Source organism: Trichosurus vulpecula, chromosome 1 (genome assembly GCF_011100635.1).
Source record: "Trichosurus vulpecula isolate mTriVul1 chromosome 1, mTriVul1.pri, whole genome shotgun sequence".
In the NCBI taxonomy this organism is placed as follows: domain Eukaryota; kingdom Metazoa; phylum Chordata; class Mammalia; order Diprotodontia; family Phalangeridae; genus Trichosurus; species Trichosurus vulpecula.
In genome coordinates, this window is record NC_050573.1 from 4,544,422 (window position 1) to 4,598,111 (window position 53,690).

The 53,690-nt window shown below is 41.9% G+C and overlaps 1 protein-coding gene and 1 pseudogene across 3 annotated transcripts; one reads left to right on the forward strand and one right to left on the reverse strand.

Moving 5' to 3' along the window:
• Positions 1 to 8,711: 8,711 nt before the first annotated feature.
• On the reverse strand, positions 8,712 to 36,419 carry LOC118840783 (zinc finger protein 184-like). Of its 3 annotated transcripts, none has more exons than XM_036748314.1 (5): positions 36,333 to 36,419; positions 34,881 to 34,956; positions 29,385 to 29,511; positions 28,746 to 28,832; positions 8,712 to 11,626 (listed from the first exon to the last, which is right to left on the reverse strand). In XM_036748314.1, exons 2-5 carry the CDS (start codon positions 34,914 to 34,916, stop codon positions 10,215 to 10,217), a joined length of 1,662 nt encoding a protein of 553 aa, XP_036604209.1. In that variant the 5' UTR covers positions 34,917 to 34,956; positions 36,333 to 36,419; the 3' UTR covers positions 8,712 to 10,214. The 3 variants fall into 3 exon arrangements, with proteins under 3 accessions (XP_036604209.1, XP_036604063.1, XP_036604135.1); XM_036748168.1 differs by having other exon boundaries at positions 28,746 to 28,841; XM_036748240.1 differs by lacking the exon at positions 36,333 to 36,419 and adding an exon at positions 36,150 to 36,226 and having other exon boundaries at positions 28,746 to 28,841.
• An 86-nt stretch (positions 36,420 to 36,505) lies between these two features.
• Positions 36,506 to 38,545, forward strand: LOC118844170 (annotated as a pseudogene).
• Positions 38,546 to 53,690: the final 15,145 nt, after the last annotated feature.

The following is a 53,690-nucleotide window of genomic DNA, read 5'->3' on the forward strand; positions in this document are numbered from 1 at the left end:
ATGGTGGCAATACTTCTGCTCACTTTAACTGAGTAAGTATAAAATTTCATTCAGGTACCAGGCAAAGTTTTCTTCCTATGGAAAGGAAAATTAGAGAGACATACATTTTCCACAGTTGGCCAAATATTTAAATGTTCCCTATTAATCTCTATCTCCATAGCACTCTAGCTCTTATAAAGCTCTGAAAATTCTCATCCCAACTCATTCTCATGCTGATTAGTTAGGGTCCCTAGTACAAGGCTACAATCTCCCTATTGTGGCTCCAGAGGTAATCTGGAGGTGTCATGGTGATGTCTTCAATATGAATTGCTTCAAGTTCCAATTTGGGGATATTTTCCTCAATAAAAATTACCAGGGATCAGTGTTTTGGTATTATTTGACCAATTAACATCAACTATTTTATTATAAAGACATATTTACTGAGAAGATATAGGAAAAATAAAAATACAAACATTTATTTCTACCCAGTGTTTGGGGATACACTCTCCCTTATACCAAATGGTTACAGGAGATCCAAAATTATAATGGTTTCTAAAAGAATTTACTCTACCAAGTAGGTTTCTAAATTCAACATCACTACTGGCCAAATCACTGCCTCTTATACTGTTTGACTTGGGTCTTGCTCCTGAAGGCACTGCTAGCTTCATGACTGATAGACTCTTATCACTGGATTAATGAAGGCTCACTCTCTCATCCTTGGAAATAAGATTTCTTCAATGAAAAAGCAGGACAGAAGGAATACAGAGAAAAAACCTAGGGGCTTGTGGTCACTGGCCATATGTTGGCTTTGGTTGGGGAGGGCCTTAGGCCTGTAACAACTGAGGTTTACAGCATGTTTCCCACTCAGGCAGAAAAGAGAAAAATCCTTGGCCAATTACTGCCTTTTGAATGAAATCTCAGTTCTGGTTCAACAGCAAATTAAATGCCACCTCCTTTTTCATATAAAAAGGGAACTGCAAACATTTAGATTATGAGAGGATACTTGTAATGGAAATCAGAAACTTTCATTATACAGTATCACTGCCTTGTGGAAGCAAGCAGCCTGGCCTCTTCTACATGGACTGGCAATAGGCAGAGCCATGTACTTTTCATTTGGGTCTCGTTAACTAGGTCCCTAAAATGAGACAGTCAATTCACTTCCATTCTATAAGCTTATGGTCCATATATAATAAAACATTAAATGTAATTTGGGATGGTAGACAGACGTTCCTTGAGCGCCTTGAGTCATTAGTATTAAAATGTTCCAGGATGTCATAAGGGATGTAAGTGTGCTAAGATCATCTAGCCCCAAGCTATCATTTTACAAATGTCCCCAGAGGTCAATAGTTTCAACCCGAGTTCCACAGCTGGTGACAGAGATAGGACTAGACTGGAGATCCTCTGAACATTCCATTAGTGATTTGACATATGATCCAAGTGTAAGGATCACAGCTGTTTTAGAGGATACATTTTCTGGGCCTTCACCACCCACTATAAAGATCTCTCTAGTTAGTACTGTACTTCCCACTCCATTTTAATGACTTAGACCCCCCCAACATGTGCATAGTGACTGTTGTCACCCTGGATACAGGAAGACAACTAAGGTGGGAGAGCCTTTCTGTTGCTTCAGCTTTTCCCAGTTCCTAGTAGGGCAGATTTCTAATCAAATTGGTAAGTGTCTGCAAGGGACTTCCCTCGTGGGCCCTCTGGAACAGAAAAATGTGGTTTGACCTTTTGGAGTAAAATACAACCCAAAATAACATCGTTGCCCAAGTAATAGGATTATAACCCTCCAAGGAGAGGCAGGATAAATGTTTGAGATAAGGACACATAGCTGGAAATACTGTTACACAGCCAGAGAATGGTATCTGACATGACAACATGACATCAAATGTAATCAACAGTATATATTTTTGTGTGTACCCCTAAACACAAACATAGTTTATATCTCTATTATATATATATATATATATATATATATATACATACATACATACATATATGTCTTCCCTTATCCCTTTATGGACCATGAACCACTGTCCTCATTCTCTGCCTGAGCATTATGAGATTGGAAATTGGGGTGTGCTGGAACCAGTTTACACTCACCTCTGAGAGGTAAATGTTAAATCTTCAGGGTGAGTATTCACACAGAGAACATCAGTTAATGTTATAAATTAGAGTTTGGTTTGTTTGTTGATCAGACTTAAGAAAAGGATGAAGAAAACATTAATAATATGCATGAAACTTGCAAGTGGGTTGGGCATTCATTGTTCCCTGAAAAAGCCAATTTTTAAAAATTTACCATAATAGCCCTGAACGAAGGTGGCTGGCATTTGGACATGTCTGCTGATGGGTATATGTGATGTGGTGGAGCTGAGGTTTGGCACCGAATTTCACATTTCTTATTTGATAGAAAATGCAGGCAATGAACTTGACCACGGGAGGCCTGGAGGAACTGATCCCAGGTGAAAGGTGCTTAGTTTGGAAGAAAGGCTGAAATGGGCATTAGGACCCACAGAGGGTGAGCTCCAGCTGGGAGTCTGAGATTGCTGAGGGATTTGGAGATGGAGTGATTTAAGGTAAAGTTGGGAACCTGGTGGGAAAATAATGTTTTGAGGAAAGAAATGTGCCACCTGGAGGCCACATGTGGCCCTCTAGGTCCTCACGTGTGGCCTTTTGAATCCACACTTCACAGAACAAATTCCCTTAATAAAAGGATCTGTTCTGTAAAGTTTGGACTAAGTCAAAAAGCCACACCCAAAGACCTAGAAGGCCTCATGTGGCCTTGAGGCTGTAAGTTCCCAGCACTTGCTAGCCAGAGGGGTTGTGAATAAAAATGGAAAATGAGGGAGTTTTGGGACTGATGTGATGAAGTGAGTGACTCTCATCTCACATGTAGCTGGGGAGGAGTGAGAATTCTTTTGGGTGGAATGGACAGTGCTTGAAAGCTTTCACTCTTCTTTTCTGCAATGTATCTGTCTGCTTTCCAAAGATGACCTGCTGATTGGAACCAAGGTCACTGAAACATGCCAACCAAGGGAGATTAGCTAGAGGACTAATTACAAAATCTCCTAGGTGGAAGGGCTCTAATTTCATATGTCTAATTTTATTTATGAAACTCATAGAAGTGGTGTGACTCCCCTAAATGTGAATGTGCCAAGACTAATGCCATTGTCTCCTGTCTTGAGGTCTAGAGCTCTTTCTCTTAAGCCGTATTACTCAGTTCATACGTCAAGTCAGAGACATAGACTAATCAATAGATGGCAAAGATGCTCAGTGAAGTAGACTGTATTGGTAATTAAGGTGGGCTCTTAGCACTTATTCAATCAATGTGCCCTTGAAGACTTTGGCCTTTGTTTCCTAGATTAAATTAGGAGTCCTTGATGACCTCCTTGCCTCAAGGGAAAGCCTAGTTTACATGGGTTTGAGGGACATGTTTGTGACATCAGAGGCTTTTAGAACATGTGGGTTTAAGTCTCATTTTTGTGACACTTTTAGGTCATGTGGGTGAGTAGCATGTGTGACTCACCTTTGACCCTGAACAAGATATATAAACCCAGAGACTAGCATTCTCCCTTGGGGCTCTGAGCCACTGGAGGAGTGAGGAATGACTCTGGGCCAGGCACTCCAAGAGCCTCCCAGCTTGTCAACCCAGATGTTCATGCTTTCTTGGTAACTATGATTTGTGATCTGGTCTGTATATATTGTGTATATTTGTAACTTGTTTGTATTTGCTCTGAAGTTCAGGTTGCTGGCTTTTCCTCCTGAACTAAGTGAGTTTATATGTATATGTTAGATTAAAGTAAGTTTGTTAACCCCCTAATGCTACTTTCCTTAGTAAAGCAGATCAAAAGACCCTGTGCTGGCAGTGTTCTTGCTCTTGGGCTTCTGTTGACCTTTCATCCCCACAACAGCTGCTAGCCGAATTGTTGCAATAGAGACAAACATCTCAAAGGCGATCATCACAATCATGAGTCCAGAGAGTGACAGAATGGTATAAAGGGAGCTGGCCTTGGAATACACAAGACTTGGGGTCAAGTTTTGTCTCCACGTACTGGTTGTGGAACCCAGGGCAAGTCAATTTATACTAATTTGACACCTGTAACTTTCTAAGACAGTAGTTCTTAGTCTTTTTGTAAAATCACCACAATCTGTGAAGAGTATAAAGCCCTACTCAGAGTCTTGTGTTTTTTAAAATTTAAAAATGAAGGACATGTTAACTTTCAGGTAGAATTAGTAGTAACTAATGATGCATCTTAACCATCTAAATTTGTGGACCCTCTGAAGTCCGTCTTCAAACCCACTTGGTGATCTGTGGATTGACACATTAAGAATCACTGCCCTGACTATACTTTGCAGGAGACACCTCTGCCTGCATTAGGAAATAAGAATAGTTGGCACTTATATTCTTCTTTTTTATTTATTTTATCTTTAATTTATGGAAAGAAACAAGAATTTACATAATGTAGTATAATAAAAATGACTGCATATGAAACTGCAAATCTATTATGTCCAAGTTACCATTCCTTTTAAATATATAATAAAGTCATCATATAAATTTCTCTTTTTCTTCCCTCTCCTCTAGAGATGGTTTCCATTATGTAATATATTGTATAATTATATGATATATAATATATTATAAATATATAATAATATATAATAGTTATCATATGTATTTCTTTTTTTCTTCTGTATCCCTACAGATGGTTTGCATTAGACACAAATGTACATGTTTATATGTATATTTATATGTATATGTACATATAATACATGAAGACAGAAATGCATATGTGCATATGTACACAGAGAAATACATGCACATGTGTATATATAAATACATGTGCATATGTTTATATGTGTGTATAAGTATATATATACACATGCACATATATGTAAAATTATTCTATTCATACCTCTATTTATCACTTCTTTCTCTGGAAGCAGATAGCATCTTCCTTATTAGGACCTTTGTAGTTAATTTGAGTATCTATAATAGTCAAAATGATTTATTCCCTCCAAGATGTTCTTAAAACAATATTGCTCTTACTGTATGCAATGTTCTCTTCATTCTGCTCATTTCATGCAAGGCTAACCATGATATTCTAAGATCATCGAGCTGATCATGTCTTATAGGTCAGTATTTTTCGATTTTAACCACATGCTACAACTTGTTCAGTCATTCCCCAACTGACAGACATCCCCGTAACTTCCAGTTCTTTGACACCACAAAGAGAGTTGCTATCAATATTTTAGAGCACATAGATCCTTTTGGTTTTTTTTTTCCATAATCATCTTGGGAAACAGACCAAGTAGTGGTATTGCTGGGTCAAATGATTTAAGTAGAACTTTAAAACTCAAGAGAAAGTAAGGTGGAATTTCACTATGGAATAAAACCTTTATCCTCTACATGCGAATCTATTTTGGTGGGAAGAATTTACAGAGCAAGAGGTAATACAATTAAGTAAAAGGAAATTTGGAGACAGATGGAAATGGATGATACATATCTACCAAATCAATGTTGCAACAATGAAGGGATGGGGCTTCTAGTCTCTAAGCAGAAGAGGACCTGCTTAAGAGAACTCCCATGAGGTGGGAGGCCACTTTATCCGGGAGAACATTTTACTTTCACGGGCAGCATTCCATCTCAAGAAGGGATACATAAGGTCCTAGAGCTGTTCTATGTATTGGGGGGGGGGGGTGGAGTGGTAGGGGAATGGGGACGGTGAATCCCAGATAAGACGGCATGGTGTTTGAAAAGGAGACTGGTCACGTTGAGGACAGGAGGCTAGCATGGGACACAGGGCAATTTCTAGCAGGCAAGGGCAGGGACATCACCCATATTTCTCACTGAATCCCTTGGCAACTTCCTCTAAGAAAACCCTTATAATAAAGGAAGTAAAACAAAGTTCAGCCAAACTAATTAGCATATTGAAAAAAACTAACGTCATATGCAAAGTTCCACACCTATGGATCCACACTTCTATAAAAAGTAATAACAAAAAACCAAACAAACAGGGATATCTTTTATCTTTCTTTGGGGCAAAGCTCTGTTATTAAAATTTCACAACACAGTTTGGATGCTTGATTTGTTTTGTTCATTTCACTTTGGATAAGCCCACATCTTCCCATGCTTCTCTGTATTCATCATTATGACTCATTAAAACATAACTTCATTAAAGTAGCACAGTGTTTCACATTGCCCAATCAACAGGCAGGCATCATTGTTGTTTCCAGTTCTTTCTTATACCTAGCGACACTATAAATTATTATTCTGGTGTTTATGGGGTCTTTTATTTTTTTGTGCCACTAACCTCATGGAGATATATAGATCAAAGCACATAGGCATTTTAGTCACTTTCTTTTCATAATTCCAAATTGCTTTCCAGATTGGTTGTGCCAATATCTTTTGCTATTTTTGCCAATAGGTATCAGGTAAAAACTCAGGGTATAGGCAGCTAGGTGGCACAATTACGGAGGATAGAGTGCTGGGCCTGGAGTCAGGAAGACTCATCTTCCTGTGTTCAACACTTACTATCCATGTGACCCTGGGCAAGTCAAAAAAATTCCGTTTGCTTGTTTCCTCATCTATAAAATGAGCTGAAGGAAATGGCAAACCACTCCACTATCTTTGCCAAGAAAACCCCAAATGAGGTCAGATGTCACAGAGTAATGCACAACTAAAACAACTCAACAACAAAATCTCTGAATGGTTTTAATTTGTATTTCCTTTACTATTGGTGATTTGGAGCATTCTTTCCTATGGCTGCTAACAGCATTTTTTTTAAAGACCTGTTTCTATCATTTGACAACTCTTAGGAAATGACTTTGGACTTACATGTTTGTCAGTTGTTGATGTTTTGAATATCAAACTTATAAAGAGATAATTCCTACAAAGATTTTCACTCAACTGTTTCCCTCTCTTCTCCTAAAGACAATTTATTTATTCCAAAGTTTTTCAAATTCATGTAAACAAAATAACTAATGTAAATAACTGTCTTTCTTCCTTGTTTAGTTAAGAATCAAGTTCTGGGTCATTGCTATGAAAGGCATATTAACTGCTCCTCCTTGTACATTAAAAATTTAGCTCATGGATACATTTTAAATTTATGAAAGTATAAAATGTTGGTTTAGTTTCCACCAGAATGCTTTTCAAGTTCCCCAGCAGTTCTTACCAAATATGGAGGTCTTTCCTAAGTAATGTGTTTGAGGGATTATTAAACATATTGCTGAGTTCCAGTACTTTTCTTCCTTGTTCAGTCTGTTTCATGGATTTCATTTTCTTTAAAATAATTCCAAAAGGCTTTTGAGGTATGGAAGTGTATTCCTGCTTCATTTCTACCTTTTTTTTCCCTCAAGATTTCCCTTGAATCAGGCTTATATTCTTGGTTTCCATACTGAGTTTGGTGTATTTGTATACAAAATTGTGTTTCTTGGTTCAACCGTGTTTCCAATTCAAATGAAAATTGGGTCATAACATGTCTGACCCTCCTCCCACCCTATCCCTGCTTATATATTCTTCCTTATTTTCCCCCTACATTTCCTCTCATCAATTAAAACTCACAAAACAAAAAACAAAAACCAATGCCAGTACCACTTCGCCCTTGATTTTGTCTTTTTTATCTGTGACCCCAGAAGGCTTTAAGATTCTAAAAGGTCATTCTCTCTTCTCTCAATTTGAATGTAAGCATTTCATCTCCATTTAGTTACCCCAATTGTTCAAGTGTATTTACTTTTCTAGGCTTGCTTTGATTCCAGATACCTTCTATCATATTAACTGAGGTTTTCCCTTGTAGAACAATGCTCTTTTTCAGTGTAAGTTATCTGTAATTGTAAATTTTTATCTTTTGGAATATCATAGTTCAATATTTAATGATAGTATAGTTTCATGTGACATTTGCCTCTGATACAGAGACCTGGACAGTTTTCTTTTAATGATTTCTTGAAATACAGTTCCTAGAATCTTTGTTTGGTCTTCGGGAAACTAGATGATTCTTAAATTCTCTCATCTTGACCTATTTTCCAGATCAGTTGTTTCTGATTATAGATACTTCTCATATTTTTTTTTCTAGTCTTTGGACTTTGTTCTAACATATCTTGCTGTCTCATGTACTAATTGGGCTCTTTACTGCATTCTGTTTGCAGGGAATCTACCACTTCTGGGTTTGTTTCTTTTTTTTTTTTCCACTTTCTGTTCTAAGCTAATCTCCTTTCACTGTACTTGTGTGAGCTGTCCTTGTTTTTAGCTGTGGCTTCCAGTGCTTTCAGGAGTATACAGAAAGGCTGTTTTCCTGTGTAGTAATATATGGTGTCTTTCTATTTCTTTCCATTCTCTTCTGATATATAGGGCTGATATACAGATGGTTTCAGGCCTCCAATTAGTAGATGTCCCTAAAATGGCTTATTCTCTCTCTGTTGTGTCCTCACAGAGTACCCACAAGCTTCAGGCACTGGTATGGGAGATCATGTTGGCTTCCCTGGTCAACTTGTCATCACACCCAGTCTTCTAGCCACATTTTAGAGTAGGCTTAGGCAAGAAGGATGACATTGCAGCTATTTCTCACTGATTTTCTCAATCAATCATTCCATCTGGTACCATTCTAAAATCACTGTTTCAGTATATGGGGGAGCTGGGGTCTTCTACTATCTTTCACACGGCCATCTTAAGTAGATCTTGCGGAAAGACTTGAAGAAAATGCTAGAAATTACCTGATAGTACAAGGTTTGCATTGAAGTCACAAGTTAAGAAAGGTTTATTGAATGAAAAGAGAAAACAAGCCAAAGATATACGTGACATGAGATCATAACAGTATAACTTCAAGGACTTGCAGGACGCAATAGATATTTTGAATCATAAAAATTCAAAAAGCAATTTTAAAAGAACAGGCTTAATGTTGTCAAGTCATAAAAGTTTCAGTATTTTCTAATATGTTATTGGTTTACTATCATTGACATTTAGAATATTTTGTTTTCAACTAATAGCAGATTTAAAATGCAGAGGCCTATTAAATTTCAATTAAATTGTGTGCAGCACTCATTTTCAGCATCTATAATTTGAGTAATGTTTTGCTTTCAAAGCTTGCACTGATCAAATTTCAACAAGCAAATCTGACAATGACATGTCTCATCAAATATGTAAATGAAACAAATCAAGAAGGGAAACATAAGATATGGGATGGCATTCAGGAACCAAAAATGGCCTTGCAAGGATAGACCACTGAGTCATATTTAGTAAAGTGGAATTAAATTGTAGTCAATATAAAGTCTTATGCTTGAATTTAAAAAAAAAATCTATTTCTCAAAACAAAGTGGAAAAGACATGGTTTATGAAAAAAAAAGGTCTGGGAATTTGAACAGACTGTAAGCTCAAAATGAGTCAGCAGTGTGATTTAGAAGTTGCAAAAGCTTATCTTGAGTCACATTACGAGAAATAGCTCAGACATAAGGAAGTAGTAGTTCTATACTCAAGTCCAAGTTGAAATACATGTGTAATACTCAGTTCAGATCTCAGTGCCACAGCTTCAGAAGGACACTGTTAAGAAGGACAATGGACAGCATCCAGAGGAGGCACAATCATGAGGGTGAAGAGACTTTAGCTTATGTTTACATGCAGAAGGCTTACAACAACTTAGGATATTTATCTTGGAGATGGTTTTGGATTGGCCTACTACCTCTGTTAAAGTATTTGAAGGATATATTGTGGATGGTTGATCACTTGTTCGAGCCTGTAAGGACCGACTCAGGAGCAATGGGTTAATTTTGTAAAGATGAGAATTCAGCCTTATTCCAGGAAAGGATGATCTTATGAGAGTTGTTCAAAAGTAGAATAGTAAACCATAGTAGGTCATGCGTTCCCCCATAATGGGAAGATATCAAGGAGACTAGATAACTATTCATCAGGAACTTCCTAGTGGTGAGTTCTTTTAGATACAGTTTTGATGAGATGGCTGCTGAGGTTTCTTCCACCTCTAAAATTTTCTAATTCTGAATTCTGACTTACTTAAACTGCCTAAGCCTTAACTTAGCAAGTTATTTTTTTTTCTCCACTATGAATTCTCTGATGTAAAGTAAATTGAATTCTCTGATTAAAGACCTTCACATATTCATTACATTTCTAACACTTTCCTCCAGTAAGATTTCTATAATGCTGAATAAGGATTATTCTCTGGCCAAAGGCCTTGCCATATTCATTGCATTGATAAGGTTTTTCTCTGGCATTAATTCTCTGATGTTCTGATTTAAGAACTTCCCATATTTATTAAACTCATAAGATTTTTCTCTCCAATATGAATTTTCTGGTGTTGATTAAGTCCTGATTTCTGGCAGAAGGTCTTCCCACATTCACTGCATTCATAAGGTTTTTCTCTGGTATGAATTCTCTGATGCTGAGTAAGTAGTCTTTTGCAACGGAAGGCTTTTGGACATTCACTGCATTCAAAAGGTCTTTCTCCAGTATGAATTCTCTGATGTTCGGTCAGGTATGTGCTCCGGCTGAAGTCTCTTCCACATTCATTACATTCATATGGTTTTTCTCCAGTATGAATTCTCTGATGTTGAGCAAGTTGTATTCTATGGCAAAAGGCCTTCCCACATTCATTACATTCAAAAGGTTTTTCTCCAGTATGAATTACCAGATGTCGAGTAAGTTGTTCTCCCCTGCGAAAAGCCTTCCCACATTCATTACATTCATAAGGTTTCTCTCCTGTATGAATTCTTTGATGCAGAATAAGGTGTATTTTCTGATTGAACTTTTTCCCACATTCATTACATTCAAAAGGTTTTTCTCCAGTATGAATTTTCTGGTGTTGAGTAAGGTGAATTCTCTGGTTGAAGGCCTTCCCACATTCATTGCATTCATGAGGTTTTTCTCCAGTATGAATTCGTCGATGCAAAGCAAGTCTTGAATTCCAAGCAAAAACCTTCCCACATTCAATACATTCATAAAATGTCCCTTCAGAATGAACTCTCTGATTTTGTGTATGTTCTGATCCCCGGTTGAAGGCTTTCCCATATTCATTACATTCATAAGTTTTCTTCCTGGCATGAATTTTCTGACGTTCATTGAGTCCTGAAATGCATTCATTATGTTTACGTATTTTTTCTCTTAGATGGATTGTCTGAGGCATAGAAAGGGATGAGCTCTGGTTGAAGGCTCTTTCACATTCCTGGTATTCGTAAGGTTTCTCATCAGCATGTTTTCTGTTGGTCTCATTAAGGCCAAAATTGTGACTGAAGAATTTCTCACATTTATTAGGCTTCCAAAATATCTTCCTTGAGTAAATTTTATTACACTTATTTGGGTCTGAACACACTCTGAAGATCTTTCTTTGAGTATCACATTGATGAGAATGCTCCGCTGGAGAAATTCTTTGTTGTTGAAAAAGAATGGAAGATGGACTTATGCTTCTGTCATATTTGTAACATTCAGGACCTCTCACATCGCTGGAAGTTTTGCTCCTGGAGACTTTTATTGTCTTAGCATATTTCTCCTTATTGTATTCTTGATTCCCCAAGCTGGAAGAACACTGCCACACTCCTCTGAACTTGGAGACGCAGGAAAAATGCTTTGTGATTCCTTCTGGGGATGACTCTTTTAAAGTAATACCCGGCTTTAGGGCCGATTCCCTGGTTTCAGTCCCAGTCTCACAATCTGAAAAAAATAAAAAGCACCATTATCTCTTATTCATGCTGCTCTACATTTAACCTTATTTTATGTCTCTTCCATTAGGTAAAAAAAAAAAAAGGCTTTCAAAATGTAATGTGTAGGATAATTATTAGTACCTTATTTTTATTTAAGTTCCAACTATGTGTCAAGCACTAAACTGGGTGCTGTGGGTACAGAGAAAAGGAAAAATAATAGCTCTTTAAGGAGCTTATGTTCTATTGGGGGAAACAACATGACCGTGGAAATATTGAGAATACTTTCAAAAATGCAAAAGAATTTTAGTGAGGGAAGTGAGGGGGGAGGGAAATTATCATTCGCTGTGAAGAGGGGTTCACGTAGGAGGTAGTGATCGGTTTAGCTAAACTAGAGTTCATAAATGGGAGATGTGATAACCTTGGAATGGTACATTGGAGCTTGGTTCATCCAGATTTCGCCCTTTAATTGTAGGTGTCTCTCAGGATTTGTCCTCCTCAGCCTTCTTCTCTTCTCCCTTTATACCACTTCACCCGCTGATTCCATCAATTCCCATGAATTTAATTGTCATCTCCATTGATGATTCTCAAATTTACCTATCCTTCCCTATCCTCTCTGCTGACCTTCAATCTTGTAGCTCCAACCACCTTTTAGATACCTCTAACTGGATGTCCAGTAGACATCTCAAACTCATCATATCCTAAACAGAACTCATTATCTTTCCCCCTCAACCTTCCTTCTATCTAATTCCCTTATTACTGTAAGGGGCTACACTAATCCTCCCCATCCCTTAGCCTCACAACCTAGATGTCATCCTGGACTCCTCCTATCTCTCACCCCTTATATCCAATCTGTTTCTAAGGCCTACATATTTCACCTTTGCAACATCACTCAAATAAACCCTTTTCCCTCCATTGACACTGCCACCACTCAGGGGCAGGCCCTAATTACCTCAAATCTGGGGTATTATAATTGCTTGTTGGGCAAGGGTCTGCCTTACTCAAGTCTTTCCCCAATCTAGTGCATCTTCTGTTCAGCTATCAAATTGATCTTTCTAAACTGCAGGTCTGACCGTGTCACACATACATCTCCCAAACTCCAGTAGCTTCCTAACTGCTTCCAAGATTAAATACAAAATCCTGTTTGGCATTCAAATCCCTTCATAACATATCTCTTTTATACTTTATTCTATTCTTCTTACACCTGACCTTACCACAGACTCTTCTATCTAGTGACACTGGCCTCCTGGCTGTTCCATGAACAAGACACTCTATCTCTTGGCTCCAGGCATTTTCTCTGGCTATTTCCCATACTTGGAGTGCTCTCTCCTCATCTTTACCTACTGACTTCCTTGAAGTCCCAACCAAAATTCCATCTTCTAGGGCAGGGCTATCTAAAATGCTGCCTGCAGTCAGATTTATGCGGCTCACCTACAAGCATAGAAATTTATATAAATGCTTTAGTAAACGAAACCGAGCTACCACAGAGCTGTCACTAAAATGGCAAATCAAAATATATTGTCTATTGTTTCAATAAAAACCTAAGGTTGGACAGCCCTGTTGTAGGGGAAGCCTTTTCTAATCCATTAATTCTAGTGTCATCTCTCTGTTAATTACTCCTGATTTATCCTGTATAGACCTTGTTTGTACATATTTGTTTGCATATCATCTCTGCCATAAGACTGTGAGCACCTTGAGGTGTCTTTTGCTTTTTTTTAATTTATTTTTGTTTTTTGTATCCCTAGCACTTAGCACAGCGCCTGACACACAGTAGATGTTTAATAAATGTTTACTGACTACTGGAGGCTTTCTGCTCCTGCGCTGTAGGCTAGAAGTAAAATAGAGCTTACCGAGAAGAAAGGTATGATCTGACATACCCTTTAAAAATGTCACTTCAGCAGCTATAGATACATAGGTCAAAAAGATAGGTCAGACTTGACAAAGGTCAATTAATTAGAAAGCTATTGTAATAGTCTAGGTGAGAAGTGCTAATGGCCATGTAAGTAAACAAAAAAAAAATTAGATCGATACAAGAAATATTGTGGAAGTAGAATAGACAAGACCCAGCAGCCAATTGGTACATGGAAGGAAAAAAAACCAAGCACTTGTTTTTATAATTTCTTTTTAACAAAAAAGTGATTTAATTTTTTTTTCTTATTTGACTATCTCAACAACATTACTGTCCCCACTTTACAGCTGAGGAAACTGATGCAAGCAGAGATTAAGTGACTTGCCCAGAGTCACAGAGCTAATAAATGTCTGAGGCTGGATTTGAACTCAGTTCTTCCTGACTCCAGGCCCAGGGTTTTATCCACTGTACTACCTAGCTGCTAGTGACAAGACTAAATAACTAAAGATAATTCCGAGGCTATGAATGTGGAAGTTCATAAAGATGGTGACGTGTTCAAAAGAAACTGGAGTGTTCAGAAGAAGAATGGGCTTGGGGAAATAGCACTGGGTCTATCACTCAGCTGCTTCGACCACAAACAAGGAGCAGGCCTGCAGCTTACTACCGGCAAGTTACTGGACGTCGCTGTAAGAGACAGAATCAGGGACGGAGGAGTCTAAGGTTCAGGACACTCTGTTCAGTTTAACGGAAAGAAGGAACACGTTGCATTGGAAGATGTACAAAGTCAGAAGGCTCGCAGCATCGATGTCAGCACTAGAAGATAGTAAGAACTCATCTTATCCAATTCCCTCGTTCTACAGCTGAGGAAACCTGGGAGAAAAGTCATTAAATCACTTCCCCTAGGTCACGCGCCCAAGTTCACAATTAAAACCCCATCTTCTATAGGAAGCCATGCTAATTCCAGTACCTTCTCTGCTATTTATTATTTATCCTCACTCAAAGTGAGAACCTGAAAAGACCTTAGCTTAAAAGGGTCAACGTCCCCCATTGCATCCCGGGCCATCTCCGGTCATCCTGACGAATATATGGCCGTCGGACCCTGATACTCTGAAGGAAAAAGTGAGGCTGGTGACCTTGCACAGTTCTCCAAGTCAGTCAGCTGGAAGTCACGTCATCATCTCCCCGATGTCACAGTCTTCTTTGGGAATGAAGGGCAAACACAACCTGTGAGTAGTCCGAGCTGCTTGAATGGGTAACTCAGCTCTCTCTCTCTCCCTCTCCTCTCCAAAGGAAGGTAGATTTTGATGGCCAAAAGCTGCCTCATAAATGTGGATTTACTGGCTAGATTTCTTTCTCAGAGACCAAGCCTTAAACCCAATCCACTCTGGAGCTCATAGATTGGACAATAATAAGTCCCTGCCCAAGCACCACTTAATGCTTATTTTTGGACCCTCTTGGCTCAGGGTGAATGTAAAGAGTAACTGCTTCTCTTTTAGCCAGGAACTCTGAGGGCCTTCTCATATGAGTCTGTTTGTTTGTTTGTTTGTTTTGCTTTTTTTTTAAAGGGGCCATCTTAAAGAGGCCTTCTTAAGAGGCCTATTCACTGAATGGGCCTTACTTCACTCAAGGTGAGAACCTGAAAAGACCTTAGTTTAAAAGCACCAGGATCTCCCAATGCATCCTGGGCCATCTCCAGTCATTGTGATCAATATCTGGCCACTGAACCCAGATGACTCTGGAAGAGAAAGTGAGGCTGCTGACTTTGCACAGCCCTCCCTCACTCAAATCAAAGTCAACTGCAAGTCATGTCATCATCTCCCTGATGTCATGGTCCCCTTCAAGAAGGAAGGACAAACACAACAATTATTTCTCCTCTGCATAACTTGTTTGAATGTATTTGTCTGCACGTTGATCCCCCTTCCAAATTAGACTGTAAGCTTCTTGAGAGCAGGGTCTGGCACAGCACAGCGCCTGACACATTGGAGGTGCTTAATAAATGTTTACTGACTGCCTTATAAGTAGAGCTAAGACTTAAATCTGGATCTTCTACTATTCATCGTAGTGTTGTTGGTGTTTTTGTTGTTGTGCCCCCTAATGCTACCTCCTCAAGATAGAGGAATTGACTCAAAGTGAGTACTGGAAATATTAATGTAGAGACTAGATGACCATTAAGGATGACAAAGAGGGCTCCTGCATTAGGTGGGTGGTCTTGACACTCAGTTTCCTTTCAAGTCTATGGTTCTGATCTTTATTACCCTTGGTTCTTATAGTTGAATTCCTAAGTGAAAAGTAGAATGAGACCGATCCATTCTTTAGCTCCTGCCCCCTTCCCTGCCTCTGTCATTATTTCAGTTTTTAAAATGTACATTTTCTGACCGTTTGGATGGGCCATGTCCCATCTGTGTATATACTAGGAAACTCACAGACAGCACATAAAGGCACGGTGTCAGAAATTTAATAGATTAAAGATATCTCAAATAAGGATATTTTATTTTGAAATACTACAATAATAGGATGATCACTGGAATGATGAATAAGACCACTGAGTAGCTGTGATATCTGAATGGAATACTATCAATGGATATCTGAGTGGAAATACTCAAACAAAGATAACACTTAATACATACAAAATACCGCAAACTTTGCAGTAAGTGGTGAACACAGGAAGGATGAAGACCAAAAACGAACAAACCAAACAACGTAACAATAATTACTCCAGGAGGGAAGGAAGAATGACAAGGTCACCAGGGCATTGGTTGGTCAAAAGAAATGAGGACAGGAGTAAATACTGGACAGTAGGTGAGGCTGTACATACAAAGAATGGGATATCAAACTCTAGGCCGCCTTCACAGCTCCTACTTGGGTCACTGCAATGACTTCCTAAATATTTCCCAGGAATCTTGCTTCTTCCTTTCCATTATACTCTCATATTGATGCCCCCATTACACCAACTTGCCACTACACAAATCTGTGGCCTCTCCATGTCACCTATATAATAAATTCAAAATTTCTGAGGTTTATATTCAGAGGTATCACCCCTTGCCTGTCCTATTGGCCTCTGACCTCTTGAAATGTTCATATTCTTCTGAGACTTAGTGGGGTGCCACCAACCACATAAAGCCCATTGGAGGGCCACCTCTAGGTGTTCACCTTCTAGCTGAGGACATCTGGTGTGATGTAAGATTCCTAAGGGCAAGAACTATTTAAGCAATGAAGTACAAGCTAAGAAGGCTCAGGATACTAGAAGGGACTTTTAAAGGTCATCCAGGTCAACTGTTTCCTTTTGCAAATGAGGAAAATGTGGCTCAGAATGCAAAAGTGATTTGCCCAAAATAACGGAAGAAGCATATTCTAGAGATATAAATATCAGGCCACTGGACCCAGATGGCCCTGGAGGAGAAAGTGAGGCTGGTGACCTTGCACAGCCCTCCCTCAGTCAAATCAAAGTCAACTGCAACGTCATCATTTCCCTCATGTCATGGTCCTCGCTGAGAACAAAGGACAAACACAACAACCACCACCACCATCCCAGTCCCTCAGGCTCCAAACCTAGCATATGTTGGATTCTTCACTCTCTCTCACCTGCCATCGCCAATGTTATTAAGACCTGTTGAATTCAACTTTGCAACATCTCTAGAATATGCCTCCAACAATGCTACTACTCCAGGGCAGGTCTTCATCAACTTAGGCCTGGATTATTGCTCTAGCTGTTGGGGGAAGAGGAGAACAGAATGTCTACCTGCCTCCAGCCTCTCTTCCCTTCCTCTGTCAAAGTGAATTTTCCTAAAGTGCAGGTCTGATCATGTCACTCTACTACTCTATGAACCCGAGTGGCTCCCTACTACTTCCAGAATCAAACACAAAATCCTCTGCCTGACATTCACAGCCCTTCACAATCTGCCCCTTTCTTCTCTTTCTAGTCTTCTGATACCTTACTCCCCAAAACTTACTCTTCCGTGAAGTGATGCTGGTCTCCTGGCTGTTCCACAAACAAGGCTTTCCATCTCTTGGCTCTAGGCATTTTCTCCAGCTGTCCCCCAGACCTAGAATGCTTTCTCTCCTCTGCTCTGCCTCCTAACTGCCATGCCTTCTTTTGTTTCCAGCTAAAATCCCTTCTTTTACTGGAAGCCTTCTCTCTCACCTCTTAATTCCAGTGTCTTCCCTCTTAACACTTTCCTATTTATCCCATATGTAGCTAGCTTTGCATATATTTGTTTTCCGCAGTCTCCTCCATTAGATTGCATGCTCCTTGAGGGCAGGAGTTATCTTTTACCTCTTTCTGTATTCCTAGCACTTAGCACAGTGCTGGACACAAGTAGGCATTTAATAAACATCTACTGACTCACTGACTAAAATGGGAATCATGACAGCACGTGCTCCACAGGACAGTTGTGAGGACCAAATGACAGAATGCTGGAAAAGAAAAGGGAATAAGCATCTACACAGCACCTAGTGGGTGCCAGGCCCTGTGCTAAGTGCTGTACAAATCTTATCTCATTTGATCTTCAAAACAAGCTGGGAGGGGGCACAGCCGAGGTGCTTAATAAATGCTTATTTCCTTATACGGACAACAGAACCTTTTTTTGTGTCTTACTGTTCCAAGAAGATTCTAAAGTGCGTGTCTTTTTGGGCTGACAGCAATATATAAAGATATCTGGTATTCGAAATTTTGGGGGACTAAAGGGCTGAGTGAGATGTCACATGAGATTCTACTTCCCTTGACAAAAAGCAAAGGAGCAGAGGAGAAGAAACTGGGAAGATTTGGAAGGTGTTGAAATTATGACCAAGACACAGACTATTTCTTCCTTCAAGATGATGGTCAAACACAACCTTCTGTGAAGTTCTTCCTGCTCCACTGCACTGCTGGTGGGTGGGTGCCTTCCCTCTTAATTTATCTTGTAATGACTGTACTGATTCGTAATGTTCTCTTTATAATTTATGTACATACACATGATTCTCTACATAGTATGTGCACATACATATGCATGTTTTATGTATGCCTATGTCTCTCTATATCCTTGTTAGAGAGGGACACGTAGGATGCTGTATGTTTTTTGATACAGTCATAGTAACCTTTGATTTTCTTCCCTGTATTTCTTTGTTGAAACAAAACAGTCCATTGTAAAGGACAGGAGGTCACATTGGAAATGACTGTAGAAAAAGACAAAGGCAGCATTAAGAAATTTAAATAGGCCACTATAAGTGTCCACTGCAGTGTGCCACACATAAAAACAGGAGGAATAGAAGGCTTCACAGGAATTCTGTCAAGTATTCAAAGAATAAATAATCTGTATAGGCATTTATATATGGATATACATGTTTAGGTATACACACATTCACATATGTATGCGCGTGCGCGCGCGCGCACACACACACACACACACACGCATGCACTTTTCAAAAGCAGAAAAAGATGGCAATCTCCCTCATTCTCTGAGCCAAGTATGATTCTAAGCTCTAAACCGGGAAAAGATGATATGGAAACAAATCTTACATCCCCCACACTTCCCTAAGATAGTTATCTACCTCCCTTTCCCTTGCCAACAATCTTTTAAAGTTGGTCCTAGAGTCAGCCCTGATTTACAGATGAAGAAGCTGAGGCTGAGAGGTTCAGAGACCTGCCCAGTACCACCCAGCTAGAATGTACTGGAGGAAGTATTTGAACTCAGGACACTTCTGACTTGAGTCTAGGGTTCAATGGACTCTTCCCCACAGCTGAGTACAAGCTGATGATGGACCACAATGACAAAGAAAGACAAAGAAAGTAGGATGTTCTCTGTTTCAGCCTTCATGCCCCAGTGATAAGGGAGGACTCTGGAGAAAAACAGAGCATGGCATTTAACAGCCCAACTCCAGAGAGCAGAGAGGGCTCCTGAACAGCATGCTAGTCTGAAAGATGGACATTCTCCTGCCAAGAGAGGGGGAGATGCAGGTTCTTCCCTTTCCTACCCCATGCTGGAACCTTTTAGTTGCCCTTATCGACCATCACACAGAATCTGACTCAGTTCCACATTCATGGCTTATTCATGTACTGCAAATAGAGGATAGACTCAAACATATAGGAAGAATCCTAAGGTATTTGATGTCCATATGGAAAAGTATTCACTACACATTATGTACTCTACACACTACACACTGTACCAAGCTAGTTATGTCAAATATGATTGATAAGAAGGAAGGTAGCCTAGCCGTACCAGATCTCAAACTGTATTACAAAGCTGTAATCATCAAAACAATTTGGTATTGGCTAAGAAGTAGAGTGGTGGATCTGTGACACAGACTATGTATACCATACACAGTAATAAATGACCACAGTAATTTAGTGTTTGATAAACCCAAAGATCTAAGCTGTTGGGATAAGGAACTTACTATCTGACAAAAACAGTTTGGTGGAAACTAGGTATAGCCCAACATTCACACCAGATACCAAGATAAGGTCAAAATAGGTGCATGATTTAAACATAAAGGGTGATACCATAAGCAAAATAGGGGTGCATGGCATAGTTTATTTGTCAGGTCTATGATAAGGGAAGAATTTAAAACCTAACAAGAGACAGAAACCATTACAAGATGTAAAACTGATTATTTTGATTATATTAAATTAAAAAGCTTCTGCACAAAAAACAGTGCAGAAAGAAAGCAGAAAGCTGGGGGAAATTTTTATACCAAGTTTCTCTGATAAAGATCTCATTCCTCAAATATGTAGAAAATTCAGTCAAATTTATAAAGAATACCAGTCATTCCCCAAGTGATGAATGGTCAAAGGATATGAATGAACAGTTTTCAAATAAAGAAGTCAAAGCTATTATAGTCCTATGAAAAAATATTCTAAATCACTATTGATTAGATAAATGCAAATTAAAACAACTCGGAGGTGCCATGTCACACTTATCAGATTGACTAATATTGACAGAATATTAATAATAATAATAATAATTGACAGAAAAGGAAAAGGATAAATGTTGGAGGGGATGTGGGAAAACTGGGATACTAATGCACTCTTGGTAGAGTTGTGGACTGATCCAACCATTCTGGAGAGCAATTTGGAGCTAAGCTCAAAGGGTTATAACTCTGTCCATACCCTCTGACCCAGCAATACCACTAACTGGATCTGTATCCCAAAGGGGGGGGGGGGGGAAGACCTATTTGTACAAAAATTTCTCTTTGTAGTGGCTAAGAATTGGAAATTGAGGGGATGCTCATCAATTGGGGAATGTCTGAATAAGTTGTGGTATATGTTTGTGATGGAATGCTATTGTGCCATAAGAAATGATGAGCAGGATGCTTTCAGAAAAACCTGGGAAGACTTAGATGAATGGATGCCAAGTGAAGTGAGCAGAACCAGAAGAACACTAAACAGGAACAAACAACACTGAATGATGATCAACTGTGAATGACTTAGCTATTCTCAGGAATGCAACGACGCAAGACAATTCCAAAGGACTCATTATGACAAATGCTATACACCTCCAGAGAAAGAACTGATGAAGTCTGAATGCAAATCAAAACATATTATTCTTCACTTTACTTTTTTTAGGGAGTTTGTGGTCTCTGTTTTCTTTTACAACATGACTAACATGGAAATGTTTTGCATGAATGCACACGCATAATATGTCAAATTGCTTCCTATCTCAGAGGGAAAGGGGAAGAAGAGAGGGAAAGAGTTTAATGCTAAAAATTATTTTTAGACGTAATTAGAAAAAATATTATTCAAGGAAAAAATGATTGATAATAACATGGAATCTTCCAGGGTACAGATTAAGCCTCCTAAGTTCTGTCCATTATCATCTCTCTTAAATAGAAATAATCCTTAATTATGCCTTTCAAGTTAAAGAGAGGAACAGCACCAAAATCTTAATCACTTGAGGTGCATGGATGAAATCAAGTAGTATCTCCACTAAAATCCCATTAAACCTTTCAAGACATCTCATGAAATCTTTCTCCAATGATATAAAAATGTCACTTGGAAATCAGGTGGTATAAAATTGTGTTTCATTATGCCCAAAGGGCTATAAAAATGTGCATACCCTTTGAGCCAGCAATATCACTTCTAGGACTGTATCCCAAAGAGATCACACAAGTGGGAAATGGACCGGTATGTGCAAAAATATTTATAGTAGCTCTTTTCCTGTGGGCAAACAATTGGAAATCAAGGGGATGCCCATCAATTGGGGAATGGCTAAACAAGCTGTGACATACGAATGTAATGGAATACTACTGTGCTATAAGAAATGAGGAGCAGACAGACTTCACAACAACCTGGAAAGACTTACATGATCTGATGCTGAGTGAGGGGAGCAGAACCAGGATAACATCATACACAATTATAGGCATATGGTATTTGTGACGACTAACTTTGATAGACTTGGCTCTTCTCAGCAATGCAAGGTTCTAAGACAGCTCCAAAAGACTCATGATGGAAAAAGCTATGCACATCCAGAGAAAGAATTATGGAGTCTGAATGCAGATTGAGACAAACTATTTGCTCTGTTTTTTTTTTCTTTTTTCGTTTTGTTTCTTCTTTGTCATGGCTCATTCCATCGGTTATAATTCCTCTTTATAACTTGACTATTGTGAAAATAAGTTTAATGTGAAGGTATGTGTAGAATCTGCATCAGATTACATGCTGTCTGGGGGTGGGGTAAGGGGAGAAAATTTGGAACTCAAAAACTCGTGGAACTGTTGTAAACTAAAAGTAAAAAAAATTTAAAATTTAAAAAAAAAATAACATTGTGTTCCAAGGACAGAGAGGTAATAAAGGCTTTAAGTTTGAATAAGTTAATAAAACTGAACCAATGAACAGAACAGAAACAATACTTGCAAATAATTTAGTCTCCTCCAGGCAAAGCTATAAAAGGGAAAGCTATGACTATATATGTCAATAGACTGGTTACTAGACTGAAGATTAAAAGTGTAAGAAGACTGGAAAGATAACGGTGGGGGTGGCAAGTTCTGAAGGACTTTGAACACCAAAGCATTGTGTATTTGCTCTGAAGGTGATGGATAGACCCTGGAGTTTATTGAGTAGGAGAACGACGTGAGCAGACCTGTGTTTTAGGAAAATCCCTTCAGTGGTTGAATGGAAAATGGACTAGAGTGAGGACAGAGGCAGGCAAGCTACTGCCATAGTCCAGGTGTATAGTAAGGTGATAAGGGCCTATCCCAGGGTGGGGGCAGGGTCAGAGCAGAGAACGGGGTATAATCGGGAGATGCTGCAGAGGTGAAGTTGACAGGCTTTGGTAGCAAACTGGATATGGGGGTGAGAGATAGTAAAGAGTGGGAGCAGGAGAGGACACTTAGGTTGGGAGCCTAAGGGACTAGGAGAATAGTGTTGCCCTCTACAATAATGGGCAAGGAAGGAAAGGGAGGTTAAGAAGAAAAGATGAGTTCTGTTTTGGATACCCTCTGTCCTGGTTCTCCTCCTCCCTCTCTGAGCACTCCCCCATCTCCTCTGCTGAATCCTCCTCTAGAGCATACCTTCTAACCACTGGTCTTCCTCATGGCTATCCTGGGTTCCCTTCTCCCCTCCCTCTATACTACTGGACCACAGCAGATCCCAGAGATTGAATTATCATCTGATGATTTTCGTATCTATCTCTCTTGCCCAACCATTCAGTTGACCTCCAACATTCCATCTCCAAATGGCCCCAACCTGGTGCAGGCCCTCATCACTCAAACATGTACTATTGAAATGGCTGCTGGTGGGTCTGCCTGGCCCAATCCACCCCACATTCAAATAACAAAGTGCTTTTCCTGAAGTGCAGGCAGTTCTGATCATATCGCTTCTCTTCCCTCCCCACCGATTCAATAAACTCCATTGATTCCCCATCCTCATGACCAACCTTCTGTTGGCTTTCAATCCTTTTTATAACACAGTCCCCCTTCTATTTGTCTGCTCTTCTTAAACCTTACTCCCTACCACGTACTCTTTGATCCAGTGACGCTGCCCTCCTGGTCCTGGTTTGGGGCGGGGGGGAGGGGACGAGTCAAACGTCCGAGTGGTCTAAAGTGATGGTTTGGGGATGCAATAAGTAACCCCGGTCAATAGGATTCCATCCAAATTATGAAAAGAGACAACTGTACATCTCTTCCCATCTTCATGGGGTATTTAGTTCTTCATTGGAGAAGCAATGTCTCCACCCCACCTGCCCCAGAATTTTGTTCTAATGTTTTTGCTAATAATGGTCTCAATGCCAATCTTGGAAGGCACAGCCGTATCTACTCCTCTGCCACAACCCTGTGTACAGAAGCTGAAAGCAGACATTATTTGTCATGGAGAATTCAGGGGTGACCAGGCTTAGTTCATCCTTTTGCAAGAACCAGTACCTACTTCTGCTGTTTTGCTGCCCGCTCCACCTCTACCAAAGCTGAGTGGAAAAGGTGGGGGCAACCAAGGCCCAGCACCCCACCAGATCTGGAAGCCTCTGATCACCCCTGCACGACTTTCTGTTCTGACCACCCAGAAAACAAGAGAAGGCTTTGATGAAGGCCCAGTGTCCTGCAAAACCACCCTCTGGTGACTGTAAACATTAACCCCATGTGGCCAGCATACTCTCACAATATTATTCTCCTTGTTCTCATTTACTTAAGCCACTGACTAGACTCCCCAGGAGATAGCTACCTGTAACTCCTCCCTTCTGTTCTCTCATGCCCATTCTTCTCAACCTTACCCCACTCCAATTCAGCCAGCCCCTTTCACTGTGCTATATGGAAGTCCCATTCTTTGTTCTCTCATGCCCATCCTTCTCAACCCTATCCCACTCTCAATTCACTCACACTTTTATTGCAAAGAGGTCAACTTAGGGCTGATGTCAGGTACAACTTCCAGCACTTAAGAGCTGTCCAAAAGTTGAAATGGCTTTTCTCAAGAGGTGGTGGGTTTCCTCTCTGAAGGCCTTCAAAAGCATGGCCCAGATAACCACCTTTTAGATTATGTTAGAGTGGGGAATCCTTCTTGAATGAGTTGAACTAGAAAGATACTAAGGTCCCTTCTAACTTGCAAATTCTGTACCAATTCTAGAAGCAGTACTGACCTCCTGGACACGACTGAGTGGAAGTGGGGTGGGTGATAGGATCAGAGCTTTGCTTAAGTAAAATCATTTGGGTAGCTGTGTGGAATATAGACTGGAGGGAAGAATGGCTTGAGTCACAAAGACCTTGAGGAGGCCACTGCAATAATTCAAGTGAGATGTATTCAAGGCCTGAAAGAAGGTGTGGGGTCTCTGAGTAGAGAGAAGGTATTTAGTGAACAAACGTGGAGGTACTGGACAGCAGCTGCAAGGGAGAGTGAGGAGGCAAGAAGAATGCAGAAGTTGTGAACCCACACTGGATGAACTGGAGAGAAGTCTGGAGGACAGCAGGCACAGGGGAAAGCTAGGAGCTCTGTTTAGAACACACTGAGTTCATCCAGCTTGAAACATCCAATGGACAATCTGCCATGCAGGACTGAATCTCAGGGGAGAGTCCAGGTCTGCAGGTCGATCTGTGAGCCATTACTGTGGCAGTCAGATGGCACAGATGAACTCAAGCTTCCTTTCTGAGAGCTCCTGAACAGGACAGCCACAAGGAGGGCACGACTATGGAACAGAGAATCTGTGCCCACTCTACAGGTTTTTACAAAGTTCAGTCTCTGGAGTAAGAGATCTAAAAGGGGTCAAAAGTCTTTGCCCTGTTTTCTATCAAAGAATGCTGAGTACCTTCTCAGCATTGACTACCCCAGAACCAAGAACAATGAAGCTTGGCATGACCTTTCAGTACAAGGTGATGTCTCCTGACCCTGTGGGGCCTTGGGATGAATCCCACCTAGAAGGGTAAACAGGAATCCTCATTTTGTACACCTTCAGACTGAAGATAGACCTGCATCACGGACAGACTCAGACAACACTGCAAAGCAGTATGAAGCAAACCCAACACTATGAAACTTCAGGAAAACTAGACAATGGCTCTTTTCTCTTAATTAAATAATTCTTGTGTCTTGGTGGGTTAACTAAGGCCACTGTATTTTTCAGTTATTATGCTGGAATTTTTCTATCACTGCCTTTTGATTTTCACTAAAAATCATAAAACAATGCTAGTGGTTTTTAATAAAAATTTACTTTTTGATTGATTCTGTAGGTTTTTCTAAGCAAATCATCTTGTACCTGCAAATGAGAATGGTCCATTCTTTATCAATGATTCTTCTCTATCCTGTCGTACTGTGATAGTGAAATTTCTAGTACAGTGGCCAATAATACTGGTAAGACAGCACAGATTTAACTCTGAAGTCTGAGAAAATGATTTCATGGTGCTTTGGAAAGAGCTCTGGATTTGGAGTCAACAGATATGGGTTCAAATCCCAGCCTGACCACTTCCTCATGTGATGCTAAATGACCTTTTAACAAGGAACTCACTTGGTCCAAGTAGTACTAGAAAGGAGAGCCCTGTGTAAGAGACCCAAGAAGCTACCATGCAGCCTCTGCCCCAGAACCTATGTGCCAGACAGACCACTGAGTTCTGGATAGCTCTGCTCCTTAGGATGGTCTTCCTGACACCCAGCGTTAAGTGGTCCCTTTGTTGCTTCCCCCTCTTTGCTCCTGGCTAGGCTTCTGGGGTCAAAAAGAAAATGTGCACCAATGTCTGTGGTGAACCCCCTCTAAAATGAGGGAGTTGAAAGCCAACCTTTCAGTTCTGTTCCAGATTTGAATCCATAATCCTGGCATTGTAAATAACACCAGCTTGCATCTATACTTGTGATCACTTTGGAAAAGGCCTGGCCATGGTCATGACTTTTTAGAGTTCAGCAATCTACATGCATTCAAGGTTAATTTTGGCTAACCACCAGGCCTAGGACTGAGATACAAAATCAAAAGTGAGACAGGCTCTGCTCTCAAGAAACTTACATCCTACTAGGAAGGATGTCCATTCACAGATGAATAAATACCTGAAAGGCAAATGTGTATCACATATTTATAAATGTATAAAATACAGTCAGTTGCGGGGCGGGGGGGGAGGCGCGGCTAACACCTGAAACAATCAGGAAAGGCCTCTTCAAGGGGCTGAGACATGAGATGGTGAGCCTCCAAAATAGCTAGGGGTTCCCAAGAGGTTGAGATGACAAAGGTTGAGATGACTTGAAATCATAGGTGCCTAGAGACTGGAGAATGCCTTAATAAACTGTGGTAGAGGAATGTGTGGAAAATGATCATGCCAGAAGAAATCATTAATATTACAGGAATTCAGAGAAATATGAGAAGATATGTATATGAACCGGTCTGTAATGGCCTGGGAATTGGGCCCCTGGGCTCAAACCTCTCTCTCTCCCTAACCACGCTCCACACAGCTGCCAGAGGGATTTGCCTAAATCCCTGGTATGACTCTGGCAAACCCCCTTACATTTGGGATCCAAAGGGGACTGTTCTACTGGCATTTCCAGCCCTATCTCTGCTCAGCTCTAACTTCCTTTCCAGTCTCCCCTGTCCTCCCCTTTCTACACTCCCCAGCATTGTACCTCAATTTCATGAGAGCATGCTTGCCTGGGTCCTACATAATGGGCAATGCTCTCATGCCTTCTCAGCCAGCACCACACCATCCATACGTGAAACCACCGGTTACAGCAAATGGAGAAGTTTTGAATGCTGTGGATAAGTTTGCTTACCTTGGTAGTGTACTTTCCAGGGATGTAGACATTGATAATGAGGCTGAGGCACGCACTGACAGAGCTAGTTCAGTGTTTGGGAGGTTCCGAAAGAAAGTGTGGATGAGAAAAGGCTAGACTGACTACCAAACTGAAGGTCTACAGAGCGGTGGTGCTGACCTCACTGTTGTATGCCTGTGAAACCTGGACAGTCTACCAGCACCATGCCAGGAAACTGAATCGCTTCCATCCGAATTGTCTTAAGAAGATTCTGACAATGAGGTCCCTACTCAAATCGGCCAAGCATTCAAACTCTGCTTCAGTGAGTGCAACTCTGATAGGCTGGCCATGTTGTTAGAATGCTAAACACCTGCTCGCCAAAAAGACTGTTTTATGGAGAACTCACAAAGGGTAAGCGTTCACATGGTGGTGAGAAGAAGCAATACAAGGACACTCTCAAGGTCTCTCTGAAGAACTTTGAAACTGATTGTGTGACATGGGAGACACTGGCACAGGACTGCTCAGCATGGCATGCCCAAATCAGAAAAGATGCCATGTTCTATGAGGAAAGCAGAATAGAAATAGCTCAAAGGAAACACAGGATACACAAGTTTGGAGTATCCACCCCAAATGTTCACAGGGACTATTTGTGCCCAACCTGTGGTAGAGCATTCTGAGCTCATGGTGGTCTGATCAGTCACAGCTGGAGACCTTGAAACTTGACTCTAGCATAGTGATGTCATTCTGGTCGTCTTGGAGAATGAAGGACAACCAGCACTCCCCACCCTGTCTACACTGACCTTCTCACACCATCTCTCATCTCCAGGTCTCGTGAACAGACTAGCTCAGTACGACCACTCTCACCTCTGCCCCGTGAACCCCTCATTCCCTCCCAAGCTCAGATCAAGCGGCACCTTCTAGTGAAACCTTTCCTGGTCCCCTCGGTGGCTGGGGTCTCCTCCCTCAGCGGCCAAGGAAAGCAGCCCTTTGTGTTTGCTTCCACTTTTACAAGTCTTGGTTCCTCCCATGCTAGAGCCTAAGCTCCTCGGGAGTCAGAGGCCTTTCCTTCCTGCCTCTGTGCCCCAGTGCCGAGCATGGTCCCTGACCCAGAGCTGGTTGTTGATCAGTCACTTCAGCCACATCCAACTCTTCATGGCCCCACTTGGGGTTTCCTGAGCAAAGATAGTGGACTGCTTTGCCATTTCTTTCTCTACCTCATTTTATAGATTAAGAACTGAAGCAAACGGGGCTAAGTGACCTGCCTGGGGCCACACGGCCTGTAAGTGTCTGAGGCTGGATTTGAACTCAAGATGACGGCCCTTCCTGACTGCAGATCCAGCACTCTGTGCAACGTGACGCCCCCTAGCGGCCCATGGCTGCTACGCTACGGCAGCCGCTTAGTAAATGTTTGCTGAAGAACAGGGCTGAGCTCAAGGTGATCCCAAAGAAAGAAGTGAATGAAGATTCTTCCCCTCGCCCCAAAAGGACCTTTTTCTCTGAGCCTAGCAGACACATGGGGGGAGGAAGGTGATTTAGAGGGGTCAGGATAAAGCAGCTTCCAATCAGAGCACCCCAGATGTCCAGAGGCCAGGGGAGCTCTGAGATGAGCCTGTCACACAGCTTACAAGCTGAAGCTACAGCAACGCTACATTTCCTCCCTCCCTCACTCACCTGGCCATGGGCCTGCCTCCATGTCTCTCCTTGCCACCCAAGGTGCTTCCCCTTGCTTCAAATGGGAGATCAGGTCTGGTCTGGAGGCTGCAAGTCCTGGTCATTGAAAATGGGAAAAGGAAGGCAACAAAGAGACACCTCAGAATTCAGTCCTCTCCCTTCTGGCTTGGGGAAAATATGGTCATGCTAAGACCCACAAGGTGGGTCAGAGGATTTCTGAAGGATGCTCCGGCTTATGTAGGGAACAAGTCACAAAATGCAGCTGGATTTAGAAAGGAAAGCAGTTCACTGGACACACTCCCACCCTAAGAGGACAGCAACCTTTCCTGTCTTCAGAGATCTGCAGAGAAATTTTAGCAGAGTCTTGGAACTGAGGGCAGACCAGGAGGTGGAGGGGGGGAAGAAGGGCAGGACAGAGAAGGAGGTACAACATCACCAAGCCTCCAGCTTCCAGCTGTATGAAGCAAACACCTTTAAACCACCCCCCCACAACCTGACTTTTGTTCCCCAAAGGACAATCTCTGGTCTCCATAGGCCGAACAACAACTGCAGAGCACATGAGACAGCCTAAAACATTTCAAGTTGGAAACAAAGGACCCCAATGTGCACTTTCAGAGTCCCGGGAGAAGCCATTCTTACCCAGACACACCAGGTTGCTGTAGTTCTCAAGCATCACCTCCCTGTACAGCTCCTTCTGGGAAGAGTCCAGGTGCCCCCATTCCTCTTGGGTAAAGTCTATGGCCACATCCTTGAAGGTCACTGACTCCTGAAACACCAAATACACACGTGATAACCTGGCCAGCCATCACACGGGCGTGGGGGGAGTGGGCAGAACTTGCAAGGAGGGCACTGGAGTGTTCTAATGCCAGTGTATGAGCACCTACTACATGTGGTTCATTTTGTACTAGATTGGAATCCCACAACAGTAACAAAAGTACATATTTGCAATGCAAGTATGCATTTATCTCCAAGTTAAAGAAGAGAAACCTGAAGGCCAAAAGACATGTCCCTGGCCACACAGCTTGGGCTCCACTGCAGGGCTTTGGAACCCCAGGCCAATGGTTTTTCCACAATACCAGGCCACCTCTCGTCCTGTAGCTCAAGGGCCCATTATAATATAACCTTTCCAAGGGAGCTGAAGTGTTTTAGAAACTGCTGAGAATGATGGGAGCTTTCTTTGAAGTTCACTCAAAGAGAAAGTATTAAGAACCTAGTATGCACCAAGCACTGTGCTGGGTGCTGGGCAGACAAAGACAAGAGCAAACCAGACTGTGCCAAAAGAGGCTTGTGCCCCAGTGGAGGAGAAGACAAGCCCACCCCCAGGCCTATATCAAACAAATGTGTTCTGCGAATGTCTGAGGGCTGAGTAAACCAGGAAAGGCTCAGTCATAGAGCTTCCCTGGAGCTGTCCCAAGGAAGGGAGAGAGAATTGTCCAGGACCAGGAATGGCTAGGTCAAAGGCTCAGAGCCAGGACATGGGAGCATCTCGTGGGAGGGCCCACAGGCGGCCAAAGAGCTAGAGCCGGACTGCAGCGCCTGGGAAGTCCTGCTTGAGGAGGCCAGCTTGTGAAAGGCTTGCAGTCACAGACATGTTTCGATGTGCTCCTCAATGCTACACAGAGCCACAGAGAAGAACACGGCCAAGCAAAGTCGCTTTGGCCCCTGAGTGGAGGATGGACTGCAGAGAAGTTTGACACAGTCAAAGTAAGTGGGGACAAGGATGTGAGCCGAGGGGTGGCTACCTGAGTGGACAAAGACTGTGGAGACAGAAATGTCAAGATCTGGCAACTAACTGGATTTGTGAGGGGAAGGAGCAGAGTCAGGAGTCAAGGGTGCCTCCAAAGCTGTGTCTGGCACTGACCCAAAGGGGCAGGGCCCTGGACGCAAAGAGGGAAGTTCAGAAGAGGTCTGGGGAAAAGAAGAAAAAGGAGCTCTCTTCCGGACTGCAGAGGGCTTGTGTTCATCTGCTTAGAGATGAGAGCTAAGCCCACAGTGACTGATGAGAGGAAGGTCAAGGTCACAACCTGGAAGTTCATACCCACGGGCAGGGGATGTGATGGAAGGATGATAAGCCAGCAAAGAAAAGGGAAGAAGTGGTTAGGCAGGCTGGGGAGCCAAAGCTGAACAGAATCCTGAAAATCCAGAAACAGAATATCCAGGAGAAAAAGCAAGCATGTCAAAGGCTGCAGAGAGGTCAAGAAAGAGCCATCGGGTCTCGCTTAATTTAGAAATCAGTGGTACCGTGGGAGAAAACTGTTGGGTATGTGATACAAGCAGCTTACTAAAGGGCTGTGAAGTGAGAGGAAAAGGGAGCAATGAGCAGAGATGGCTTTTCCTAGGAGTTTAAACATGAGAAAAGAAAAATATAGGTTGATAAGTAAAGACAGAATGGAGACAGTCGTTAAGAGACATGCTTATTAAAATCACTTTTATGTTTCACCTCAAATCCAGCAAGCTTGTCAACATGACAAAACATGGAGACGATCAATGTTGGAGGTGCTGTGGGAAGACATTTGCTCTCAACAGCAGGACGGCTGAGAGGACACAGGGGATGTCATCTCATCACACCACCAATCATGGCCAGAGAATTCCTGAGAAGTGTGAACCTGCTGAAACATCCGGGGTCTACATTAGAAAGCGGAAGGCAGGAAGCCTATTTATGAGGCTGCATCCATCTGCCACATAGGGCTGAGGATGGTCCACTTGGATGGCACAGATTGCTGGAACACTAGGGTCAGAGACCAAGAGGAAGACTCATTCTTCCTCATCATCGCACCTGGAAGAAAACCAGCAGCATCTTGAAACAGATGGCTTCCAGTTATTTAACAGGGGCTGCAACTAAATGCAAAAAACAGCCGCCAATAAGCTCTGCGGACACCTGTGTGTGAGCTGACTTGCCTTTTTCCTAGTGCGTTGGAAGCCTTACCACATAATCATTCATTTAGAGAGCATTTGCTACTAGATGACAGAGAGGAGAAATCTTTAAAATATCTAAACATAAGCCCCCAAGACCTAAGAAGGCCCTGACCAACCTGAATTTTTTTCAGTTTAACTGTATTGAAATGAACAATAAAGCTTCCTGTATTTTAAAGAAGCACATTAAAATCAGCTAATATAATTTAAATTTGGTTGTTTGGTTAGATTTTTTTGCATCCTTAAAAGCACTAAATTCAACATTACACATGAATGTGAAATTTAGTTTAGTGAAAAGAGGGACAGAGGAAAGTGGGTGTCTGCCAACAAGTATTAAGCGCTTCCAATGTGTGCCAAGCACTATAAAAAATTCTGTGGATGCAAAGGAAGACAAAAGCACAGTCCCTGACCTTAAGGAGTTCACATTCCAATTCAGAGACAAAATGCAAACATCTACGTATGAAAATGGAGGTAACCTCAGAGAGAAGGTAATAGTAGTAGGAAGATGACTGGAAAAAACTTCTTGCAGAAGGGAGGATTTGAGCTGGGCTTCAAAGGAGACCAAGGAAATGAGCAGGCAGAGTGGAGGTACAAGAGTGTTTGAATAATGGGGAACAGTAGTGAAAAGGCAGTCAGGAGATGGAGGGTCTTGTTCCAGGCATCTAGAAAAGCCAGTGTAGCCAGACCATGGAGTCTGCAGAAAGACTGGAAAGATGGGAGGAGGGTCATTTAGGAAAGGATTCGACGGCCAGTCTTTATTGTCAATCCTGGAGGCCACAGGAGCCACGAGTTGACTGAGTAGGGAGGTGACATGGTGAGTGCTTTCGTAGACTCACTTTGGCAGCTGAGAGGAAGAGGCAGGGGCAGAGAGACCAAGCGGCAGTTTACTGCCATAGTCCAGGCATGATGATGGCCTCCACAAACCTAGAGGCTATTTGGATGGAGAAAGAGGGAAGAAGAAGTGAGGTCCTGTGAAGGTAGAAATGATGAAGCTTGACATGTGGTTAGATACCTGGGGTAAGGAGTCAAGACTAAGACCTAGACTTCAAGCCTGGGGGACTAGGGGAAGGGTGGTCTGCTCATCAGTAAGAGAAAAGCTGGGAAGAGAGGAGGACTGAGGGGGAAAGGCAGTAACTTCAGTTTTGGCCCTAACTGTTTTAAGATATCTAAGGGGACATGGAGCGCAAGTCGTCCAACAGGCAGCTGGTGATGTGGGACTGGAGTTCAGAAGAGACTAAGGCTGGATATGTAAACCTGGGAATTATCTGCAAAGAAATTAATAATAAATCACCAAGTGAGATGGTATAAGGTCAACTCATCATGAGAGATAAGCGTATAAAACAGACCCTTTGGGGACACCCACAGTTAATGGACCCAGCAGATGACTGGGAAGGAGCAGTCAGTCAGGCAGGTAGGAAGAAAATCAGGAGAGCAGTGTCCTAGAAAACCAGAGAGAACCTCAAGGAGAAGAGGGTGGCCAACAGTGTCCAAGGCTGGGAGAGGGCAGAAAGGTGGGGACTGAGAAAAAGCCACTGGATTTAGCAATTAAGAGATCCCTGGTAACTTGGGAGAAAATGGTTTTATCTGGATGAGGACAGAGGCTAGAAGGTTTAGAAGAGAGTGAAAGGACAGGAAGTGAAAGGCACACACCGAAGATGGCCTTCTCAAGTTGAGCTGAAAAGGTGAAGGGGAATAAGGGATGTTAGCCAGTGAGGATGGCTTGATCGAATGGGGATTTTTAAAGGATATGGGAGACGGGGACATTTCTGTCGGCAGCAGAGAAGCTGCTAACAGACAGATAGAAGACTAGAGAGTGGGGATGATGGAGGGGGTGATCTGCTGGAGAAGATGGGATGGAATAGGATCATGTGCACATGTAGCAGGGTTGGTCTTGGCAAAATGGGCCACCTCTTCATGTAAGACAGAGGTAAAGGAAGAGACAGTGGGGGGAGATATGTGGGTGAGGTTTACAAGAGGAAAAGGGGAGAAGGGAGAGCAGCTAGAGATCACCCTCAGTGTGTGTGTGTACACGCGCGAGCGTACGCGCACTCATGTGCATGCATGCACACGTGTGTGGGTGCGTACACTGGAAGTATGAGGCAAGGCCATCTCTTTGGGAAGGAGGGAGTGCTGGAGGCAGCCCCTGTGGTGGGTAGAAAGGAACCTGAGGGTGGAGGAGCTAGTATAAAAGGATTGTCTTGCTGCAGGAGGGCTGAGTTGTGATTATTTCACACATCTGGATTGGACCCGGTCAGTAGGGTATGGTAACTCTCTGAAGCTCCATTCAGGAGTAGGTGGGTAGGAACAAAGGAGGTGTGTGCTAACAGCAGCAGCGCAGTTTGGCCAGATGGACAAGAGGACAAGGGATCTGAGTGCAGATGATGACAGAGAGCTGAAACAATTCACCAAGGGCTCTAACTACAGAAGGAAGGCGAGCACAGCCAGTGCAGGGGCGATGGCCTAGGCAAGAACAAAAGGGCTGAGGAGCTCCCAGGGACAACCGAGAAGAGTAAGGGGCAGGGTGGAAGGAGGAAAGGTGCCCAGATAGAGGAATTTCAGAGTTCCCTGCTTTCAAGCTCATACTGGGGGGTGGGGGAAGGGGCGGCAGCACGCCCTTTGTACGGCTGAGGTGAGGCGGAGATCACGGGACCACGGGACGTAAGCAGAACGAGGAGCCTGGACATCAGAACGCCCGAGGGGCTAGGTACATGTATGTTAAACGCAGTAACAGCTACTATCCCTGCAGCATTTTAAGGTCTGCAAAACGCTTCACAAATGCTCCCTCATTTGATCCACACGAGGACCCTGACAGGGAGGTGCTATAATGACTACTATTTCACAGATGAGAAAACTGACGTACACAGGGGTAAGTGACTTGCCCAGGGACACACAGCTAGGAAGCGTCAGAGGCTGGATTTGAACTCAGGTCTTCCTGACCCCAGGCCCAGGGCCCTACCCACTGAACGGCCAAACGCCTCTAACATCAGTAGATAACGACATAATATAAAAGAGTAAGGAACAGGTTTCTGGAAGGGAAATGGGGTCAAGGCCCTTGTCTGCTGCTTACTATCCAGGTGACATTTGGAAATTCTCAATTTACTCAGTCCCCTCTTGTGTAAAAGGAGAGGACAAGAGATGGTCCCAGAGATCCCCTCTGCCCTAAACTGGGTCACAAGATACGGGCATGTCTGAGACGCCGTGCGGGAAAAGAAGCCCTCTCACCTGGCAGGCCCCGGCCGTCAGGAGCACAGGGGCCATCCCGGGCTCCTCCGACCTCCTTCTTCTTTAAAAGGCAGAGCTGGAGAGAAAAGAGAAGCCCCAGTTAGGCAAACACAGAACCTGCTTGGCGGCTCCACACCTCCTACATTAGGGAGCTCCAGGGGCACTTGCAGCTGAAATAAACAGTAAGCACCTACTCTATGTTCATCCACCTGACACTGCGCTCTAACCTGCGGCTCCAAGCAGCTGCACCTGGCAAACTGAGGCAGCAGACGGGCTAAACCAGGCCGACACAGGCCAAAGCCCATCGGTGAGTTGGGGGTGCAGCAGCGTGTGAAGACTTCCCTCGGTGAAATAGGCAGATGAGAACACCAGGTTCTAAAGGCCATGAAGGAGTCTGAAGGAGGTGCCGTGGGGCGCCAGGGTCATCCACTGCATCCCAAGCCATGGCCAGCTGTCTTGGCTTCTGTCATGCCACTGGACTTCAGTGATTCAGTGAGAGGGAAGGAGGCGAGGACTCTGAGCAGCTCTGCCTCCCTTCAGTCCAGCTGGCCCAGGAGTCCCATCACCCACCGTGTCACTGGACCTCTTTCAACGTGAAGGACAAATACCCCACTGTGTGCATGGCCACGTGTGAGCCGCTGGCAACACCAGAACAGACACAAAACACGCCCTGCCTTCAAGGTCATGCTGGGGTGGGGGGTGGGGGGGCGGGGCGGGCAGCACACCCAAGCTCCAAACATTCATTAGGCACCTGCTGTTCACTGAGCACCGTGCTCAGCGATGGGGTACAGAGAAGGGGCGATGTCCCTGCCTTCGGCGAGATCGCAATGTCCTTATAGCAGGAGACGTCTCTGGACAGCCCTCCATCTCTGGGTCCATAGCTTGCTTGTGACCCCGCACCCCAACCCCAGACTGGGAGCTCCCCCGGGGCAGGACGGTCTTTGCATCTTTGCGCATCCCCAGCACTTAGCCACTGCCTGGCACACAGCAGGCGCTTCATAAATACTAGCTGGCGAATGGGCCACCCAAGAAGAGTCTTCCTGGACGCCTGGGCGGGCTCGGGCGTTAAACTGAGGGGCAGAGCAGGCAGGACGCGGAGCTCAAAGGAGAGGGGGGCGCGATCAGCACAGCGGAAGGAAAGCAGAACACTTTGAGCAGGGAGCGCAGAGTGGGACTAACAAGGAGGGAGTGCTGGGAGGGGCAGCAGGACTCAGGGGGATGGGCCAAGCAGAGCCCAAGGAGGAGCACTAGCTGCCCCTGATTGGTTACCTGGCCCCGACCCGCCCCTGCGGATGACCAATGAGCGTCTCCGCTCGGAGAAGGGGCGGGGCGTTACTCCAAATTGCGCAAGCGCGCCTCCAACCCTCGCCCTCCTGCAGAGTTCCGCAGCCTGGGCCAGGCGCCAGGGTCGCATCTCCTCCCCTGCCCCCTCGGACCCCTGCCCCAACTCACTCTGGCCCGAGACCCGGGACTCAGGACTCGGACCCTGGTGGCGGCAGCCGAGGGCGAAACGGAGTAGAGGCGGCCCAGGCGCACGCCCAAGACTGAGGAGCAAAAGGCGCTACAATACGCGCGAGACGCGCGCAAGTGACGCATGACCTGGAGGACCGGAAGTGTCCGCGAACATGAGCACAGGAAATGACGTTTCGAAAGCAGGAAGTCACCTCTCTGCTTTCTTGCCTGGAGGGTTGGGGCACCCTCCCTGCCCTCCGCCTTTCCCCCAGCCTGTGTACTGGAGAGTGAAAGCTTTTAAGACTGTAATCCCACTTTCTAGGAGTGGGGGTGTATGTGAAAGGAGAAGTCAGGGAACTTGAACTGAAATTGAGCTGTTTCCTATGTCCAGAACGTCACATTTGCTCTGGAAATGAATGACTCCCGGGGGAGAGAATGCCCGAGGTCCGGAAGGAATCCTTGAGCGCGCCCCCTGCTGTCCGGAGGAATGCCAGGTCTTAAACTCTCCATCCCTGGGCGTATAAACATTGGCCAGTGTGTGGTCGAAAAACAGGATGGGGAGAAAGGTTCTGCAGGATTTAGAGGGATGTATGTGGTTCCAATTTTTAAGAAAAAGAACAGGGTCTGCAAAGTGCGAGCCAATGAGGTGTATATTGATTACTGGGAGAATTCTAAATTGGAGCCTTCACGCAGTAGTTGTTGAACATTTAGAAAGGAAAGGAGTGATTACAAAGAGCCACCCTGACTTCTTGTAAAAGGAGTCTTTGGATGTTAGAAACATACTCACATTGTCTAGGAATAAACAAGACTCCTTGGGAAGTCAGGAACTGTTTTAATTATAATTTAAATTTATTCCCCCTGAGTAAATGGGTACCTCCCCTGAACAGAGTACTGGAGAAAGTACAAAGGACTCAGATGGAAGCCAGTCCTTTAATAGACCCTCACTTTAAATCTACCACCATGCTCTTCATTGGCCATATACAACCCCTGACTGCCCATGTCATGCCCTCCTCAAATGGCTCATTTAAGCATGCATACAAGCCTGCAACCTTTCACCTGACTGACCTGAGGCCTGGTTTCTGCTAAAGCTGGGGTGGGTGGGGGGTAGAGTACACCTTCAATTCTGTGGAAACAAAACTTCTCCCATTTCTTACGTTGGAGAACAGGTATGGCTGGCCCCAGAGCACCTATGGACCTTCTCACGGACAGTCTGTGTTTTGTGGAGACTTAAATTCAGCTGTTAGCAAGGGAGTTCCAACCTGTGATAGAAAATGGAGAGACAATAATGTGCTCAGAAGAAACATAAACACAGAGAAGAATGTAATGAGGCAGAGCCAGGAAGTGGCTCTTCAGGAGATGGAAGGCCAGAGAAAGGAAACACCAAAACCTAGATCTGTAGTAGCACATCTGAGTGCTCCTAACAAAAAATAAAATAAATGTAAATGTAGAATTCATTGGGCATATGAATGCTAGTAAATCAAGTACTGGGGGTTAATTACTATATTTGACTGAGGTAGTTGACAAAAGAATACTTGAAAATATATGAAAGAAAAACTAAAGCAAAAAAAGAGAAACTTGTACTTGTCATGACCTTAAATATAAATCAAGAAGGATACAAAGGTAAAATAGTACAAGTGGACTGTCCCTACTTGGAAAATGAAAAAGAAGCACTTCACAATTCTAGGTGCCTCTGAACCCAAGAATTTTGTTATCAATAGGATTGGTGGTACTTCTCAAGGTGTTGTAGTTGTGCTAGTTATTTCTCACCAGAAAGGGTGAAAGGACAGACAAAAAAGGGCAGAAAAAAGAACATGCCATGTTGGTTAAAAAAAACAGCAGGTATAGAACACTTAATAGCATTTATTAATAATATGATCCAGCAGTAAATTGGAATGGTGGAATATATGAAGAATGTTTAAAAAAAAAAAAGGTTGTTTTTGGGAAAAGTTGGTTTCAGTCCCAAAAAGGACATTCATTTCATGGCCTGCTCTGGATTGACTGGTGCAAATCTTAAAGAGAAATGATACTTTTGTACTTGGCATATTAGGGTACCATTTATTACATAACTGGAAAATTTGCCAAACTTCGCCATATCAGTTGATGGACCAATCAACCTGCCATTTGTGGAGAAATGAAAAAAAATTATGGGCACTGCAGCCTTGGGAAAGCTGAAATTTAATGGAAATAAATGTAAAGGCTTACTCTCAGGTTAAATAAAAGTCTTTAAAAGCACACAATTCACCAGGTATACTCTCCCAGGGCTGTACAGAGAGACTTTCTCCTTTTTCTCAAATGTCTTAAAGTGCATCTTAATACAACTCAAGAGCACATTAGCTTTTCTGACTGCCATATCACATGGCCCATCTTCCAGTCCACTGAAACCTCTAGATCTTTTTCAGATAAACTGTTGTTTAACCAAGCTAGGAGCATCTAGGTGGTACAATAGAGTGCCAGGACTAGATTCAGGAAGACTCATCTTCCTGAGTTCAAATCTGGCCTCAGACACTTACTAGCTGACCCAAGGCAAGTCACTTAACTCTCTTTGCCTCAATTTCCTCATGTCTAAAATGAGCTGGAGAAGGGAATGACTGACCACTCCAGTATCTCTGCCAAGAAAACCCCAAATGGGATGATGAAGAGTTGGACGTGATTAAAAAAGTGACTGAACAACAACAAATCTTGCCTTCCTGTGCTTCTGAAGACCTTTGTTTAACATAAGTGTATGACTTTATATTTTTTCCCTTTAAACTACATCTTGAGCCAGTCAATATCAATTGAGATCCTGTTTGCCAGTTCGTTAACTCTCCTTCCTAGTATTGTATCTTCTGTAAATTTAATAAGTGTGAGAAACATACTTAGTCTAGGAAGAAACAATCCTTGTTGGAAAGCCAGGAAGTTTTTCATTTATTTAACACTTCTTCTTTCTGAATAAATGGGTAGCTCCCTTAATGGAGTACAGTTTGTTCAGACAAATGCCAACCTTTTTATCCTGTCCCCAGTTCAGATTTCCAGCCTGCCTCTTATTGGTTGGGCACATCAGAGTTCACAATCTGAAAAATACCTAGACACACCCCCACCATGGGTCTCCACTCCTGTTTACATTTAGATTTTCAAAGAAATCCCCCTATAGAGAAGAGGCCTATCCAGGATGTTTCAAGCTTCCTTCACCATTAACATAAGAAGATTAATGAAATTCTCTGGCATTTGAAGTTTGTGGAGTCTATCTAAAGTACCAGGAAGGAGTTGCTAGCCCATAGATATACAAATAAGCAGGCATCCACATCCTTGTCCCAGTTAACTGTTAATCAACATTCCAAGATTTTCTGATCCATTTGTTTTCCTGTGATCCCTACCAAATATAAGATTTTCTGGCCTATGACATTTTCTGTGGAAACAAAAGTTCAGTTCATTTCTTACAATAAACATGCCATTTTTGCATTTATAAGTACTGTTTGAATCCAGGCATATAAATAATTCCTATCTAATTGTACTATTGTCTAGTCAGTTTTAGTTTTGTCTTCATCTTTGCAATGGGAATAGTATGAGATTCTTCCTCAAATGCTTCTCTAAAATCAAGATAAACTTGTGTCCGTCGTCTCCCTGATCTCACAGTTTAGTAACTTTGTCTAAAAGGGAACTAGTCTAGCTCTCATGATCTTTGCTTGATGATGGTACACTGGCTCTTTGGGACCAATACCTCTGTTTCTGTATGACTGCTAAACAAGTCTTTGATAATTGTCTCTAACAGTAATTTATAATAGAGATAATTATCTCTAACAGTAACTTATGATAGAGATAATTATCTCTAACAGTAACATAACTGTATTGCAGTTATGGGGTATAGCTGTGTAGCAGGAGTGGTGAACCTGCAGCCTTAAGGCCACATGTGGCCTTAGTTAAGTTTAAAATTAATAAAGATTTTTTTTCATTTTATGAAATTATTCAGTACATAGTAGTTAGATTTTTACAAAATAAGGTACATTTTTTTAAGTCTATCTAATTGAAGGCTGCCAAGCTCACAGAAATATTATAGCCAAATTCTAGACCTGCCAGATCAAGGAGGAAATACTGCAAGGAGCCAAAAAGAAACAATTCAAATATTGTGGTGCCACATTGAGGATAACACAAGATTTAGCAGATTCTACATCAAAGGATTGGATGGCTTGGAATGTGATATTCCAGTGGGCAAAAGAGCTAGGATTACAACTAAGAATCACCTACCCAGCAAAACTGAGTATAATCCTTCAGCAGGGGAAATGGACATTCAGTGAGATAGAGGATTTTCAAGCATTCCTGATGAAAAGACCAGAGCTGAATAGAAAATTTGGCTTCAAATACAAAATGCAAAAGAAGCATACAAAGGTAAATAGGACAGAGAAATCCTAGGGATCTGATAAAGTGAAACTTTATATTCATACATGGAAAAATGATATTTATTACTCTAAAAACTTTCTTATTATTATGGCATTTAGAAGGAGTATACATAGACAGAAAGCAGAAGTGAGTTGAATGTGGTATATCATTATCTAAATAAATAAAATTAAGGGATGTTAGAGTGCACTGGGAGAAAGGGAAAGGGAGAGGTAGAATGCGATAAATTATCTGACATAAAAGAGGCTTGAAAGAGATTTTACGGTGGAGGGAAAATGGGGTAAGTGGGGAGAGGAGCACAGGAACCTTACTCTCATTGGAATTGGCTCAAGGGGAATAATATGTGCACTCAGTTGAGTGTAGAAATCTGTCTTATTATAAGGAAAGTAGGAAGAGAAAGTAATAAGAGAAATGGGGGAGCTGATAAAAGGGAAGTCAGTTTGGGCAACATAAAAGAAGCAAAACACTTAGGAACAGACAGGTAAAAGGAGAGAGAGAAAGTAGGATAAACAAGGAGAAAATAGGGTGGAGTAGAAGACATAGTTGGCAATCATCAATGGGGAAAAAAATTCATAGTGAGTTTCTCTGATAAAGAATTTATTTCTCAAACATGGAAAAACAAGTCAAATTTATAGAAATAGGAGCCATTCCTCAGTTGATTAATGGTCAAGGGATATGAACAGGCAGTTTTCAGATAAAGTAATCAAAGGTGTCTGTGATCATATAAAAATGTTCTAAATCACTATTGTTGAGAGACATGTATCTTAAAACAGCTCTGAGCTACTATCTCACCCCTGTCAGATTGGCTAATATGATAGAAAAGGAAAATGACAAGTGTTTGAGGGGATGTAGGAAAATTAAAACACCAATGTATTACTGGTGAAGTTATATACTGATCCAACCATTCTGGAGAGCAATTTGGCACTATGCCCAAAGGGCTTTAAAACCTTGCATACCCTTTGACCAAGCAATACCATTACTAGGTCTATATCCCCAAGAGATAAAAAAAAAGGAAAAAGGACCTATGTGTACAAAAATATTTATAGGAGCTCTTTTAATGGTGGCAAAGAATTGGAAATTGAGGGGATGTTCATCAATTCAGGAATGGCTGAACAAGTTGTTCTATATGGTTGTGGTGGAATAATACTGTGCTTTAAGAAATGATGAGGAGGATGCTCTCAAAAAACAGGGAAATATTTACATGAACTGATACAAAGTGAATTAGCAGAACCAGGAGAACATTGTACACAGTTACAGCAACATTGTATGATAATCTACTATGACTAACTTAGCTATTCTAGGTAATGCAGTAATCTGAGACAATTCTGTAGCACTTATGATGAGGAATGCTGTCCATCTCCAGAAAGAGAGAACTGGTGAACTTGAATGCAGATCAAAGATACCTTTTTAAAAAAACACTTTATTTTTCTTACAGTTTTTTTGCTTGTGTTTTCTTTCACAGAATGGCTTACATGGAAATGTATTTTGAATGACTACACATGTATAACCTATGTCAAATTACCTGCCTTCTCAATGGGGGGGGGGGAGCAAAGTGAGGGAGAGATTTCAGAACTCAACATTTGAAAACATAGATTGTTAAAATTGTTTTGCATACAATTGGGGAAATTAAATATTACATAAGAAAAACATCACAAAAAAGTTGTAGTCTCCTGGATTTCCTCATAAGGATACCTCTTAACAAAGGATTATCCCACCCACGTTTATCTAGTCAGTATGAGTTTCTAATGAACACTTGCTAAAATCTGAGTTGGTGGATGAACACATTTCATGGGTATCTTGCAGTCAAAAGCCCTAGACCAACAAGTCTCAGTGATTCCTCTTGAATCAAAATTTGTCTAGTTGCCTTAGAATCTTTAGTTCACATTTTTTGGTAGCCATGCTTTATTAGTTGGTATATAGACTTCTAAAGACATGTGCTTTTGTTGTTGTTGCTGTTGTTTTACCAAATCATATAATTCCATGTACTGCTGATCCAGATTGGACTTGCTGCTCCAGTTTCTTTTTTAGCTGTTTGTGAACATTTTACCCACTCTTCTTTTTTATTTTGAGACTATTGTTCAGATTTGTGAAGTTCCAAACAAACTTTCCAGCCCTCATCACATTCTATCCTTGAGTTAGCATTCTGTCTCGTCTCATTTTCAAACAACTTTTGTAAATACAAATCCCATTATCGTGGCACTTTGTTAAATATATGAACTTTCAGTTTGCCTCTATTCCAAAGCCCCTTCAGCTCTTAAGAAACCTGTGTCCTGAAGGTGTCATTTCTAGCCCAGAGATTTATTCCAGCACTACACTTTACTATTCATACTTCAGGGATTGCCAGCTGTATGGAATGGTTAGGAGATTTAAATTCCACTTGACTCTGTGAAGAATGCAATAGAATCTTATCTGGCTTGACACATCAACACCTTCATAGGTAGGTACTGAAGTGAGGCCTACAAAGGAAAAGGGGATTATCCATCCCAGTACATGTCTGTAATAAAGGTGAGTAGAAGGGCAGAAGATAAGGGAGCTAGATCCAGAATCTGGGTTACCTGGACATATTGCATTATTTTCAATCATAGCTAGTTTTAGAACTTGGGTCCCCATCAAGAAGTAACAGCAGACCCAAAGGTTAATGTCTAGATATAAGCATGGCCCCTCTAGGATCCAACTCTAATCATATATTTTTTTTTTCTGGTAGTTCTGTGAGCCTCAATGAACCCTGAGTTTCTCATGCATTTCAATGTTTTGTTCTCCATTTCCAAGTACCTCTCAGCAAGAACAAAGCCAGCAGCCTCAGTAGTCCTGGCAGACAAAAGGTGTGTAATTCCTAATAGTTTTTATATTAAAAAATCCAATGTGCTTCTAGATCTTTCCTTCCAATAGTCTGTATTGTACATGGATGGGAATGTGAGCTAAGCATGACTAGGTCCAGTTAGAAAAGCCAAATGGGCCTAGAAGTCCTTCATTACCAAGGCCGAGACTAGACTTTAATAACAGGCCTCATCTTATGATTTTGACCAAGGTTTTTTCATGGCACAATATCCCATACTCTTAATGTCAACCTGAGATTGCAGATTTCTAGTGGATAGACCAGTGGATAGAACATATTAACTCAAACTCCAAACATTCTTTTGTCAATGGCTTTATCTACCTCTTGGTCAAATAAATAGATGCTGTGAAAGTTCCAGAAGAAATTTTTTTAAAAAACAGCCAATAAGAAAAACAAATGCAGATTCTTCCATCCCTGTTTACTAAGAGACTAAAAAGAATATATACTAGTTAGGTATCCTGAATCTCCTTCCAAGCCATGTCATTGCTGTCCAAGCAGAGAAGCCATGGGGTCATCTGGCCTCTGGTGTTTCATGGTGTATCCTCCATTTCCTATTCTGTAGGCTCTTGGGTTTTATACATGCTATTGCAGGGCCTCTTCCTCTCAGAATCTTGTCATGGAGGAGGTAGGCCTCATCAGCATTTAATGCCTTTTTTCAGTTTTTCATGTTTTTTCTTTTCTTCACCTTCTTTGTCTTATTAACTTTTCTTGTGTTTCTTTTTCTTCTCTTTATGTTTCTCTTGATGAAGCTCCCTCAGAATTTTTAGTCTGCTCATTTGATCTTCCATAGCATTTTTAGGAATATATTCATCTGCATTAGCAATTTCCTTCCTAATTTCTCCAGTGCGGTAGGAAAACTTGACATTGGACTTAAAGGAAGCCAGAGAGTGTAATATCAATTAAATTGGGTGTCTTCGATTGAGCCTTACTAGATGCTAAGCCCCAGGCCCCAAACCCCTATCTATTAGGTGCTAAGCCTATGTGGGTGTGAATTGGTAACTAAGGTGGGGCTCCAGGTGGGGCCAATGAAAGGAGGTGCTAACACCAGAGCCAATCATAGGAGCCTAAGTTCTGGTTGCTCAGATGACCTTTGATGATGTCTGAAACTTTATAAAAAGGGAGAACAGAGCTATTTGCTTAAGGCTCTCACTCCTAGAGGCATGGGACTCTGAGCAGCCACTTTAAGGCCCTTCCGCCTGAACTCAGATGTTGATGGTTGTCTTGGTCACTACGAACTGTATTTGGTCTGTTGATGTTTGGAATTTGTTTGTATTTCCTCTGAAGTTCAGGGTGCTGGCTTTTTCCCCTGAACTAAGTGAATGGTGTTTGTATTCTGAATTAAAGTAAGATTGTTAACCCCTTAACATTGCTTTCCTTGGTAAAGGAGATCGAAAGAACCTGGGCTCCCAGTGTTCTGTGAGCTGGTTGTTGTTGGTTTTACACCCCCACAGCAGCTACTAGCTGGATTGTTACAACAGAGAGTCAGCAGATGAAGCAGAAGAGGGACAGTGTACCAGACATGGAAATTAACCAGAGATAATGCCTGGACCTGAAAGATGAAGTATTTGTTTGTGGAACAGCTAGGAAGCTAGTGTCACTGGATCAAACAATATGTGTTGGGCAGTAAGATGTTGTATTGTTAATGTATTTTTTACTTGATGGGAAGATCTTTCCCATCCATTAATAGGCCCACGTGACCTGCTTGAGTCACATGAAAGCCTGAGTCACATGAGCCTGGGTCATGAGGGTTGTGATGCCAGAGGTTAGCATTTTGCTTTGAGACTCACTCATGGGAAGAGTGTCTGTATGATATAGCCAAATGAGACTTTGGGTAGCCATTAAGGATCTCTGGATTTGAAAAACCCAGATGTTGGTGCTTCTCTCTCTGGTAACTATGTATGTATTGCATTTGGTCAGACAGTTAGAAGCCCTGTCTGTTGATTTGTGTTATTTGCTCTATTTATATAATTTCTGTTTTCAATTTCTGTTTGTATTTTTCTCTGAAGTTCAGGGTGCTGACTTTTCCCTTGAACTAAGTGAATTTTATATATATATACACACACACACACACACACACACACACATATATACATATATAATATATGTATGTATATATATGTATATGTATATGTATATGTGTATGTGTTTGATTAAAGTAAGATTGTTGACCCCTTTAAAGTTGCTTTCCTTTAGAAAAGCAGATCAAAGAACCTGTGCTAGCAGTCCTCCTGTGTGCTGGTGTTATTAGTTTTACACCCCCACAGCAGCTGCAAGCAACACTGCTGTTACAGATGTAAGGAAACTGGGAAGGTAGATGGGGTCTAGGTGATGAAGGGCTTTTCATGTAAAATAAGTCAATAAGGTGCTATGGAAATTTGTTGAGCGGGGGGTGACATGACCAGACCTACACTTTAGGAAAATCATATTAGTGGATGGGTGGAGGATCTATTAGGGTAGGGAGATACTTGAGGCTGGTAGACTCCTCATCAGGCCATTGGAATAGTTCAGGTGTGAGGTGAAGAGGACCTACACCAAGGTAGCAGCAATGTCAGAGGAGAGAAGAGGAACATCTAAGACAGATGGTGTAGAGGTGAAACCTACAGACCTCGGCAACAGATAGGCTATTGAGGAGTGAGAGATAGTGAAGAATCCGGGAATGACTCTAGGTTGGGAGACTGAAGGATTAGGAGGATGGTGTTGTCCTCTATAGTAATAGTAAAGGTAGGAGGGTTTAGGGGGAAAGCTGTATTTTTGATGTATTGAGTTTAAGATTTCTACTGGATATCCACTTCAATATGTCTGAAAGGCAGTTGGACATGTAAGATTAGAGGCCTGCAGGGTCTGGGGCAGTAAAGGTATATTTGAGAATCATTGGCATGGTATGGCTATATTTTGGATGCATAGGAAGCTGTCATTGTCATGAAAGCTGGGAATTATAGATGAGGATTTTGTTCAGGCACCAGTCCTAGGTGGGCTCTGAGGCCTCTTTTTTTTCCTTTTAGATTCAGCGATTTTTTAATCCTGAGCATGAGGAGAGAGTGAACTTACGAGCACATCCACGGAAAAGATGACCCTTACCTCAGAAAAGTCAGTGGACATCATGACATTCAGCCTTTCAAGCTCTCATCGAAGTTGCCCTTACTTTAAGTATTTGATCTTGTCTGTTCATAACAAAATATGATGATACAAGGCTTACTAGCTCCAGCATCCTGCAGGCCCCTTGCTGACATAGGGAAACATAAACCATTCCATAAGTACTCATGTCTAATTGACTCTGTAGGAAGCTGGGAGGAAGATCACAAAACACGTTTTTGGCTTGTTTGTTTGTTTTTTCCACTTGTTTTTCACTTGGATGCAAAGACACAGGTGGAGATGCACCAAGTAGGAAAAGTCCCCACAGCTCTTCATGGACACAGATATCCCTATGAAAGCAGAGAGTAAAAAGGAGGGGCCCTGACAATGCCTAATCAAAAGTATAATAAGAAAGTGTTTTCTAAGAGCAAGGAAATCCTTGTAAATACCCCTTTTATCTTACAGCATTGTCCTTGTACTGGACGTAGGCCTGACTAATGTCTCTTTCTGTTTGGAGTGAGGATCCAAGTCTCAACTTCCACACATAGACTCTACACTTCCGATGTTAGACAGTTTTCCAGCAGTCCATGACTCAAGCAGCTGACTTTTTCCTAGCTAGTCTAAGCTTTCTTCAGGATTAGTCAAGGCTTTTCAGGAAGATGCGGCCTCTTATTCAGAGAAAGATTTTCCTGCTGCTTTCTGCCCCCCTCTTATTATTTTACCTGCAGATCCCTGCCTGTGGGTCCATGTCAGAGAAGCAATCTTGTTCCTCATAAACCAGCCTTAACCTCTCTAAAGATGGGGATTGGGAGCTTTGTCTCATTGTATTCAGTTACAATGAGAAAAGACCTAGGAACATTTGAAAGTCAACCTGAAAAATTCTGTAGGGATTATAGGTAAGTATCTGTCTGGCTGGCTGTCTGTGAAAAGTTTCGGCATTAAAATGGGTATCAAAAGAAGTGGTAGAAAGGTTTGCTGATCCTGATCACTACCTGATGATCCTTGGCATTCTCTCACACTCTATTCTTTGAAATTTGTGCATTATAATCAGTTTCCATCAATCTAAATGTTTGTTTTTCAAAACTCAGCAGAGGAAATATTCTTTCTCTTATTCAATCCTCTTCTCTCAAAGGGATCATACCTAGGATGCCTAGTTCTTGGAAACTTCAAAAATGAAGGCTGCTAGAATGCTTAGCCCTTTATCCTTCTGTCCCACATATATTGGACATTGGTGGTCAAACTGACACCATGTTTCTAATGTGAGTCACAATTCCCTCAGAACCCTGCATTCTCACCCTGCAGTAGCTCCTGAGCCCTTTGTCCTCTGTTTCATCCTTCATTCTCAAAGAGGACCAAAATGACATCACAATGCGAGAGTCAAGTTTCAGTGTGTTGGACTGTAGCTGATCAGACCAATAGGATCTTGGAATCTTCTATCACAGGTCAGGCACAAATAGTCCATGTGAACATTTGGGGTGGATTCTCTAAATTTGTGCATCTTTCATTTCTTTTAGCTATTTTAGTTCTGCTTTGCTCAAAGAGCACAGCACCTTCTCTAATGCAGAGTTACTACTGTTGAGAACTCTGATCTTATGGAGAGGGTGAGGATGTTTTACTCTTAGGAATGACAATTCCCATATATACTAGAGTTTCTCATGAATGCTACCTATTGAGACATTAGAAGTGAGGGGGACCATTAAGGGAGATAAGGTGAATGTGGTACTTCTTGCCTCTTCTACCCTACCATCAGTAGAACATAAACTGTAGTGCTGAATTTACCTTACTATATCTCTCTCTTTGTCTTGGTGCCATGATGTGGGTGCAACTTAGAAAGCTTCCTATTCCTTGAACGAGACTCTATGCAATTAAGTTTGCATAGAAATCTTTCTAATTCCTTCCATCGATATAGCCATCCTTCCAGGTCTATAAGGCCCTCCATGAAGTATCGCCTTGTGGCTATAGTAGATAGAGATCTCCCCTCGTTTGAAATGCCTTGAACTCAGGGCATCACTCAGGTGCCATTTTTTCTTCACTCCCTTTTTTTCAGTTATGTGAGCATGCCTAGGTAGTGCAGTGGATAGAACACTGTACCTGGAATCTAGAAGAACTGAATTCAAAGCCTGATTCATACATATTAGTTGAGTGATGCCAGGCAATTTATTTAACTTCTTTGGGTTTTCTTGGCAAAGATACTGGATTGGCATTTCCTTCTCCGACTCATTTCACAGATGAGGAAACTGAAGCAAACAGAATTAAGTGGTTTTCCCAGGATCAAAAAAATAGTAAGTGTCTAAAGTCAGATTTAAATTCAGGACCATAATTCTTCCTGACTCCAGGCCTAGTGCTTTAGCCACTGTGCCGCATAGCTAGGACAGCCATAAAATAGACAAAATAATAGGTACTATTAGCTAGATAATATATTAGCTACTATATGCTGGCTGCAATAGCTAAATAGTAATAAGTGCTGTAGAGTTTGTTGTGATTATCAAATGAGGTGTTTCTATGGTGCTTTTCAAACCTTGGAGTGATATATGAAGATTTAATATTATTATGTTATGTCAGCTCTATCTTATAAGTCCTGTAAGGACAGGACATTTTTGGATCCTCTATAGAAATATTGTCTTGTCATCAAGTATTTTGGCGGGGGGATCAATTTTGAAAATAGGCTGAACCAAGTGTCTGGTGAGTCCTCTTTCAACTCTAAAACTTTAAGATTCTTCAAGGGTAGTACTTAGTAACTGTTGAATAAATAATTGAGTCAATGACTCTGAAAGGTAGGACCACATTAGGAACTTGAAGTAAATAGTCCCCCAAATGCCTAGAATCCCATGAACAAGTAGAATGAGGGAGGCTGTTATTAACATATGCAAAATGAGCTGAAGCCTTTAGATATGACCTTCAAAGCAATGTATGCATGACTCTATCATTGGCCCAGAATCAGAAGTAACAGAAGTAACAGGGTTCCAAGAGCTGGAGACACAGTGCATGAAGGCTCTATTTTCAGACCTTGTTAGTAGTTTGTGACTCTTTCGCCATTAGGTGGTTGTACAACAATTACCAGCAGGCTCTGACTCTCGTATTTGCAATGGATGAGATCAACAGGGAACCCCAATCTGTTGCACAACATTTCCCTGGGATTCTAGCTCTACAATGCCTACCACAGTGATGAGAAAACCTTAGAGAGCTCCCTGTGGTCGTTGTCTGGGCAGGCCCTGTTCATTCTTAACTACAGCTGCTGAGGGCAAGACAAGTCTGTGGCTGTCATTGGAGGGGCCGTGACAGCCATGGAAACCTCACTTGAGCTCTACAGGATTCCCCAGGTGGGGACCCTCACAACTTCTCAGGTTTTCGTCAGGCTAGTGAGGGGTGGTTTGGTGTTATGGACAGAAAATTGGCCTCAGACTAAGGAAACCTGGATTCCTAGTTTCCTGCCTCTGCCACCCATAAGGTATGAGATCCTAAGAAAATCACCAAATGTCTCAATAATCTAAGCAACATTCTAAGACATTAAGTTTCAGAGGAGAGGATTTGCATTAAAGAGGAATTGTCTTATCGGAAGAATGTCCTATACCAGTGAAATCATGTGAAATCACTCTCATGTGGGAAAATGCTGTTTTACTCCAGAGAGAAGGAACTCTGAATGGAAATTAAACATACCTTTTCACTCTCTTTATTTTTATTGTTTTATTTTATTTGTATTTCCTTTGAAAACAAAGCTAATATGAAAATGTTTTCCATGACTTTACATGAATAATTAATGTCAAATTTCTTGCTTTCTCAAGGAGGGAGTAAGGGCACAAAGAAGTGAGTGAATTTGGAATTCAAAATTTAAATATATATATATATATATATATAAGTTTTACATGTAATTGGGAAATATTTAATGAAATAAAAATATTTTTTAAAAGAGATCATGGATATCTTTGGGAAGAGGAATTAGAGTTGAATGATGAGGTCAGAAGCCAGATTCCAGAAGAGACAGAAGGTACCTTTTTCAAATAGTTTATTATTAAAGGGTAGAAGAGATAAAGGCTAATATCTAGTATATAATATCTATCTAATGACATTAGTAAGAAGAAGGTCTACGTTTTCTTCTGAAACTGGGCATATGAAGTAATGAAAAGTAAAGAGGCAGACAAGTTCTTCAGCTGAGAGGGTAAGGGTAAGTGAGGGAGGGATGAGAAAAGGACAGCTCTTGGAACAGGTGTTGTGGTAGATGGGATAGAGAATCAATTAGAAAGAAGTAAAATGATTGCCCTATACACTGAATACATAACTAGAACTAGGCAACAAAACTTTGAGGTGCACCTAGTTAGCAAAGTTTCATGACTTCCTTGAAGCTTGTGGAGCTATGCATTAGTTCTGACTGGGAGAGTCATATCTGAAGTTTGCAAGACGTGATTATTTATAGTATAAGTAATGCAAGAGCAGTAGATAATGTAGAAATATTTCTTACTGAAAGGGTCAAGATTTAGAAGGAAAGAGAGTGTAAGGAATATATGTATATATATATGTATATATATATATGTGTGTGTGTATATATATATTATAGCTGCACTGTGATTCAGTTCAATCTGTGCCATGTTTTGAGATGCCCTTGCGTTGTAGCCCTCCCCCAACCAATGTTGGACAGGTAGATACCACAGTAGGAAGAAGTAGATAGAGATCTTTCTACTTTTCATCCTGATTTCCTCATTTCCCAAAAGACAATGATGGCTCAAAATATGGGAGGTGAGGGAAAAGTCATTCTTGTAATCATGGTCTAGTCACATGGCATTGAGAGATTTTCCTTTTTCTGGCCCTCCCTGCACTGGTGAAGGAGAGGAAGAAACTTGAGAATCTATGGGTGGGTGCGGGGTGTGGGTAGGGTCCACAGTAGAAGGAAAAAGGCACTCAGCTCTTCAAGAGGAACCAGGTGATGCCCTGTGTTTCTTTCCTTTTTGCCACATTAGACTAGTTGATTTTTTCTCACTGGTCAGGAAGACAGATGCCCAATGCCCTGCAATTCCAATGCTTTCTTGATGAGTGTCAGTAGCCTCCCATACCAGAAAGATGTCATCTCCAAACCCTCCAGCTAGATGCCCCCACACAGCTCTGCCTCCTTCCATACAGCCAGCTTGGAGTAGGAAGGTCTCCAAACCTATTCCCCAACCCCTCAGGAGAGCAGTGATGAAAATAAAAAAAATTGCTCTGAATTCCTTGTAAGGGGAAGGCCTGGATGACCACTGTCAAGGAAAGGCCAGACACTGAGGGCCTACATGCATGCCTGTGTAGGGGTTAAAAGCCAGAAAGGAGAGATTCCATTCTCCTGGAGCTCCTTTTTCTCTCTTTGTCATTTTTTATCACTCACACACCACTACATCTCCTTTCACCCCCATCCCACACTACAATGAGCCCCAACTGCTTGTCATGGCAAACCACTCTCCTTGTACCAGTCATTGCATTCAATCCTGTGTCCTTGAATAATATTATGCCTCACTGTCATCCTCACTCTTATCTTCAAGCATTCCTTCACTGCTGGTTCCTTCTCTACTGCCTACCATTATCACAGTATTGTGTTTATGATAAACTAATATGAATGAATTTAATTAGTTACTATAACTTTCATGACCACATTCCAAAGGGTTACACAATTTGCTCTACCTGGATCTGCACTATGCATGTACATTCCTGTACTCAGAATGTTTGAACAGAAGAAGAGAGTATTAGGAGTGAGCAGGGAGAGTGGGAATGTCTGTGAAGTCCTGAGACAAGTATGAGGTGTGAGACCAGCTTGGGAAAAGGCCCACTGGCACTAGATCATAGGCTGGGAAATGTTCATTCCCAGGAAATTATTCTGTGGTTTAGAGATCCCAGGTTCCTCTAGGTGGGAATATGCTTGCTTCTTGTCCTTCTGAGCAAGTGTAAGCAGCATCTAAAGATGGATCTTTCCAAAGATTCTCAACTGCGTTGCTATAAGCAAGTGTGTCAACTAGCAGTCTTTTCTTAGGAGTGGAACCTGTCTCCAAGGACAAATCTCCATTACATCTTATCCTCTGCACATGGAAGGAGATGCTTTAGAGGTGCAGACCCATGCTGTAGCAGCAAGCTGCCTCTCTCTTTTCCAGTCATGCTCCATTGCCTCCAGCCAATGACTTCTGCTTGTAACCCAATGTTGCCTTCATGACCTTGACTGCTGCTGGCATTGTGGCATCATGGCATTCCAGCTGTTCAGACAGTAGCCCAGCCCCATGCCTCCATCTAGTGGGAACATGGTAAATCAGGAGGCCTCCTGGACAGGATGCCAGGATTTTGTACCATGTTTAGAAGAAGCTTCATATTTGGTAGGGAAAGGACACCATCTGGTCCCTTTTTTCTCCTGCACCTACCCTTTCCCAAACCTCTGTCTTTGTACCACCCTAGGGAGATAGACTCCTTCCTCAATCCTCCTCCTTCTTTCTCTGGGGGTTTCTGAAGCACACCATTTCTTTCTTGGACTTACTGTTTCAGTAAGTTAGTCAGTCATTGAGGCCAACCAATAGGTCCTCTGTCCTGTCAGTCTTGTTCTCACTGCTTTTCCAGCCATGTTTCATCCTGCCCTAGATTCTATCTTATCATTACTTTGCATTTCTTTGTATTTATTCCCTTAAATTTTTGTTTGTTTTCCTTTCTTTGATTTTTCCCTTCTTTTCCTAGGAGGAATGGCAGGACCCAAGCATATAAAGGAAAGTAGCAAATTCTGCAGAGAAAGTGAACCATCCACTCAGTGTGAACCCATAAAAGCAACAAAATACATTGGGAAGAACAAATGGTTGAGAATATCAAGAGAATTAACGAAAGAAAATATGAAGGAAGGCAGACCAGTAATTTCAGATTTAAAACTTTATTACAAAATGGTAATCATTGAAGGTAATCATCGAAATAATCTGTCATTGACTAAGAAATAAAGTGGTGTATCAGTGAAATGGATTAGATAAATAATAGCCAGTAGTGAATGACTATTGGTTTGTTGATTGCTGCTGTCCTTCGTTCTTGAAGAAGACCAAAATGATATCACAATACTAGATTCAAATTACAGTGTGTCCACCTGTTACTTATCA

Coding starts and splice junctions, on each gene's coding strand:
- LOC118840783 (XM_036748168.1), bottom strand. CDS start 34,916: ATGGCCCCTGTGCTCCTGACGGCCGGGGCCTGCCAG. Junction 29,512..34,880: donor TGACGGCCGGGGCCTGCCAG/GTGAGAGGGCTT, acceptor TTGGTGTTTCAG/GAGTCAGTGACCTTCAAGGA. Junction 11,627..28,745: donor GGAGGCAGGCCCATGGCCAG/GTGAGTGAGGGA, acceptor TATTTTTTTCAG/ATTGTGAGACTGGGACTGAA.